This window comes from Panthera onca, chromosome F2 (genome assembly GCF_046562875.1).
Source record: "Panthera onca isolate mPanOnc1 chromosome F2, mPanOnc1 haplotype 2, whole genome shotgun sequence".
Lineage (NCBI taxonomy): Eukaryota > Metazoa > Chordata > Mammalia > Carnivora > Felidae > Panthera > Panthera onca.
The window spans coordinates 8836424-8907766 of NC_138356.1; the positions used below are offsets into that span (position 1 = coordinate 8836424).

The following is a 71343-nucleotide window of genomic DNA, read 5'->3' on the forward strand; positions in this document are numbered from 1 at the left end:
CGGCCATGTTGGTGCACAGAATTAACCATCACACTGGCCAAGAGTCAAACCCCTTCTGAGTAGAAAAATGTATTATTGACCTCTGTGTTCAACAGAATGCAGTGAAGTCCAGACATCCTGGATTTTTTGTTTGTTTGGTTTTCATTTTAGGCTGAAATTGCCAACTTTTGACCACTTTTGATCTGCAAAAAAGGGTAACTGGGTATGGCTCAATACAGTTTTTAGGCTTTCCCCAATTGCAATGATGCTGCCATCATCAGTCGGAGGCTTGATCAGGAAATCACCTTCTTTTTATAAAGCTGATTTCTTTGGAATACCCCTAGGACTTAGCACAAAGTGGTGCCTTTTGCTGAAGAGATGTTTGATTAAGGAAAAGTGACAGCAGACCGCAAGCTGTCTACAGCCAGACTGAACCTCTGCCTCCCCTGGATGGTAAACCCTTGGTATGAACTTTTGCATTTAACGATAACACAAATGAAAAAGTCTTTTAACCCCACTGGGTCTAGGAAGCAATGAACAAACTGCGTTTCTAATGACTTTTCCATTAGGGAGATTATACCTTGAGTGAATTAATCCCAAACGTACTTTTTCTAAGCCTTTGTAACTAAGGAAAGCATCGTGTTTTGATCGACGGTCCTTGAAATATTTCGTATGCACGAACTTAAGTAAGAATGTCTTGAGCGTTAACGTTAAGAGTTAACAAAGAAACGCTTTTAGATCTTCTGGAATGAAGTACGGGAAAGGAGGAGGTGAGCCTTAAATCGGGAGAGCCAAAGGTATAAAGAGGGACTTTTCCTCTCACACCGAAAGAGGTGACAAATTATTTCTACAATTGGTTCTGCTCAGATTACTCACTGAATCTTCCGACCATTTCTCTCTTTCTGAAGCTGCATTACCGTTTAACCGGTGAGTTTTAGATGAAGCGGTGTGCGCGTTTCGGTCCAGTTAACCGTCACGGGAGGGTTTTCGGCAAAATTTTAGACGAAGAGCCCCCAGGGAACCTCCGAAAGGATAATTTACCGGAACCGGCCGACACTTCGTGTGAAAGGAATGCTGAAGACCAATCTTAGGTCACGGGAACAAGAACCATTATGGGTTTATACATTCTAATGGCCTTGTGGGAATTCTTTTTTCTGGACTCTCACCTGGATTAAAGTTTTGGTGCATGATATTTCGACTGTTTTTTATTCACAGTTTCTATCCTTCCTTGAAAGGTACAAACGTTTTCCAACAAAACAAAAGAACCCCTGGAGCTTCACATTTCCTTTCAACAACCAAGCACTGTCCTCCAGCCAGCTACTAGGACCTTAGGTTAACCCCAGGAGAAAATCTTTAAAATTCGAAGCGAAGGAAAGGAGCTTTACCCAATAGAAATCGATCCTCTATTAAAACTTCAGGAAGGGCTACATTATCTAAAGCCATTCTAGAATTTTATTCATATATTCTGTGGAGTTCACATATCTTTTTCTTACAGCAAACATCACACTGTAGGCCACAAAAAGCTGCAGTACTATTGTTTAATTAGCAGCAAAGTAATATTTTATATCTGGGTAACTGGACAATAAATAGCCTGCTTCTTTGGATGTGGATGTTTAAAATGTATCAGTGCAGCTTCATAATGTGATTGCTATTTTACAGAGCTTATACACACACAAAAAATACGATCTTTGTCTATATTTTATACAAATACAACAGTAGTTTGTGAATACATTTTAAGTACACGATATACATGATAAGCCACTTGATTTCCCCATATCACAGAATAGCGATTTTTAAATGCAAGAAAAATATACAAAAATTCAGCCTGGAATGCAGATTTTTCTGGTCTATTCTGACTCACACCTTTATCATTAGAACATCTTGAGAGTACTAGTCCAAACACTTTCTCGTCAGCTAAAAGTACAACTTCAGCAGTCCAGCTTATGCTCAGGCACGACGCAATCCATTTCCTAGTGGATTCCCAGTTTTTGTTAAATTCAAAGGGCTGTTAGTAACCTACAGCATGTTCTTCACTCCACACCGTATTACGAAGCCCACTTTTCACTTTTGAGTAATAGTCACCTCGCAGACAAAAGCTGGGTTTGTTCCGGTAACATTTGCACGTCCCAGATTTCCTTTTGCAAGTGCACGCGAATACATTGTGGTGGGTGCCGTAAAAGTCTGTTCATGACAAATTGAGTCACAGTATAAAAATATATTGTACACCTTTACGCCTAATGGAGTCCTCTTGTTTTCCTATGGATACAAAAATATGACTGAACGAGACAGAGAAGTTTGTAGCACCATGAAGAGTTGTATCCCAAGTTCCATTAGCAGCATGACCCAACATAATACCGAAGGAGTGTTTCTGAGAAGATAAACATTCATTCTGGTTCGTCTGTACCACTGAAGCTTATACAAGGAAGTGTTTCGTACATTAGCAATGGTTCTTGTCATTTCTAGAGCTAGAGCACTTATCAAAAGACACTGCCTTTCCATCCTCAGAGGGCTGATAATGTAGAAGGGGCTAAGGGGGATGAGGGCCTACGTGTGCCTTTACCAATGCCGGTGGCATGGGTCTGCTCTACGTGATCGAAAGGGCGCCCCGGAGGGTTCTGAGCACAAAACTACACAACACGACTCGCGTGGATCTAGCTGATCACAGCAAGACTATCTGTGGTGTAGGCATGGCTGCTGACACCCTGTGAGAAAAAGAAGACAGAGTCAACTGAGGCGCTACTCGTCAGAGACAACAGTCTGCCATTGCTAATGACGAATGCTCGCCATTTAGAAGATCTCCTCCAGCGTCACGTGGATCTCAGTAGGCTAGAAGCAACTTGGGTGAACTGGTATTCTTTAATTTACATACTGGGAAGACAGTGTGTTTTGAGACACGTAAACCTTGTAAAAAAATAAACCATTGTAAAACCTTATGAAAAGACACACACTGATTCTGTGCAATATAGCAAATTGATAAGAAAACACTGTAAAAATGTACCTGTTTAAAATACCATCTACCATTTTTGAACACAAAGCATTATATATCAAAGGCCTACATATATATCATCTAATGGCACTTGAAACAAATTATAATAAGTCTTAAAATAAAAGGCATAACCTATAAGAAAGTTTCTGTAAAGGTTTAGATTCGTTTTGAAAGTGCTATATCTTGTAATATGTGTAGTATAGAGGTTGACCAAGCTCTATTTTTTTAAAAAAAAAAATATTGGCCTATATATGTGTATTGCTTACTAGATGAACGATCCTGAATTATGTACTCTTTTAACATTCATTATTAGCTTAATAAAGCAGTCAGCTCTGGCTCATGTTTCAGTCAGTATATGGTTTTTAAAAACCGCTACTGTCCCAATTAACACAATATATCACTATATTCCACAAATGACTAATAAAGCACAAGCAACAAATAGGCAGAAATACACAGCCTGGAAGAAACACGAAATGAAACGAAAAAGTTGCACAAAGAGTGATGTGTGATCAGCCAGGACGACCGGAGTTTTGCAAACTGCACTCGGTAATAGGAGTTTAAAATGTGAATTGTAACAGTGACCACTTTACTATGAAGATGATATTTGCATACATCAGTGGATAATATTGCTTACGGTGCCAAGACCCTTCCGCACTCGTGCTTCTGTGTCTGCGGATCGAATCTGTGCACGCGTGTGGAAGTTCAAACTGAATGAGGTTCAATATCTTGTCTGAGGTCCAAATTCTAAGAAACTGAATTATTTTTACGTTTTTCCTTAATCCCTTTTTTTGCTTTTTCTTTTTTTAAACCAAGCAAAGGCACTACTAGAAATGTCAAGGATGAGGCTTCTGGCCACGGGGAGAGTGAAAAACAGCATTGGCAATCATTATTTTTAACACATCCGGGTGATGTAAAAACACATGTCCACTTTTCTTTTTCTAGGAAAAAAGAGCCAGTTCTGTGTTGCATCCTTGTTAGACCGTTGTGCAATTAAAGTAAATGAGGCTGCCTCGTGTTTAACAGAAATTCTCTCCAAAAGGGTCTGGTGACCAGTAGAGTCAATGTGAAAAACAAGAGAGCTGAAAGTCCCTCTTCCTCGGAAGCGTTATTTCAAGTCTGTGAGGCAGCAACAGGCAGAGAGGGGTGTTCACGTGAATATTAAGACTCTACAATTCTAACCCAGGTGCCCTGAAAGAAATGCCTCCGTGTATCTGAATTCCGTGCAGGGCGAGAATTAGGCTAAGAAGATATACACGCATATGGTGCCATTCCCCATTTCCAAAATGCTTTGCTGCATAAATCCTGGTACTCCCTTTTTAATCGTTTATGAGCAGTGACATACAGCCTACCAAGGCCAGCGTCTCAGGTCATGAATTTGACTTCTCCTGAAGCAAATTTTAGACAAAGTAGTGCTTCCACGCTTGTATTTGTGACGTTTACTTAAAAATAGGTTTTCTATTTATTTGTGCTCTGTCACCAATTTCTTTTTCCTTTTTTTTTTTTTAATGGTGATTAAAGCAATATTGAACACTAATCATTCAACTAATGATTTAAGTAAGCAATCTGTTTCATAGAAACTAAAGGAAGCAGTAATAAAGCAGAGCTAAAAGCCTACTTTCAGAGCAAATAGTCTCCTAATCAAAAGCTTAGGAGCAGTTTGAAAAAAATTTTAAATGTATTTCCTTATTAACATATATAATTTTAATGCCTTTGGAACACACTTTTTATAAAATGTAATTTTTAATAATAAAATTTAAATACATAAGTATAAAAACTACTGCTCCTAGAATTTAAAAAAAAAATAGGAGCATGATAAAATATCAGGAGCCAAAGCTCCCTTAAGAGAGCAACTCTGGTTCTATGAAGTGCGATATATGTGTGTGTGTATAATATATATAGTGAAACCCCCCCTTTACATTATTACAATTTACATTTTTCCACAAATTATACTACTCCCAAATATTTTAAATAATGTATTATATTCCGTAATCTGCACTCATGTTTAGAAATTCTGGGTAAACATCGCAATCTGCAGTGATAATCGGCGCTGTGAGTGAAAAAAAGAAGCTTCCGTACAGGGCTCATGAGTACTCAGAAATATTTTTCTTCTCTTTTTCTTTCTTTTTTTTTTTTTTTTTTTTTCAAGAGCTATACACTCTTCTATAAACCTTCCCCCTCCTACCCACCCCAACAGACAGGGTCCCCAAATAAGGCGTCAACAAGTGCTTAATAGATATGTTTCTTAGGCGGATGTCCCAGCTAACACTTAGAAGAATATAATGTGACCTTCAGAAAGATGCTGGTGGTTGTCTACTAGGAGGAAAGCCCATAAGAACTGCTGCGTCCAGGGAACACACTCTTCTCGATCGTCGCTTTCACGTTAAGTAAGAGTGACGTGAGCGATATGCTTTGACTTTACGCCTCAAGAGGCTAGTTTCCAACCCTGGCAACAGGGGACATGATCCCTAGACAGGTTCCCGAGCCGAACCAAGTGCTTTACATCACACATCTGCCTTCTTCTATCACGCCATCCAAGAAGAGACGGTCCGCTCTGGGATAAACACACCTAACACCTGTGTTCCACAATGGCTCTCGATTCTGGGCTGTGGACCGACATTTTAAAATAGAACCGCTGACCGCACTTGACCCACCCTTTGGCCACGAAAGGCGGAAGGGATTAAGGGGCCCAGAGATCGATCCATACACTGACTCTGAGGGGTCCCGTGCCGTAACGTGGCCAGCACTATTCAATCGGAAAGAGAGCAACTTTGAAACGTGGCAAAAAATATCCTGTGTACTGATTTAAGGCCAACTACTGAGTAACATGGAATGCTGTGTCACCTTCCCAGGAGTCTTTTTTTGCTATAAATACTGGTGCTTTGTGTTTAGGTTTCGTTTTCCTTACGTGTGCATAATAAAGACAGCAAAATATCTGAGCCAGACAATAGCAAAGTCTTCAAAATATACTGACCTGAAATTATGGTATAGCTAAAGAAACATCTATCATCTCCCCAAACTGGATTCTTAATTCATTTGAAACATTTGCTTATGAATCCATTTAGAGACTAGTAAAAATTTAAAAACTCTCAGGTTATTCACATACATTTTAGAAAATTTACATCCTATTGCAAAACTCTTTAACGAGCCAAATGTCAAAAGGCAGAGCCATGGTTATTGGACAAAACTGGACATTTTAAGATCTAAAAGTAATTTGAACGTGGGACTCGTTAAGACTTTACCGCTACTGATAACAATGGCTCCCCTAGAGGAAAAACCGTCTTAAAACAGGACAATTGGCAGTGAGCGCGGACAAAACCCCCAGGTAAACAGAACTGAACGCAAACGGTTCCGAAGCTCACTTATAAAAAGCTTGTTTCTAGGTCATACCGGCTTAATGAAAATCGGTACTGTACAAAAGCAGAAATGTTTATGCTGTTTTAACGTAGGCACTAAAATACAAACGGTCACCTAAGGCAGGGCTACACACAGATTTCTGCGCTCGGGCCACGTCGTGGACTCCTACTGGAAAGCCTGATGGAAACGCGGGAGCGTGGTGCTTGTGCTAAAGCTGCTCGTGAACGCTGCGGACAGCGAGTGCAGGGAGCCGAGACCTATAGTGTTTGCGGGATCCTGAAGATCCTGGGTCTGGGGGGGCAGCTGAGACACAGAAGAATGCGCCTCCTCTTGGGAGTAGCTCATCCCGAGGCTCCCCACCGACAGAGGATTATAGGGAGGGCCGTTTAAGGGTATGAAATTAAACAGCTGGGAAAAGTCCAAGGCTGGTGTGTTTAGGGGGTCGCTGATGGAAATCGAGCTTTTTGACAGGGACAGGTCCCCTGCGCCATCATCTAGGGAGCCGATCTGAGGATCCAGCCCCAGTTTAGATGATGATGCCTGGGACTCCTGGGATGAGGCGGGCACGCCGCCTTGCAGCTCCATCACGTAACTCTCAATTTCCCCCTTTAGCGGCTGCTCTTTTTCAGGAATCGAAATCGCGTATGAGGTAGAACCGAAGGGGTATTTGAAAGAAAGGTGGTGAGAAGGGTGGACAGCGTCCATATCTATCGGGCACGTCATTCCCAAAGGTAAAGTTGTGATCATCTGGTGGGCGGGTCCCGAGCTCTGCATGGACTGAAACGGAGTGTTGTAGAGGTTTAACTGCAAAGTGTTTGTGAATGGCTTTGACAACAGTTCACTGGAAGGCAAGGACATCACCGGAAGGAGCTCGTCCTTGATAGGCACGGAAACGTTGCAGGTGAATGGATCGAGAAAGTCCACCGGTTCCGTCTTGACCTTCAGAAGTTCTTGGTTGTGACTCTTCTTCATGTGGCGAGTCAGGTGATCCTTCCGCCCAAATCTCTGTGCACAGTACTGACAGAGGAAGTCCTTTCTTCCAGTGTGCACCACCATGTGTCTCCGGACGTCCTTCCGGGTGTAGAAGCGGCGGTCGCAGTGCTCACACTGGTGCTTCTTCTCCTTGACCCCGCCGGACGACTTGCCCGCGTGAGACTTGAGGTGCTCAAGCAGCACTCCTGTGCTCTCGAACGTCTGCAGGCAGACCTTGCAGGTGAGGTCACCGCTGGTGGCGGCGTGCAGGGCCAGGTGACGTTTGAAGCCGAGCTTGGTGTTGTAGTTCTTGCCACACTCTTCACACTTAAACGTCTCTTTGTTAGGGTCGTGCGTGTGCAGGTGGTTCTTCAGGTGGTCCTTCCGGTGAAACATTTTCTCACAATAATTACACTTGTGGGTTTTCTCAGGAGAATGAGTGGCCATGTGCCTTTGAACACAGACATATTCTGTAAGTACCACGACACGAGTGCTACGGACTCACTTTTCAAACGGAAGCTACGCTACTACGCTACGCCAGAAACTCCCTGATTACGGACGCGTCTTAACTTAGCATGCGCCACAAGGACAGTCACTACCCCTCGGCTCCGCAGGACTCGAGCCGTTTAAGTTGCCACGTTAGTTTCTGCCGGTCTCTAGCTACGACTACGAAAGCAAATGAGCGAGCCCGCACATACTCACGTAAAACGTCCGTACCCTTTTCTGGCAATTTCTTTGTACGCACGGAAAATTCTACTCTCATTAAGCATTGCATTTACCAAAAAATCCAAAGACACTAACACGTAAAAGTATGTGGCTCAGAACGCTAAAACTAGCCCACGTCTAATCTACGTAACATTTCCTCTCTGCAAAGCGGCTAAAGAATGTGTATACAGATATATACGTTTACAACGGCTTCAAATGGCCAACATAATAGAAAATATAATCTGAAAGACAAATAGAGTTTAATACCTTTGTAATTTGTACTTAGAAACAAAGGCCTTGGTGCAGTCTTGTTGTATGCACTTGTAGGGCCTCTCTCCTGTGTGAGAGTAGGAGTGAACCTTTAATTTCTCAACACTGTTAAAGGCCTTGTCACACAGTTGGCAAGGGAAGTTTTTTCTTGGTTTGGTTTCACCACGCTTACGTTTCCCTGAAGGGACTTTCTGGGTATCTCTTACTTCTGACAAATCACCAGGAATGACAGTGGCCATCGCAGCCTAAAGCAGGCCTTCTTGTTGGACACTTGGGAACTGCCCAACTCCACTAAATGATTTAGCTTTAGGTGGCTTCTCAAGTTTCATGTGGTCGTAAAAGAAAGCAAAAAGGGACTGGAAAAAAAAAATAAGAAACAACTAGTTTGTAACTAAATTTAATTTTTAAAAATTTTACTTGCTAAGTGATGCTTTTGAATTCAAAAAGGAACCATAAAATGGATTCAGCTGGTCTAATGTAATATCTGTAGGTTTCTTTATATTCGCAAAACACATCTTAACGCATTGCTCAGAATGAACAGTTCACGCACCCCCCTGAAATTCTACCTGACAAATGATCGTACGTAGGGAAAGCAGCAGTGATTCCAGGAGCTTTCAGGAAGCGTCAAAACACGACACTAAAAGTGGCATTATTAAGCCTCAATTTTGACAAGGGATCAGACAACAGAAATCTAAGAGCGTAAAAAGGTTTCTGCAAATATTTTTACCGTGGAAAAAACCCCTTTAGCCTGGGCAAGCCAACTCTGGGCAGACTCCGTGTTACCGAAAAACACAGAGAAGCAACCGGAAACTCTTATAGGCACCCTGTGAGCCATTTAGTTCACGGAGGAAGTGCTTAATGCAGACACAGGAGGCCTGAGAGAGTTGGAGGCACCACCCAGGGTGGAGATTTGCTCTCTATTATCACACACAGAAGGATTTCCGAGTCAAGAGGAGAAATGACTTCTCTTCTTGAAATCAGAGTATCTGATGAAGTTACACTGAGGCGAGTGAGGATCACGGCTCCCGATCATTCGGGGGGAAGAAAGATTGGGTCGAGGTACTTCTTCCTTGCCTTCTTGCACATCACAGAAAAGCATTCTGTTCATCGGGCACCCTGAGGTTAGTGGATGAGCCCGAGTCATCAGGCCTCTCCAAGAGTTGAGGGGATCAGTCTTTGGCACACCTGTGACCCGTGGGTGGCACACCAGTGAGACTTTTGGCTTGGAGCACAATACCTGTGCGAGGACGCATCATTGTGGAGGTGTTTCGGGTAAAAGGTGTGTCAGAGCTTCGATTCGTTATGGGTGCTGTGAGGAAGGATGAAGTGTACGTATTGCATGGCAAAGAGTAGGTCTACTTAAAAAACTTTTTTAAACTGACTGAAAGCTTTGAAAATTCACGGACAGGAGACAGTGAGTATTACCGACTGTATTTCTCAGAGTAAGGAACCAAGTCCCCAAAGATCCACCTGATATAAAAAGAGTTAAAGGATTCCTGCAGGTTCCTGAGTGCCAGTCTAACAGCTCGCTTCTAAGGGGCACAGAAACGATGAGACCTACAACCTCTTTTAAAAAATACCTGCTTTTTAAAGTGAAAACTGAACGTCGCTAAGTGACTGTTACCAAGTACTGCTCACTTGGACTTCTCATGCTATGATGTATTTCAAAAAACAACGAAAGCCCGTTTCTTTATACCCCTTGGGTTTTGCCATCAGACTCATTTGCCCTTACGGGCCGGATGTAGCATATGGACTCCTGCAGAGTCCAGTTATATTTGGGCAGGGGCTCTAGATTGAATCTAATTTCTGTGAAACGAAGTGCATATTGGACTAGATCCCACTGTATGTGAAGGGGGAGGCTGTCCCTAAACAGGCAAAACGGGGCAATTATTCACTCATTTGCTAAAAAGCAAAGCCTGTGGGTAAGTTAACCAGTGTGTGCTTCACGTATACTTTCTTCGTCAGCAGGAAGACACAAGCAAGGCCTTCCTTCAAGCTGTGCAAACTGTCTGCATGCCTTCTGCTGTTTAAAAGTGACATTAACACAGTCAACACAGGTGACATTACTGATGCTACCACAATATGCTCTCCCCGTTTTAGAGTTTCCTCATCTCAGGGGCTTGTTCTTTTCTGGTTATATCCTCATTCAAGAGACAGCTTCTCTCTCTCTCTCTCTCTCTCTCTCTCCCTCTCCCCCTCTCGCCCTCTCTCTCTCTTTCTGTCTCTCAGAAATATCTACACAGCTGTTTTGCTGTGACCAGCAATGACACTGTAAATTGGGAGAAAGCACTGTGCCAACGCAGGACAAGACAGCAATTCTGACCACCTCATTTCCTAACATCACGCTTCCATGCACTTATTTAGAGCACTGTGGGAAACAAGCTGATAAATGTTTCGACTGTAAAATCAACACGGAATGCTACGTATCTGAGGCCCTGTTTATAACTACTATCTGAAAATATTTCAAAGACTGGTCATATGTGTCACTGTTGTGTTTAGAGAGCCAAGCATAATGGGCAGAGAATTTCAGTTGAGAAAAAAATGGCAGCTTCTAATAAAAAAAAAAAAAAAAAAAAGAGTATGAGAAGTACACCATGAAACAATACACAGACATGGATTATATTCAAGGTGGTGATACTCAATATGGAATAACAAGTGAATTTCACCATCTTTGGATGTACATACTGAGCAATGAAGAACTGGAGATTTCAAATATTACACGTTTCTAAGACCAGCTGAAGTTTTTTCATGGCTAATAATATCTTTTCATCTCAACATATTACAAAAGTCAAATTACTTACAGGTGCATTTAAAACGATAGGATAATACAAGGTCGTGTTCAACATGGAATAAAAGCCCACCTTCACAATATGCATATCAATCTAATGCTTTAAAGAGACATGCACAGAATGGCAGTGATTCCTGTTCAGTGCCTACCTGGTGACAGGTGGAAAGAGCCTCAGACCTTGATCTCAGCCAGTCCCATTGACTCTTCGTGGAAGAGAGCGGAATCCAGTCCTTCCCATTTTGGCCAATCTATGAAACAAAAAATAAGAGTGGACTACACTCTAAACGGGACCGGCACGTAAGTGATAGAAGATAAAGAATGAGAGAATTGCAATTTCATGGCACATGCTTACATTCCATACTCTGCTGATAAGTCATGCATTAATTTTCACCAGTTGCAAATTTGTATTAGTTCTAAGCACGTTTACATGACCAAATAAATGCAGAAACAAAAAGTAAAGTAGTATTACCTACATAAATGGCATTGTGTGATGCTGAATGACTCCCCACTTCTTTCCCAAATTCAATTTAATTTTTTAAATCTAACTTGCCTACTGAGAGAAATGGATGTTAGAGTCGCTCTTTGTAAACCGAACCGATCAGCATTTCGTTGAGCTTAATACTAGTACGGAAGAGACGAACTCAGGGCATCTGGGACCTCACCACAGGACAGCAGACTCCTGAAGCCAGCACCTTGTGTGCCCACAGTGCACACACTTGTGGGCTTCTCGGAGCTACACTCCGGTCACCTGCAACACCTGCCAGTTTATTTCTCGGAATGCTGCGCAGGATGGCTGAAATGTAGCGATAACTCTGTGCTCTTTGGATCTCAAAAGCATGCAAGGGAAGTTATACACAGGTGGGCCGCAGAGGCATCAGGAACGGAGCGTCGCTGGGTTTTAAAAGGTCACTGTCGAAAGATCTTCAACGTATCTTTACAAAATGCCTATTAGCATGATCTTCAGTAAACTGAGGACATGCGCAGGAAACAAATCTGTTAATAATTCTCGATTGTACAAGTAAATGTGAAAAGAATGGTCAAGAGGCAGAGAAAAAACTAGGATTCTCTACTGTAGCGACTACAGGGCACAGAGAGATTAATAAACTCTGAATATTTGAAAGGCGAATGTTCAGCAATCGTGACTGTAAGAACACGAGAGGGGTAACAGAAATCAAGCAGTTAAAATATAGTAGTGAAAGGATTCCCTAATGACAAGTTAAGTGAAAATAATTTTACTTAACGTTCCAAACACAAATCTAATTAATTTCCCCTGAAATCAAATGGTCATACTTTTAAAAGTTTGTTGTGTAAATAAAATATTTACTAGAGGACATTCAAGCATCATTACAAGACTACTAAAGGTACATTTGAAAGCAGCATTATTCTCATAGTTTAAAAAATAAGAAAAATAAAAATTGTGACTAATAAAAGATATTTAAAAAGTTAAAGCGAAAGCTCCATTCTTTTGGAAAGCACAGGACATGCATAAATGGAAGAACTGAATTCTGCACATCAAAATTGCAAAATAATAAAATTAACTTTGTAAATACTTACTTGCCCAGGGCACATACTGAGGTTTTGGTAGGGTAGTTAAGCACATGAAAGCCTGTTTTGTATATTATGTTATTTCAATAATATAAATACCTTACAAGTGCAGAGTGTTTTCATCTCTATGATCTCCCTGGGACTCAGTGGACCTGAGAGGTGGATTTATCATCACTGCCATTTTAAGGGGAGAGGCCCAAAGAAGCTGAATATCCTGACAGCACGTATGTGGTCAAGAGGTGGCAGAAGCCCTAAAATTCCTTTTTCGCTCTTATAGGCCTGTGTTCTAGGAGGAGGACGGGTCGGCAAACGAGTTTGCCAGTGGATAAATCCCGTGGTGACACTTAAAAGACAAGACCAGGGAACAGTGCTGTTCCCCCGATCGGAGCTGCCAGTACGATCCCCCCAAGGAAACAAATAGAAGACTTTGCTTCTTTTAATAAAGGCAGTTTTCGAAGTAAATTTTAAGTAATTGCAGCAACGGTTAAAATAACAACAGCATACCTATCTGGGTGGATGGTGGTCTGGGTAGGAAAAAAGTGTAAAAACCAAAGTGGACCAGTAAACAATACATTCATGTAGTTTTCCTGACCAGGAGAAATTTCGTTGCATTTCAAGTAGATGCATAAAAATTTCATGGACGCTTACTCTTCAATGTCATTTATAATAAAAATCCTTTAGAGTTGAAGTATGTCAATAGTTTAAAATCTGAATCTTGATGTGAAATATTACTATTTCAAAATATTACATATTTTACAGTCTGAAATAAAATCATAAAGCCATCATTTTCATTCATTCTATCACAAAACATAATTCTAAAGTCACAGTTAATTTCCTTAAATTCAGTCTATTTTGGGCTCTTATGAATGACCAAATAATTTCAAAGGGCTGCTAATTATTTCCTCAGACAAAGGAAACCAGCAGCTGGTTAGACTTCATTATTATTGAGCTTGATAAACTAAGCATTAAAAAATATACAGTTCGCATTTATGTAACCCTAACTAAAAGTCAACTCAAGTTACTGCTGGGTTCTTTTTTACGGGAACAGGAACAACTTTTAAAAAGTATTGTAACTACCGTTCTGAAAAGTCTGCAACAAAATGTGTACTCCTATCTTTCTTTTTTGTGCGTCAAAGAGCGGTTACCATGTTCTTCAGAGGATTACAATTCTCCTTTGCCTTGATCTAAGAATTGGGAAGCCAGGTAGAAAAGGTACATCTACCCGTTTCAAATAGAAACTAACACCTCAGAATGCCCTTCCAGTTTTTGCTGGTGGTAAGAACGCACGTTTTTTTCTAGGGCAACTTGCACACATAAAAACAGCGTACACACACATGTTCATCTTCCTATGTTTTACATTCTAAAACAGTGACTCACACGGAAACATAACAAGCAAAAATGAATCATACATCAGAGGGTCTACTAAAACAAATTCCTCTGGGGACGCCGGCCTAAGAACAGCCCTGTACCGAAACTGTTTCTGTGCTTTCAAATTCCACAGTTCTGATTGTCATTTGTCTAACAGCTGTGAATTTTTACAACACTTACCTGCATCAATACTTCTTTCGTATTTAACTTAAAGGTCAAACATGTACTTTGATAATTAAGGGCAAATGCCATCGATAATCAAAGCTGTGTTTATTCTCCCATGTGTTAATCATAAAACACCATTAGTAAACAATGCAGAAAACGTCAACATTTGCTTCAAACATGTTTTTCAGATAGATAGGTAGCTTGCAAAAGGAAACTTACCAATAGTTAATACTTTAACCGACAAGTACAAAACACAACAGAACTTTGAAGAATGTGGAAGAAATGAACAAGATAACATAACCGAGGACCAATTCTGAAGTAAGGGGGATGGCATACTCAGAACGCTTTTTTGATTGTGAATGTAATGTGGAAATTTTTACGGCATTCAATTTCTGTAAGTCTGTAAAATCTCTTATTAATGAATAACAAAAGGAAAAATATTATCTTGCAACTACAAAGACCTAAGCCTATTAAAAATAGATGGTGGGGCAGGAGCTGTGTCAGTGTTATTCATTGCTGTTTCTCATAAAAGTAAACATTTTTTTGAATGAATGAAAATAATTAAAGCAGGGCACGTGCCTTCCAGCATCAAAACGGACTTACAGGCTTGCTCGATCACCGGAACAGACATAGGACAGAATATACGTTATCTATGTTCAAGTAAAAAATTATATAGTACAGTTACAATTTGGTCCAATAAACTAAATAAGCCACTAGAAAGGGAGACACGGCCAAGAGCTGGGATGGCACCTGACCCGCCCGAGTTGTGAGCACTCAAATAACAAGCCTCATACTCAAAATACTTAAAATTACTGTATTTATTTTCCCGGAGAAATCATAGTTAACTAAAATAGTAAAAATAAGACTGCCTGTTTTGAATAATGGTACTTGATGTTTTCAACTTTGGAGCAATCCATTAAAATGTAGTTCTAACACAACCCTTTTGAAACTTACCATAAAATTTAGCTTTACTGATAGGTGGAGGGCCTTATATTTAAAAATCAAATACCAGAAGCCAACAGAGAAGTGAAGGGAAAAAGCAGACCTATTTGTTTTTAAGGACCAATGGGAAAAAGTCAACCAATTCCAAAGTGGAACCAACACACTCCAACATCGGTTCTCTCTCTGTACAATTAGGATGTTCCTTTTTGGTCCACCTTGAACCCGGGTATGGCTGTTTATTACATTTTCTAGAGTATCCAGCGAGGAGGAACAGACAATCTGATGAAGATGGAATATCCAAGTAAATTTTATCTTCCAATTCTGAAATGTTTTCATTGGTTATTCATTTTATAGAACATAAATGTCATGTCAAAATTTTTTTCTTCTCTTTTAAAAGCTCTCTTTTAATGATCCATAACTTAGAAGTTAGCATTTCATTTCAACTAGTATGTGGAGGATTCTTCCCCCGAGACTGTATATTCTCATCCAAATAAAAAACTAATGGGGGGGCGCCTGGGTGGCGCAGTCGGTTAAGCGTCCGACTTCAGCCAGGTCACGATCTCGCGGTCCGTGAGTTCGAGCCCCACGTCAGGCTCTGGGCTGATGGCTCGGAGCCTGGAGCCCGTTTCCGATTCTGTGTCTCCCTCTCTCTCTGCCCCTCCCCCGTTCATGCTCTGTCTCTCTCTGTCCCAAAAATAAATAAAAAACGTTGAAAAAAAAAAAAAAAAAAAAAAAAAACTAATGGGGCGCCTGGGTGGCTCAGTCAGTTGAGCGTCCGACTTCGGCTCAGGTCATGATCTCACGGCTCGTGGGTTCGAGCCCCACGTCGGGCTCTGTGCTGATGGCTCGGAGCCTGGAGCCTGCTTTGGAGTTGGTATCTCCCTGTCTCTGCCTCTCCCCTCTTTCTCTCATTGTCCCTTTCTCTCTCAAATATAAATACACATTAAAAAAAAAAAAAAAGAACCTGCTTAAAAAAAAGCAAATAAAAAAATACACATGGGTGGTATACCAGGTATTTCCATTTTCTTCACAAAGGGCAATTTTAGCCAGTATTTGCAAACAGGAAATGAGAGGGCAATTGTGCACAAGGGAATCAATGGTGCCTGAGAAAGAGTGAAGAATCGCAATTGCATCTGAATACAAAGATTGCTTAATCAAAACTTTAACTGTTCTTAGAGGTTTTCCTGGCTTTGTTTTTTTTGGCATGAAACATTTCCAGAGTATCGGTGCTCTGGCTAGGTACAAAGTAGGTAGGTAACTCACAGGTCCGCTCCCTCGGAAAACTGCCTATCTCCCAAACTGTGAGGGGTTGTTTTCATTCCTACGTTCCCGGGGCTACAACAAAAATGCCTGATATCAACTCAAAATGTTGACACTGATGGGCCCCCGACCTTTGGAGAACATGCCTCCATTCATTTACGGCTGCCTGCCTGACACTACTCAATGACAAACAGCATCCTCCAGGCTTTGGGTCTGAACTCTCCAAGCACTCGTACTGCATACGCCTAAAATGCCAACGGGAAGGCAGAGACAGTACACATGAAAGCACATGTGACGAGAAAGGAAAAGTTTTTTGTAGTTACAAAAGCTCATGCAGAGAATCAGTTTGAGGCCATCTCAAAGTAAAGTGCACTTTAAAGACAGGCTTGTGCTATGGGATACAAAGAGGTATAAGTGTTAAGCGTGTGTGCAAAATCTTGAGCCACACTAAGCTGTATCAGGAAGACAGCCCGCATCCAGGTAAGGCTCTGTGCGTGTCATGACTCCCTAAGTTATGCCCATGTGGCCGTCCAGACAGGACACAACCATTCTGGCAACAGCCGCTTCTATATATTCCTATATAGTTGAGTAAATAGTATCAGGTCTAGGCAGAATGGTCAGGTCAGGGTGGCCACTCCCTCCTCCACCTGCAGAGGGCAGGTGCACCGCCCCGGCCATGGCGATGAGAAGAGGCTTGATAATTACATTCCTTGGCCGATTTTACTTGAGCGAGAACGAACTTCACAGCTTTACCTCTCGGAGTTTAAGCCTGTGCCCGGTAAAGCTCTTCTTGGAATTACTTGCCTCTCCCCCGGGGATCCTAAATTCATCTGCAGGGAGACTGTTACTTATCCTTATACCCCCAGCACCTGGTCAGTGTCCTGGCATGTAGTAGATGTTCGATAAATATCTGTTGACCATAACCATAGTCCTGATAAGGAATTTCGGGAATCAAAACGAGCAGGTAAACAAACGTGTTTTGATGTTTCTGAAATTTCAGATCAGCGTAAAGCAAGCTCAGAAGGCGGCTTGTAGAACGAAGCTGTTAGTTTGTTCTGGCAGAGGAGTGGAAGGGAACCAAGGGGACCATCACGACCACCTGGGGGTCCCTCCTGTTTCAGTCAGGGGGCGCTGAAAGTCAGGGACACGTGGGCATGTGCTACTCAGAGGCCTGCAGGTGACCCGTCAGGCACTGCAGAGACATGCCTGGGTGGTGCTCAGTCGGCCTGCATTTTCAGAACATCTCTGCTTTCAAATGTTCTATTCCGTACCTCCTTGAGCGCATGCAACCGCGTCGATTACGATTTACCGTTTGGAAACAGCCCATGAAGTTTTATAGGAAAGAAAAAGGAACAGAGTGAAACTCAAATTCTTTAAAGAGGATGTTCTTCACGTGAAATTAAAATGTGACGTTGAAATGACGTTGAAAATGTCAGAGAAAACGTCTGAGGGATTACCGACACAAGAGAAATCAAAACGGGAAAATCTACATAAATGTCGTTGGCTAAGGAAAAGTAAGGAAAAACAGTTTTCTTTTTTTCTAGCCGCTAAAACAGTTTCAACAAAACCTAGTGGACAAAAAAATGCACAACCTGTAACACTAAAAAACTAGGAACACCTTCTCATATATCTTAAAAATGGACTGTACAAATATACAAATGACTCAAAACAGTACGCTAACTAGATTTTTAATGCTTACTCTTCACAGATACTGTGATTAGGAATTTCAGCCAGATTAATTTATGTACCTTTTACTTGATGACAAAGCTCTGTTCACGTATACTGTGGGACCTCGCCGGCTCCCAGCCTGCATCCTTCTTCCCCCCAGAGCTGGGTCCCTGCCTGCCCTCAGTGGAGCTCGTGACCTTGGGCCCATCGTCTGGCACTTGGCACGGCCATCTTTGTTCTTATCATTCTACCTCTCCTAGGGCCGAGGGTCCTGGCCTCTAAACCTCAATCCTGCATCAGAAGTCCTGCTGACAGACTTACCTGGTACCACATCCACGGGTGCCTGGATGTCCAAGTATCTCTACACCTCGATGCTGTGCCACTGAGCTGCACCTAGGGGCCGGGAGATCTAGATGCCTGGGTGTGTCCCTTTTCCAGCAAGGCTAGCAAACTGCTCTTGTCCCCCTGGGTCCCTTATCCTAGCATCTGCCCCATCCCAGCAAGCAGAGACAGCAGCCCTCCCCACCTGCCCGTAGTTAATCAGACCCCTCCCAGTAGACAGAAAGGAGATAGACTGGTAACGTGGGACAGTCTATCGCTCCGAGCAAGATTCAGAGAAGAGGAGCTTAAGAGTTCATCTGCAGGCTATTTGGGGAAGATGAACAAGTAAGCTTTTACAGCAGCGATGCAATTTGTGCACAAAGGGACACTGCTCACTGCCAGTATTCCAATCCTTCCATCAGACTATAACTATTAATAAAGTCCTGCTGAACACAATACGTATTGATAGACCTTAAAATAGTAAGTGGCATGCTTATTATGTGGCATGCTTTTCAAAGCTTTTAATGTGACGTCTTAAATTATTTAAAAACTGAAATAATGGATCACTTTGAAAGCCATGCCATATAATGATAAAAGCCACCTACCTGAGGCCCTGCTCCAAACTCTACAAGGTAACCTTATTAATAGATCATCACAGAATGGAGCATTCTGGGTGCCAAATACGGCCAATGCAGCACCAAGAGGCAACCTAAAAAGAAAAGAAGAGTTAGTTTGAAATTCCAAAAGTCAGAACCAAGCTGGTTAATGGCATATGAACCAAATTGGTTTTTATGCATTATCATATTTTTATACTTTATCGGAAAAGCTAGCTCAATTCCTGTTAGAAACAAATACGAAACAATTTATAGTACATTGAAAAGCGAAAAGTAAGTAACTCAATATGCCTGGATTTATAGATTTCCCCCCAAATCACAAGTTCTCTAGATTGTTCATATTTTTACTCAAATATTCCCAGTTACTGCCATTTCTCAAAACTGCCACTTATTTCCCTCGTTTGTATTTCAAACACATCCACTATTTTCTCTATAAAATTTTCAGAAAAACTGTTTGAGATTTTTCTAAACACCAGCTAATGGAGAAACGATGCCCAGGAGTGTTTCCCTCAGGCCATGTGTTCACAGGCCGGGGTGCAAACTGGAAATGCCCCCAAGTAGACAGAGTAAGGAGACAGAGAACTGCTCAGCTCCTGCCTGTGTCTTTATGATGAGACTATTATTTGTCTGAAAGTGAGTTCGCAGCTGGCAAGTCTGTCTTCAAGAACACGCGAAGAGGCAGCAAGACGCATTCCGAAGTACCCGGGGATCTGGATGAGCCACAGCCACAGCTTCGTTCTGTGGGTACAGGTGACGAAGGCCTACCACCACAGGCGCTAACCGAGGCAGGAAAGGGATGCCAGGAGTCCCTGCAGAAATCCTCGGCTTCGTTTCTCCAGACCAGAGAGTCAACGCTCAGTCATACGCGGCTGCCGCTGATTAAGACAAACAGCTGACACTGGTGCAATAAATATTACCAACAACTATTACATGCGGCATCGATCTGAAATTCCTGGGGATGCGAACAGGCACGGCCCCTGTTCCCAAGAGACCCGCGGCCACGGGAGAGGTACCTGATGTCAAGTGAAGCGATAGGACTGTTAATGAAAACAAAAGCTGCCATAAGGCAGTATTACAGGGACGAATCAGCAGTGTATATGGTATAAACAAGTACCAGAGGGTCAGAAAAGGGAAAGAATACAACCGAGTTTTGGTGATTGTGACCTTCCAGAAGGCACAATCAGGAGAGGGAGGGGGGAGGGAAGGGTGTGCGGGGGGGCATGCCGGTTAGCCAGAAGAATTCCGAGATTGGAGGCCTGGCTTATTACACATTCTGAGGCGGTGCTCCGGCTGGAGTGTAGTATGGTTTACAGACACTGGTTTACAGATTCTAATGACAGAAGTGCACTAAACCCAAATGGCTGGGACATTGTACGCTCACGTACCAAGGACGGCAAGTGGGGCGGTTATGAGACACTGAGAACAAGTACTTGGGGAGGTGGGGTGGGGGGAGAAGAGAGGAAAAAGAAGGGAGAGAAGAAAGTGTAGGGCGTGCTTGTGCAAATGAGACACAGCAGCTGGGTGCTGGAATAGTCTAAAGCAGAGAGCTGAAAACCAGCAAACACAGGCATCTCCTAGAAGAACGCAGACAAGCCCTTGAGTGCCTGACCACACTAACAAAGGAGATAAGAAGAAGGCAGACCTAGTTGTGTAGCTGACTCTTGTAGAGACAGATTCAAACCGAGTTACTGATTAACTCGTGTCGGTGCCCAGAGGCCACCGCTTTTAAGACAAAACTAGGTAATTTAAAGACGTGATGGGCAGAGACAGAGCTTTAGATAGAAGGAAGGACAAGGTGGCAACCCCCACGAAAAGACAAAGCTACTCAGCTCCCGCATTAAGACACCACCCCACAGCAAGAAAGACCGTGGGGTGGAGTGGGAGAGAGGGGACAAGTGGGGCAGGAGGAGGAGGCAGAAGCACCCCCAGGTGGATTGCCAGTTGGGCAAGGAAATGACTTCCAGCAAAGGGAGGCTCTCTTCCAGAGAGCTTTGCACTGGAGGAGAAGCAAAGGGCTGGTACCTAAGGGGGGACTCAGGATGCCAGGTGGGACAGACCTGGGACAGCTTCTGTGCTGAGTGAGCATGAAGAGGCAGGGAAGAACATGGAGCAGATGGGAGCCTGAGAAAAGGGAGAGGTTTTCGTCTTAGATGAGAAGAGGGGCTTCTTCTTCTTCTTCTTTTTTCATGTTTATTTTTGAGAGACAGACAGAGTGTGAGCAGGGGAGGGGCAGAGAGGGAAGGAGACACAGAATCCGAAGCAGGCTCCAGGCTCCGAGCTGTCGGCACAGAGCCCCACGCGGGGCTCGAACTCATGAACCACGAGATCATGACCTGAGCCCAAGTCGGACGCTTAACTGACTGAGCCACCCAGGCGCCCCGCATCCCTGATGCTTTAAAAAAAAAAAAAAACGTAAAAAAAAAAACTTTTTTTTTTTTTTTTTTTTTTTTAAAGTTCGACGTAAGAACTAAGTTTCTTAGTAGCTGCTGGTGGGAGTGTAGACTGTTAAAATTTTTTGGACTACGTTGTGGAAATATGTCATCAAAGCCTTTTAAATGTTCATATATGCTGACCTCATGAATCATTTCTAAAAATGTAAGCAAAAAACAACGAGAAAGGTGACAAAGATTTAAGTGTAAGCATGTTCGAAGTATATTTTAAGAATAAAAATTGATAATGTGTAATAAAAGGGGTAAGGTGTATGTCTGTGTGACAGAATAACAATGTAGCCATTAAAAACCGTGCATCTAAAGAGTATTAAATCACATGGGGAAAACACTGAGATGATGCATTTAAAAAGTAAGACAGAGAATATACTATGATTCCAATTTGTGAAGTCTACACTTAAACACTTAGAACTATTCCCCCATAATACCCTTAAATGTATCTAGGTTATTTTAAAAATTATCAAGATATACACTTTATATTCTTCTGTATTTTACAAATGTCCTACTTTTATATTAAAAGAATATTTTACCAAAAAGAATGGTTTTCCAAATAACGGTGCTGGAAAAGTTTGTTGTCCATTAACAACAACAACAACAACAACAACAACAACAACAACTTGAATCCATACCTCACACTATATGTAATCTTAACTCCATGTGGATCATAGACACCAACGTAAAACCTAAAACTATAAAAATTTTGGAGCAAAACAGACAAAAATCTTGTGACATTCAGTTACTCAGAAATTCCCTGGCTACAACATTGAAACCTCCACCTATAAAATAACATTGATAAACTGGATTTCATCAAAATTTAAAACTGCTATTCAAAAAGATAATGTTCAAAAAATGAGAGGACGAGCCACTAGAAGAAAATCCTTGCAAAGCCTGGATCTGATAAAGACCTTGTACCTAGAATATACTAAGGACTTCCAAAACTCAACAATAAGAAAACAAACAAATTGAAAGATGGGAAAATATCTGAATAGACATTTCACCAATGAAGATGGCCAATAAGCACATGAAAAGATGCTCCACATCACTGGTCCTTACAGAAACGCAAGTTAATATCACAGTGAGACAGCGCCATCTACCCCACTAGGAGGACTACGATGAAAAACACTGACCGTCTGACTGCGTCGGGTACTGGCGAGGATGTAAAGCAAACGGAACTCGTGCCACTAGCAAGAAGGAAAAAATAATGCAATCTTTTTCGAAGTCTGGCAGTTTCTTAAAATGTTACGCATGTGTCTACCATATGACACAGCCATGTCACCACCTATGTATTTACCCAGGAGATACGAAAACCTGTATCTATACAAAGACTCGTACATGGATATTCATACCAGCTTTATTTGTAATAGTAAAAAAAAAAAAAAAAAAAAAAAAACAGATACGACCCAAATGCCCATCAATATGGTGAGTGGATAAGCAAGCTGTAGCAGATTCATGCAATGGACTACTAATCAGCAATAGACGGGAAGGAACCATTAACACACACAGTAACATGGGGGAACCTGGAAATAATTACGCCGAATGAAAGAAGTCAGACAGAAAAAAGAGAATATATGAAATGATTCCATTTATATAAAAGTCTAGGAAATGCAAGCTAATCTGTAGTGACAGGAAGCAGTTCGGTGGTTATCCGGGGACAGGAGGGGGGCTTGGGAGGGACAGCTCACCAAAGGACACGAGTAAACTTCTCGGAATGATGGTTATGTTCACTATGTTGGTTGTGGTGAGGGTATCAGGGATGTGGACGTAGGTCACAACTTGGCAAATTATACACTTAAAATGTGTGCAGTTTATGAAGATATCAGTCATACCTCAATGAGCCAGAAAAAAAGCCCAAGTTTTCATGTTGAGAAAAAACAAATTACTGAGGATGACCAACAAATCTTCATGTGAATTCACTGAAGTTTGCAAAAAACAAAAAAACAAAAACAAAAACAAAAAAAACCAACAACAAAAACCAAAAACCAAAAACCAAAAAACCCAAAGCACACCACTTTCTGTGAACTGATAAACTAAAATCCTTTGTAAGGGCAATGACTCAAAATGACTAGAATCGTCCCTTCTCATTCAGAGGGGGAAAAAAGAAAAAGAGGAATATTGGCTTAAATGGAAGAGCCACATTCAGTCCTTACTAGAAAGGATATGTCTAGGCGGCTTGAGAGCCACATTCTCAGCTGTTGCCCGTGGAGGAAGCCAGTGCATGTCACCTGTTGCTTTAGAGACTGGCACATCGTGCTACGTGATTTAGAGGCTCCAGGAATACACTCTGGTTGGAACTGAGACCTACAAATAATAAATAGTTCTGGGATAAGTTCCCTTTATCAAATACCAAAGGAACTACCCGCCGAAGCGATTCCGTGCAGCCTCTGTACCTACCTTTTAAATATGTTAATTCGTGGAAGCCTTGAAAGAAAGAAGTGCCAGGCTAATTGGCGGGCTTGCCTTTGATTAATTAAAAGTAAGTAACCGTGGGGCCAAGATAACAAAAGAACAGGTATCTGCCATGCTTGGGCAGGTACTGCAGGTAGAGGGAGTCAGAACCTGCACGGCGCGTCTGGGTAACTTGAGGCAGTTTGTTATTTTTGGAGCCACAGCCAGAGGCAGGCGCTGGAGCTGAGAGACCGGCAGCGGGTAGAGGGGCCTTGCGGGTCATGTTACCGAAGGCTGAGCATTTTTAAATTCTTCTGATGATTTACAAATTACCCTAAATGTGGGCACTGTACGATTTGCTGCCCCCACTCCCATCCCCGGCCACGTTTCTAGGTAATTCAGAAGACGACCAGCCTTCGTGTCTTCTGTGGCTTTCCGAAACGGAATGGAGTGGGGGCTCTCCTTTCGGGTTTTATTTAGCTTAACCTTTTTCCAGAGAAATCTGACCTTCCCGAGTTATAAACTCATTTCTTAGGCCTCTGCAGCGTTTCTCAACACGTAATTAAGAAAAACGGGTGGAAAGCCTTCAAAGGGAGGCCCCCACCCGGGACCGGGCCGTCCCTTCTCCCCTGCGGGACACGCCCGCCTTGCTCCCCGTGCCCCACTTCTTAGGGCCCCTGGGTTACAGAAAGCCGCCCTCCCGTGACCCGTGACCCGAGCGGCATGCTTCTGGCAATCTCCGTCTCACTGCTCCTCGGCTCCTCTGCTGCGGAGAGGGCCTCGCAACCTGAGCACCTCCACCCGGTCACAGAGCCCAGGGCAGCACAGGGGACGGTGCCTGGACGCGAGGGACTTGCCCTCCGGGAAACACAGCGGTGCCCGAATCCCGCCTCGGCCCTACTGTAACTTCGGACGACCGGATGGCTCTTCGGCACTGTCCTCTGCAAGGTGGGAATAAATACTTACCTTGCGGCGCAAGGTCAGCGGGGTCACGGATGGAAAGTTCTGGCTTAGTTCTGAGGGTTCCAAACGCAAAGCCATTATACTCAGTGTGTTGTTCAGAAGTAAGTGCTGCCCCCAAATGGCCTGAACTGCACTTAAAAATAGGGGGTTTTGTTCTGGTTTGTTCTTGTTCTGGCCCCGGCTCCCACAGAATCACAGCCCGCACGATCTCTGACGGACAAACAGCGGCGGCGCTCCGTGAAAAGACGACCACGCACACAGATGTGACCGAGATGAGTACTAAAGTGACGTTTGGTGAGTGGTATACTCTTAATCGTCTCATCTCTGCGACACAGGTGGTGTGTACCTTAACTTTTATGGCGGTCACAGTCACAGATAACCCCAAATCACAGCTACGACAAAACCAATCCACGGGGAGCCAAGGGTCATTCTGCACGTTGAACTGAACGTCGATTTGGTGATACGTGATCGTGACCGTCCAGGGATGGACTGACCCTTGCCTGCGGCTTAACTGTGGTGAAAGATTGCATCGCGCCCCCGAAAATATAAAGATTACCCCAAATCAGAGAAAATAGCTACATGTTAGGGGGAAAAAGGTACTGCATCGAAGTACGCCCGCAGTAAACCGAAATTCCACACTGTGACTTCTCGAATGTGGGAATGTCTCTTTCGCATAGCATCTCAGATTAATCCCCTGCCCTCATCCTCCCGAAACTGAAGCAAGGGTTGGCAAGAGGAGTGTGAAAATGAATCCCATCTTGCAGAGCCAGGCCGGTGGAGGGATCAGGTATGGAGGGGAGGCACAGGGAGGAGACGGGGATCCAATCCTGGGGCAAAAAATGAGTGCTCAACTGTGACACACCACAAAGGAGGTTGTTCCAGCGGAAGGTAACTTCTCCCAGTTTTAAAACAAGCCGTGTGTGTTTTTTGAGATTTCCGAACGGTCGTACTCGTATTACTTTTACACTCTTGCTTATCCCTTGGCAGAAGAAATGTTTCTAAACACTAGATGCAATTTGAACGAAATAAATTTATATTAGGTCCACCTTGGCAAACAGTACCTTTGGCAACAACGCAGTTTATGTCAAATAGATCTGTAGGTACCTGCCGCAATACTGGACTTGCTTGTTTTTTTAGAATTTTTTAAAAATGTTTATTTATTTTGAGAGAGAGCGCATGTGAGCGGGGGAGGGGCAGAGAGAGAGGGAGAGACGCAGAATCCCAAGCAGGCTCCACACTCTGAGCAGAGCCTGAAAAGGGCTCCATCTCACGACCATGAGATCATGACCTGAGCCGAAATCAAGAGTCAAACACTTAACCCACTGAGCCACCCAGGTGCCCCCGTTTTTAAGAGTTTTACTGGCACTAATCTTGACCATAAGGTAATGAATGATATAGAGACCTGTGTATGTATTTTTCCATGTATTTGCCTATGCAATATGCACGTTTTGGCCTTTCTGAACCTCAATATCTTTAACTGCAAAGTGAACATGGTCGATTCTTGATTAAGCGGAATAGCCGGAAAGTAAGGTAGAAGGTCACAGAAAATCATGGCTAAGACAAAATTGATCACAACAATACGCTGACTTGTTGTCCTTTTGCTTTTTAAACCAAATTTCATTTGGGTAATTTAAAGCTACAGATCAATCCGTGCTGGGCCAGAGGGGGAAGAAGCGACTTCAGGAGTAACAAAAAAACAGCAAAGAAACTCTCGGGTCTGTCTCCAACAGCTTCCGCTGAGTACCGGCGAGGGCCACGGAATAAGTTCCACCACAGCGGAGATCTTGCTTTTTACCGACCCTTTCCGGGTCCCTAATATCTAGAACAGTGGATGCCCGAGGAGGTACTGAAACATTTACTGAATGAGTAGCAGGAGGAAGAGAAAAGAGGGAGGGAGGGAAGGCTTCCCTTCTACTGGCCAGTGTGGAAGAAAACAGCTGCCCAACCTACTTGATGACCTTTGTGAAAGATTAAGAATTGACTGGATACTTTAAACTTGGAAATTCTCTTGGATTTCCCTGGAGTATCGGGCAATCGAGAAAACCTTGTTCTCTCTCCTCTCTTGGCCCACCCTCAACAGATACCAGGACACTGCAGTCACTGTGCCATCTTGTGGTCATGTCTCGCAAGTTCGTCTTCCTCAATGTACCATTAGAGTCTCCCTACCTGCACAGTCTCTGGGAATGGGCTGTAAGAGTAAAGTTTTGGATAAATAAATCGCCATCATTTAATTCAACTGTCACGGAAAACAAAAAATATAATTAGTCACCAGTTCTATGATCAAGAAGCGTGTAATCTAGCAGGGGAGATGTCTCAAAAAGAGTATTTATAGTTACCGATAACACAAAACAGAAGGTAGAAAATGCCCCGAAATAAGTATAGATTAAGAATAATGGGAATTCACAGAGATAAAAGACTCATTCGAGCTTTGGAGGGGAAAACGTGGGGAGGAAGAGCCAAGTGAGCGGAGAGAGAGAAGACGTCGACTTGTCAAGGGGGGCTTGGAGGTGGGGTGCGGCTCCCACGGGAGGCGCAGGGACAGGGCAGGGACAACGGCAGGGCCTGCAGAGCACGTGGACTATGGCAGGGGCAGTTACTTCTTCCTTGACTGGAGCTGATGGTGGCCTAAGCGAGGGAGTGGGGAATGAGGCTGTAGAAAGGCGGGCTGAGAGGGACCAGGAGGCTGTGAAAGGGCTGGAGGAAGAAGCCGAGCACGGAGGGCAAAGGGCACTTCTGTGGGCGAGGTCAGCCTCCGTGGCGTCTGCGGAAGCAATCCTGACTGGTGGTGACAGGCGTCAAGTGCACCAGCTGTGATGCCGTGGGTAAAAAGGGACCTACCTTTCGCAGCTGAAAAGGTGAGATACTTAAACCCGGTAGGTTGCTACGAGGGATAGATGGGAGCGGGCATCACACGCAAAGCACCCTGGCGGTGTGTTTAACAGACAAGGGAGAACCAACACAGGCTTCGAAGAGCAGGGGAAGGACGAGGGCTGAAGACGGCTTGTGACAGAGACATAGGGGCGAGTCCGCTCACGACACGCAGGTGTTCAGGGGAAGGAGCGTGGAGAGGGGCCGAAGGAGGAACCTTCTGGCTTATGCAATGGACAGAAGAGGCTGGCCAGCGCAGGGGTGGGGGAATGCCCCCGAACGGGAGGACAAACCAGGGAGCCGGACGGTCCGAACAGCAAAAGGAAGGAAGTAGTCAAGATAAGAGAGACAGTAGTCAAGATAAGAACTAAATCCTACTCCCTTTTGCTGTGGAGACGGGTAGGTTTTTCGTAATCTTGGAAAGATTCAGGGGGACGGAGGAAGCCGCATGGAACGCTGAGGCTGAGGAAGGGGTGCAATGCGAGAAATCTGAGGCTCGAAGCTCTTCAGAGAAATGGTGTCGGCTGAAGGGGAAGGTACAGAAAGGAGTGAGCTTCGTGTCACCACGTTTGCTCCGAAGCTGGCAGAGGCTTGGCACGTTTACGTGTTGATAGGACCAGGGAGAGAAAGGATGAAGGGTTAGCGGGATGGGACCCAGAGCAGAGGAGCAGGTCCAGGAGGAGAGGCTGTGTGCAGACGCTGACCTGAGACCCCACAACACACGGGCGGAGGGCAGAGAAGACAAGCGAGCACTGCCTCACAGAGGAGGGGACGGCTGGGCACGATTTTCAGCGATGAACAGGCACTGGCCAAGTGGACGCAGGGAGGTGAGAACATTCCAGCAGTGCAAATGGCACGAGGGCGGGCATATGAAACTGCACTGACGAGCCCGAGGGAGGACCTGCGGTTTGGTGCTGTGGGGGGAGGAGAGGGAACGGGAGCCAGAGAGGAACCTGGGACCCAATCCTGACGGGCCTTGGACTCGAGCCGTCATTTCAGGACCACTTTACACATGCTAGTTCTAAATCACCTGGTGATATGACCGTCCATCTGGAAGCCCAGGAAAAGCAGCAGCCAGGGGGGAGGATCCTTCCAGGGCTGGGAGTACCAAGGTGGGAAAGCGGGCAGGCGATGCAGTGCAATGTTCTGGAGCACTAGCGAGAGCAAGCCGGGGCGGCAGAGAGCAAGTGAACACGGACCAAGAGGAAAGGAGAGGCGGAGAGCGTCCACAGAGCGAGAAGCCCAGGTCCCGCAGGGAAGGCACTAAGTGGAACGGAGGGGACACAAGCTGTGGCCAGCAAGGCTCACGCTAGGGCTCATTCACAGAGGTGAGCAGCGTGAAGCGACGACGACACTCTGGAAGGCGGAATGCAAATGTGACGTAGTTTTAGCGGGTATGATAGCGTCAGAGAATCTTGATTACGAGGTTTGCACCTTCTTAGTATCTAGATTTCTTAGCTGATATCCCCCAGTTAATACTTAAAGGTACCAAAAGAGGTGCCAATTTGAATCCTTTTTTTTTTTTAAGAAAGGAATTAGGTAATGTGAATAATCACTTCCTTAATTTGCCTTGAGAATTCGGATTAATTCAGAATTTGGCAGGTGAGTTTTTCCCCCTCACTGTAACTGCACTTGTAGTAGGAATCTCCTTCTCACTTATACTGCAATGTCAATGATCTAGAACAGGGAGAAAAAAAACAGAGAGGAGGAACAGGCTGTGAACGGCCAAAGGAGACGTTACGAAGCCACTCGCTCCATGCACTTGACGATGGAGGTAGTGCCGTGCGCCCTCCCTCACCGGTGCCAATCTCTCAGGCAAAATGATAACAAGTTGGGTTCCTGGGATTTCTGGCACGGGGAATATGAGCGGCCTCAGCCGTCAAAGGCAACTGTAATGATGGCAGCAAGCGGTGGCAGCTCGGAGGGGAAAACATACGAAAGACAAATATGCACAAGAAAAATCAAAAAGCATAGATGGCAGCAAGATTTCCTTAAGTGGTCAAGGCCCACGTGGGGGCGAGTTAAGGAAGCGGGCACTCCCATGTGCTAACGATGACTGAAGATGTCCTCCCGGAGGTCAAAATGGCCGTGTAGTTGCCAAGGAAAGCATTTATCATTTCCCCCACCCATTTCCCACCTAAGAACTTAGCTGAAGAAAATAACCTGAGGTGCACACAAAGGTTTATGTGCAAGGCCATTCATCAATGCTTCTTTAAAGGCTGGAAATAAGGTGCACAGCCAACACCAGGAGAAGGTGAGATAAATCATGGCGCTGACTCACACGTAGCTAGCTTGTGAGGAACACGCAGAAGTAACATCCAAGCGCACAGGAGATAACCTTTACGCGATGTCAGGTTTTCACAAAGTAGGATATAAAGCAAAGAAGATCTCACTTTGGTTTACAAAGGTATTACCCCTGTGGTTTAACGAAAAAAAATTACCTGTTTGTATTTAACGTTTTGATGATGTGAACTTTGATATTACGTTGGAAACACAGTATCATGTGCCTGTATTTATTTGATGTATATCGATGTTATTCTTGTTTCTGGCACTTAGCTTAATAGTTACTTCTTCCACAAATTCAATCCTTCCTACTTTTCTTTCTAGGTGACTCTAACGTGTGGAGGTAGGAGGAGAACCTGAATCTTACATAAAATGAGGGGCCACAGAAGCCTGTCGGACAGTCCTACAGGGATGCAGTTACCAAGAAACAGATGTGCAGGAAACTCTACAGGACTAAACCAAAGCAAACCAAAAAGACCCCACTTCTTCAACAAGCAAATTTTAAGGGTGAACATAGGGAAGGGGTAACCAGTAGGTCAGAAAAGACTTAGAGATGTTATCAACTACCTGTAGATACAGACCCTATGGGTTATGCAAACTTAAAAAATATTGAGACGATGGTAAATATTTGAACATTTCTAAATAATTGACGATGTTAAGACATTGTTCTTTTGAGTTGTGATCATCGTATTGTGATATCTCTAGAAAGGGTTTGTACGTTTTGGAAATACACCAGAAAAATGCAATGATATGAAATAATTTTGCATCAGAAGACTCCCCAGAAGAGATACGCATGGGTAGGGGACAGACAACACATGACTGCCTACTGAGGTTGAAACAGAACTGTTGAATCAGGTTTTGGGAATATGAGGATCATTCTACTGTCCTCTATGCTTTTGTGTATCTGAAATATTCTATAATCAAAAGTTTAGGAAATTCTCTAAAGGCAGCACCACACATAACCTACATGGTAAAAACCATATGTGATGTATCACAAACCGTATGAGTGCTTAACACGAACCGGTGGACAGTGACAAAGAAATTCCGTGTAGTTTATGACGCTTACAACTTCTGTGAGCTAAGGAATGCGCATGATCATTTCTGAAAGCCTGGCCCTGCCACAAAGGTCACAGGCCAATCAACCGATGTATACTACCCAACTGAAGCCCAGTAGGCCTTTGTACTTGTGCGTAAAAGTGACACCATGACAAACAGCTTTAGGACTCGTGGCCTTTCGATTCTATAGATTGTTTTTTAGAAACAAATCGTGTGGGAGAGGGTTTTTAACATTTAGGCTTTCAAATAATCACTTAGCGGACTATGACGGGGTAATTTTTTTAACTCTACTAAGGGTGGAGAATAAATTGGTCCAGCGGGATCAGAGAACTGCGTCAGGCTGGGATGAATACGGTGGCTTGTGGAGGCAACGGCGGTAGAAGGGCCCTGTGTCACGGAGCAGACAGACCAGACACTGGGGGAAAGCATCTGCTGGACTTGGCAACGGGGGTAGGGGTATGTGCGTGTGCAAGGTCTGCGGAAAAAAAGAGGAAAGCCGGACGGACGTGGCAGAGTCCAGTGAGGGCTTCAAGCTGTTCTGGTCTGGTCTGTCCACCGGCTGAAGAAACGTAGCCAGTGTGGGGTACGCATTTCCATATTCGATGGGACAGGGAAAGAGATGGTGAGCCCTGGGCAGGAGAGCAGAGCTTCCCAGCAGGCAAGAGAAGGGGTTAGGGTGCAAATAAGGTTTGTGGTCAGAGGACGGACTGCAGATAGGGCATATCTGATAGACTCAACTTCCTCAGTGAACTTGGGGCAGTTATGTAATGTCTATTACAAATTCTAATTAGAATCCCTATTAACAATTAATAGACTAGTATTAATCACCATATCATATTAGGTATTTCTATTTTATTAAATACTAGAATACCAATAAAAGGGAAATATTAGTTATGTAATAGATTAATATTAGTCTACTATATTATATATAATTATCTTATATATTATAATATATATCTACTATTCGATTATTAGAGATCCTAGTTCTATGACAACTATTATCAGTGTCATTATAGTAGCTAGAATTTCATAGAACAGAGTGGACAGGGCTGCTTAGAAAACAAAAGCCATGTAAGCACTTACACGAACCAGGTATTTTGCTGAGGACTGTATTCATGCATCATCTCATTTAACACTTACTTAACTTCTCTGAGCCTCAGTGTCTTCCTCTGTGAGTGGGGGATAAGCACAGTACCTCTCTTTACGGAGTCGTCGCGAGCATTAAAAGGGTCCCTATGTGTAAGTGTGCTGGACAGTGAGCCCACGGTAAGCACTTCGTAGCGTCGGGGGTGCCATTGCTCAAGAAGTGAGCCAACTTCCCCATCCACCACTCCTGTAGCTACCACGTCACTCCCCGCCGCAGCTAACCAGCACCACCCCCCCCCCCCCCAGGCCACCTGCCACAAGGCCAGGGCAGCACAGGAGTGAGCATGGGCAGGGAGAGAGGTGCGGGGGGCGGCGGGGGGAGAGATGGGGCTGGCAGTGGGGTGGTGGCGGAGCCACGAGGAAGTCCGGCTTCGGCGTCTAGGGATGGCTGAAGGGGGTGACAGCCACGAGGAAGCCGGGCAGAGCCTGTACGGGCCCCCTGCCTGCAGCTCCAAGGAGGCAAGGAGTCCTGAAGCCTGGAGGGCCTGGCTTCCTGTGGCGGGGGGGGGGGGGGGACAGGGGGCGGCACAAGCTGGGAGTGGAGAGTGGGGAGAAAACCCCCAAGGAACTCTGGGTAAGTGAGGCCACGGGACCCACCCGAGACTCCACTTCCAACTCTTAGAGCTCAAGCCTCATGAAGCGTGCCGCGTGCTTGATGTGCGAAGCTATGAGGATAGGGAAGACTTAGGTCCCTGAGCAGGGCGGGGGGACATCCCCGAGTGCAAGTCAGAGCAAGCTGTAGGCCAGGGGCACAGGACTCTGGGGGCACAGAAGAACCACGGAGTCAGGCCAGAGCAGGAGAAGAGAATCCCAAGCTGAAGGACTCGAGGGCGCCAAGGGCAGGGGGGGTCGGGGTGAGTGCTTCAGGTAACAGCCGACGGTGCGGGCCGAGCCAAAGGCTTCCGAAGTCTACTGAAGACGGCCGAACTTGACCGAAACGCTCTTAGGATGGCTGCGATGAACATGTACGTTACAGTCAGAACTGTGCAAATGTCCAGCAATTCTAGTATTTTATTTGGGGGTAAAAGGCACAAGGTGTGACCTTTCCGGAGACGTGTGACCTCAAGGGGATACGCTGGAGCTCAGGGTACCCTCGGCGGTCAAGTGATAATGTCCATGTGCCGATTGTCCCTCTGGGAAAAGCCAGTGCGGGCGTCAGAATGCATTACTCCCCTGGTCCGAGAAGCGAAGCGAGTGCTTCCCAGCCTTGGGTCTCGGCTGCGGTAGTGCAAACACCAACGGTGGGGGGAAGCGTGTGTCTCTGGATTCCTCAGGCGCGGGGGGGCGCACTCCCCTGTCATGTCTCCTCTCACTGCCCTGGGTGCCATCTCCTGTGTGTGGACCCCCCTCCCTCCGGCACCGTCTGCCTCCTGGCCCTCCTGGGGTGTGTGATGTGTGTGTGGCTTCCTCTGTGTGTGAGCACACCCGTGTGTGGGTGCACAAGCGTGCCAAAGCTCTGTGCGTTTCTCTGTGGTCCTGCTTTCCCAGGTGGAGGTATACTTCTCTCTCCCCTCTCCTGGTTTGTGTGTCTGTGCACCCCTAGGGGTGCGTGTGTCCTTCCCTTCCCTCTGGGCGTCTGTCTCTCCTACCGAAGGCGTGTGTACCTGGTGTCTTACCTCTAGCTCTGGCGGGGGCCGGGGGGGATGTCTCTCCCACCCTCTGGATACCAGTGTTTGTGTCTAGCTCCTTCTGGGCACGAGGGTGACTCTCCCTCCCATCTAGTAGGCTGAGTGCGATCATGCCTCTCACGACCTTCTGGGTTTGTGTGTGTGTGTGTGCGAGGTCTCCGCTCACGTCCTGGCATAAGTGGGACTCTCTCGCTCCTCCCTTCTTGGGGTGCCCCCAAGGTGAGTGTCTCTCCACCGGCCTGGAGTAAGTATGTCTACTGCCCCCCACCTTTCTGCCGTATGTATGTCTCCTCCTCCCCATCCTGGAATGGATCTCCCCGTCCTTCCGCCTCCTTCCACCTTCCGGATGTGTGCCACTCTCTCCCCCCTCATCCAGACGTCGGTGTCCCCCAGGCAGGGGTGAGACGGAGTTTCTGTATCTCTCCCCTCTCTGGGTATGAGCTGGGCATGCTGCTTTCTCTCTCCCTCCCCTGAAGCGCAGACATTAATTCACGCATACATCTATGGAAAGACCTAGTATCCCCAGGTGCACAGGTCTCCCGTCCCCACTGTGTGTTTAGTCTGTGTGTGTGTGTGTGTGTGTGTGTGTGTGTTTCTCCCTCCGGGACTCTGGGCGTGTGTACGTCCTCTCCCCCCGTATGCGTGGCTGGCTGTCTTTTTTGGTGTGTACTTGTCTCCACAGCCTCACCGCAAGGCGAGGGCGAGGAGAGGGCTTCTGTGTGTCTCAGGGATGGCTCAGGCTGCGAAGGGAGGAGCCCATCGGGTAGGGTGGGGGACAGAAGAGATGGAACAAGCCACCTCCCTGTCTCCCATCCTTGCCACCCTGCACTTCACGGTCAACAAGCGGCCGGCTGCCACGCCTGCGGGCAAACCCAGGCGTCTTCTCGCCGGCCTTTCTACGGGCCCAGTGCCGCTGCCATTCCTCTCAGGGACGCTGTCCCGGGACACCCTCTTGCAGGACTCTGACAACACACCCTAGCCGCTGCTCCAAGCCTCCTCCAGCTCCCCTCCACAGCAGCTGACCCTCTGGTATGGCCCCGAGGGCAGAGCGCCCCTCCCCAGATATTGCCGGTGTGGGTGAGCCCGGTTCCGGAGACAGAAAGAGGGAGGAGGTAGGGGCTCCGTCTAGTGAGGAGGCTGGGCATGCACAGGATGAGAGCAGGGAAGGGAGCGGGCTGGGCGAGCACAGGTGTCACCCGGACGGAGACATGGGCAGGCTGGGGAGTGCTCTGGGACACTCGGGCAGGCAGGCGACCAAGCTCAGAGGAGCAGGGGAGGGAGCTGTGAGGAAGGTACAAGCTGCGAGGTCACGAGTCCCAGGCAGCTGCACTCTCAAGGACACCGGGGAGGGGATGACTCCACTGCACCCCGGGCCCTCTGGCCACACGGAAGGGGCAGTCGTGAATGAGGACGAGGCCCGAGGTGGGGGCCAGCTGGCAGAGGGCAACCGATGTGGCGCTAAGGAGTTCGAACCACAGTCTGGACCGGCTGTCCCCAAAGGGGCACGAGACAGTCCCGCGGGGTGGCTCTCTGGCCTCACCCCCTACCCGGCTCCCTGTGCCTGGCTGGGCTCCTCCTCCGTCAGGGTCTTCTCGGGAAGCGCCCCTCGCAGGGTGTTCCTGGTTTGCTCCTTCTCCTTTAGGCCACTACACACGGTCTGTAAGGGTCCCTCTCTCCCAGGCCCCCAACTCTTCATCCTTGTGTTCCTTACTGCCTTCCAGACCACCTGCCACGAGCTGAGCGAACTCTCTACCGTCTGTCTCTGCGCAGTCTGGCTTCGTGTCTGGCAGGGTACCTAGCCCGTGGCAGGCCCTCTGTAGAGTCCGCTGAGATGTGAGGAGAGCGTCCTGTACGCAGACGTGGAGATGTCTGCGTACACAGATTAACAGCCATGGAGGCCCGCGAGGGAGTAGCGACTGAGGCTTTCTCAGCACGAAGCTGCCAGGCACAGGTGCGGCAGGAGTGGGAGCCTGTGCTCAGGAAGGGTGCGAGCAGAGAGACGGGGTCCCAGGAGCCCGAGGAGACGCCCAGATGTTGGGAGAATGGGCACCGCCAGAGGGGAGCGCACAGGAGGTGTCTGAGCAGGAAGAGCGGGGCCAGAAGAGCAGGAGGGGAGGGGGTTTTCAGGAGCACGTCAAGTCCTGCAGAAAAGCCAAGCGGCCATAAAATGGAAAGATGCTACTATTGGTTGGGCTATTGATGGATGTTCTCCTGGAACACAGACTCAAAGCAGGGGGGCAGGATCAGGTAGAGAAGACGAAGGAAACGGAGACCGGGCTGAGACCATGCTGCCAGGGAGTGTGGCGCTCACGGGAAGGGAGAAGAGACACACAGTTGGGGGCGGGGCGGGGGGCAGCGGCAAAGGTCTTCCACGACATTTCGTTTCTGACGGGGGAAGATGGAAGCAGACTTCGCAGGTGAACGGGGGCAGACGGGAAATACCAGGACGGGAGGGGTGTGTGGTAACCCAGTTGGCTCCAGCCGACTGATACATGCCTCCCCGGGTCATGAGGCCCAGCGCCCCCTAGACAGACTCCCCGAGGCTCTGCTAAAGCGTGTCCCACCCACAGGAGTATTCTGGAAGAGCGGGAGGCGAGGAGGAGGTAGGCGGGGAGCCGCGCGGCTGGCCCAGTCTTCCCTGTGGGCTGGGCAGGGTATCAGGCGCAAGGGCAGGGGAAGGAGGGTGTGAGGGCTGATAATCCGTGAGGAGAAGATGCAGCCAAGGAGCCGAGAACAGAGACACAGCTAGAAGACTGGCTCTGTATCACTAAAGACGCAACCGTGAATCTCAGGGGGTCTGCTTCTCAAAGCATCAAGATCCCTCAGTGTGGCATTCAGGGTCTGGTACATCCTGGCCCCCGTCTTTCTTTCCAGCCTCACCAACCGTCATGCTGTTCACCTCTGCCATCCCGTACTCCAGTTACGGGGGAGCGCCCGGCGTGTGCCACGGGCCCAGAATGGTCACCCCTCCCTTGTTGTTAGTTTTCCCCTCCCATTGGCTGCTCTAGGACCACCTCCTCTGTGGATCGAATCATCTACTGCTGTTGAACCACTTCTTCCTCTAGATGCCCGTGTATGTTTTATGTTTCTACAAAGGAAGCACCAGACCTACATCACAAGTTCCAACTGAAGGTAGAACGGATGGCTTTGTGACCAGGGGTCGGAAGGAATGGTCGGGCCGCAAATAAAACTACTCAAGTCTGAACTGCTGGCTTTAGGATGTTGAGAGTTGAGAAGCCAGCCTTCCATCCAGGCAACTATGTCAAAAAGGCCTTTGAAAATGTGTATCTAGAACTTGCCAGTGAGGAAGGGACTAGCGATAAGGATCTGAGTCATGTGCACAGCAGCGGACGACTGCTTCCAATCTGGATTACAGTGACATTTCTGCGACTCCCTTCTCACACCCATGGGCTCCATTGCTTTTGGATTCTGAGCCGACTTGACTTTCCTAACTCATATCCTCCCCTCCTCAAAAAGCTACAGTGCCTTCCACAGCACAGAGTGCAGACTCGTCGGGCTGGGAATCAAGGTTGTTCACATTCAGGCACCAGTCTCACCTGGTGCTGCCCCCCAACAAACCATCCCTTCCAGTCAGACTGGTATTCCTGGAGGCCAAGGACAATAAGCACATTTCTGCCTCCTCACTTCTGCTGAACTCATTCCTTTCACCTGAAGGCCCTCCCTTCTTGCTGCCCATTCTTAACTCATGCCTGTTGAAAGCCCGCCTCAAGTACACCTCTCCCTCCTCGGAAGACCTATAATTTTTACCGCCTATACCATTCGTTTTGCATTTTTAAAAAAAGTTTATTTATTTATTTATTTTTGACAGAGAGAAAGAGAGAGGCAGAGAGGGAGGAAGAATCCCAAGTAGGCTCTGTGCTGCCAGTGAAGAGCCTGCTGTGGGGCTCGAACTCACAAACCATGAAATCATGACCTGAGCTGAAATCAAGAGTTGGATGCTTAACCGACTGAGTCACCCAGGCACCCCTCGTTTGGCACTTTAAGATATACTGCCTGTTTCCCTTTCATCCATCAACCTATCATCCACAAGGCATAACAGAAACACAAAGGAAAGGCAGAAGGCAAATACAAGTTCCCCGAGAGGGGCAGGAAGTACTCTTCCTACTTCTGGCTCCCATTCGGAGAATAAAGAAACTTCAAAAAGAAGATGGTTTGAGATGGGACTTATGGGACAGGGAAGACGTGGACAGGTGTGTGAGGAAAACATTGCAGGGACTGGCCAAAGTAAAAAAAAAAAAAAAAACTTGGGCACACTGGAATGTGGGGTGTGTCTCTGAATTCCCTAAATCTGCAGAGGTAAGTACACGAATAACAAAATAGGGATCTGGAACTTAACTTGGAATCTTGGAGGACTTGGGATGCTGCCGTACACGGCATGAAATTCTTTCAATTCTCCTGAGTGGTAAGATCATCAGTGACACCTTCTATCTCGGAAGCCTAATACCTGAAATTAACTGAACACTATTTTCAATGGTCATAATAAAGAATTACATTGTTTATGGAGCTAAATTCAAAAATTCAAAAACAGACCCTCATTATCCTGAAGCTGGATGGCATTGTTATAAATGTGTTTTAAAGCAAAAACTGATCAAGACTACACCTTGGGAGATCATGAAATCCTATAAAACAAAGTTTACGTTTATATTTTTAAAAATCTCCTTTAACTCAGCAAACTTAGAATTTCCTCCCAATTCCCAGTAGATGGCTTAAAAATAAGTAGACATGTAGCACTTTCTAACTTGCGTTAGCATCAACCTTATGACTGAAAATTTCATTTTTACAGCTTTTAAAAAATAAATATATAAATTCCAATCTGGATATAATTTAGGTTTACATGAGCAAATTAATGTACCATAACTAGCTTACATGGCCAGTGCATTCTAAGGACGTACTTACACAAAGTAACAGAATGCCAGTTTCGGAAATCACGACTGCCCCTTGCATTTACATAATGCCTGCACTTCCTATCCCACAAGACCGAGGTGGAAATACAATGAGAGAATATAGGTAAAGGAAAATATTGCTCTCCAGCCAAAGTCCTTTATAACGGACGCATGGCGTTAATACTCAAAATATTTTGGGCGATATAATTTAAAAGTCATGTTGGCTAATGATTCGGGGAATAATTTAACCAATCAAGTTAAGTTTCTCTTTCTTTTAAACAGAAACAGTCTCTTTTTTGTGCTCATTTTGGTTTTGCTTTTTACTAGGAAGAACTTTTAACTAAAACTTGGCTAAAATAGAACATCTGATAATAGCTCTCATCTTTAAAGGATCAAACCCTCTGCTTTCTTATTTGATCAGTTTCAAGCTATCTTAAAAACACCTGTACAACTCCACCTTATGTTAGTGAAGTGATCGATGAAACAGATAAAGGCGTTTACCTTTAAAAATTCCCAAAGTTCCTTTTTTGGCAGCTGAATACCATACTTCTGAACTGTGTAACTTCAAAACTCTAGATTTAGTACAGCCTTAGATACAGAAGCACAGTGTCCTAAAATGCCTTTAAAATTTACTATAATACGTCTGCTTCTTTTTCAGAAGTGCTTTTGGACGTTATCGCTTGATAAAAAGCACAGAAAATTAGTGCATGCGGTACACAGGCACTGCCATACACAGGGTGGCAGCACTGAGAACAAAACACAGGCAAACGGCAGAACACCCGAATGGCCCAGGCGGCCACACACAAGTGTGCCCGCAACCTGATTATGAAAACACTTCTGAGACTCACGGCGATTTCAGTTTTAATTAAGAAATTCCTTTTAATTCTGGCAGAGGTACCATGCATTTTAGAAAAGCTGTTATGAGTCAGGCTCTGAATGGGATCAATTGCACTTTTCTCACAACAAACCTTCTCTTCCTCTTCCTGCACTGATAAAAGGTAAACTGAGTACCATTACATTTAAGACATTGTACCCATTATACCCACTGCTTAAGTAGAGCAGCTGTATCTCAAGCGTGTGTACACACACACACACTCTTCTGTTGTTGTGTGTGTTTCTTTCCAATTTATTTAAATTAAAAACAAAAAGTTAGTTCATCTATTTCTCCCACCCTTGCCCCACCCTCTGCCTCTGGCAACTACGAATCTGTTCCCCGTATGTATGAGGTTGGTTTTATTTATTTTAATTTCTCACATATAAGAAAGATTACGAAGAACGTGTCTTCTTCTGTCTTCACTTAGCTTAATACCCTCAAGGTTCATCCATACTGTCACAAATGGTGAGGTTTCATTTTTTTTAATGGTTGAATAATATTCCAGTGTGTGTGTGTGTGTGTGTGTGTGTGTGTGTGTGTGTGGTTCCTGTACCCTGACCATTGTAAATGGGGATGTACATATCCTTTCAAGTTAGTGTGTTCATTTTCTTTGGATAAATACCCAGAAATGGAATTGCAGGATCATCTGGTAGTTCTATTTTTACTTTTTTGAGGAGCCTCCATACTATTTTCCATAGAGGTTGTACCAATTTACATTCGCACCAACAGTGAACAGGGTTCCCTTTTCTCCACATCCTTGCCAACACTTGTAATTTCTAGTCTTTCTGAAACAGCCACCCTAACAGGTGTGAAGTGATATTTCATCGTAGTTTCGATCTGCATTTCTGTGATAATTAGTGATGTTGAGTATCTTTTCATGTACCTGTTGGTGATGTGCACGTCTTCACTGGAAAAATGTCCATTCAGGTCCTCTGTCCATTTTTTAACTAAATTGTTTGGTTTATTTTGCAACTGGGCTGTGTAAGTTCATATATATTTTGGGCATTAGCAGATAAATGATTTTATCAGATAAATGATTTGCAAATATTTTCTCCCATTTAGTAGGTTGTTTTTTCATTTTGTTGGTTTTCTTGGTGCATACAAGCTTTTAAGTTTGATGTAGTTCCACTTGTTTATTTTTTTCTCTTGTTGTTCTTGCTTTTGGTGTCAGATTTTTAAAAATCATCACCAAAGACCTATGCCAAGGAGCTTATTGCCTTTTTTTTCCCTAGAAGTTTTAAGGTTTCAGGTCTTCTTTTTTAAAAAAAAATTTTAAAGTTTATTTATTTATTTTGAGAGAAAGAGAGCACCAGTGGGGGAAGAACAATAAGAGAGGGAGAGAGAGAGAATCCCAAGCAGGCTCCCCCCACTGCTAGCGCAGAGCCCAATGCGGGGCTCGAACTCAGGAACCATGAGATCGTGACCTGAGCTAAAATCAAGAGCTGGACACTTAACCAACTGAGCCACCCAGATGTCCCGGTTTCAGGTCTCACATTCAAGTCTTTAATCTATTTTTAGTTAATCTTCGTGTATGGTATAAGGTAGTGGTCCAGTTTCATTCTATTGTATGTGGCTGCCCAGTTTTCCCAGTACTGTTTATTGAAGAGAGTGATCTTTCCTCGTTGTATTTTTGGCTCCTCTGTCATAAATTAATTGGCTATATGTGTGTGGGTTTATTTCTGGGCTCTCGATTCTGTTCCATTGATACATGCGTGTGTTTTATGCCAATACCATACTGTTGGTTTTTTTTTCATACTGCTTTACTATAGATTTGTAATATAGTTTGAAATCAGGAAATTTGATGCCTCCAGCTTTGTTCTTCTCAAGACTATTTCACAGTTATCTGGTATCTTGTGGTTCCATACAAATTTTGGGATTATTTGTTCTGTTTCTGTGAGAAATGCCCTTGGAATTTTAACAGGGATTGCACTGAATATGTAGATTGCTTTGGGCAGTATGGACGTCTGACCAATATTAATTTTTCTCATCCATGAGCATGGAATATCTTTCCATTTATTTGTATCTTCCTCAATTTCTCTCATGTTTTCTAGTTTTCAATATATAGGTCTTTCAGTTCCTTGGTTAAATTTATGCCTAGGTTTTCTTTTTGATGCAATTGCAAAAGCTGATGTTTTCTCAATTTCTTTTTGATAGTTCATTATTAGCGTATAGATACATTATAGATTTTTATATATTGAGTTTGTATCCTGAAACTTCACTGAATTTGATTATTAAATTTAACAGCTTTTTGATGGAGTTTCCATATATATAATATCACACCATCTGCAAATAGTGGACAGTTTTATTTCTTTCTTTCCAATTTAAATGCCTGTCTTTTATTTCTTTTTCTTGCCCAATTTCTCTGGCTAAAACTTCTAATACCATGTTGCATACAAGAGGCAAGACTAGGCATCCTTGCCTTGTTCCTGATCTTAGAGGAAAAGTTTTCAGCTTTTCACCACTGAATATGATGTTAGCTGTGGGCTCGTCCTATATGGCTTTTATTATGTTGAGACACATTACTCTACACCCACTTTGTTGACAGTTTTTATCATAAATAGATGCTGCATTTTTTCAAATGCTTTTTTTTTTTTTTGCATCTACTGAGATGGTCACATGACTTTTATCCTTCATGCTTATTAATGTGGTTATCATTCTGACTGATCTGTGAATGTTGAGCCATCCTTGTATCCCTGGAATAAATCCCACTTGATCATGGTATAGGATTCTTTTAACGTATTGTTAAATTCAGTTTGCTACCATTTTGTTGGGGATTTTTATATTATGTTCAACAAGGATATTAATCTGTAATTTTTTCTTGTGGCATCCTGTTTACTTTGGGTATCAAGGTAATGCTGGCTTCATAAAATGAGTTTGGAAGAGTACCCTCCTCTTCTATTTTGGGGCACAGTTTGAGAAAGATTAGTATTAATTCTTCTTTGAATGTTTGGTAGAATTCACTAGTGAAACCATCTGGTTCTGGACTTTTGTTTCTTGAAAAATTTTTGTTTAGTGACTCAATCCCCTTACTACTGATTGGTCTGTTCAGATTTTCTATTTCATCATGAATCAGTTTGGGTAGGTTGTATGCCTCTAGGAATTTATCTGTTTTTCTCAGTCATCCAATTTGTTGCCATATAATTGTTCATGGTACTCATAATCTTTTGTATTTCTGTGTATTTCTGTATCTCCTTTTTCCACTTCTGATTTGAGTCTTCTCTTTTTTTCTTGGTGAGTCTAGCTAATGGTTTGTCAATTTTATCTTTTCAAAGAATCAGCTTAGTTTCACTGATCTTTCCTATTGTCCTTTTAGTCTCTTTCATTTACTTCTCCTCTAATAGATGTTATTTCCTTTCTTCTACTGGGTTTCATTTGTTCCTTTTCTAGTTCCCTGAGGTGTAAAGTTAGATTGTTCATTTGAACAAGAAGATGTAACATTTGTAAACATTTATGTACCCCAAATAGAAGTACCTAAATAAATAAAGCAAATAGTAACAGACATAAAGGAAGAAATAAACTACAATACAATAGTAAGGGGCTTTACTACCTAACTTACATCGATGGATAGATCATCCAGACAGAAAATCAATAAGGAAACATTGGCCTTAAATGACACATTAGACTAAATAGACTTAACACATATTCAGAACATTCCAACAAAAGCAACATTCTTAAGTGCACACGGAACATTTTTCCAAGAGAGATCATATATTAGACCCCCAAAAAGTCTTAAGAAGATTAAAATTGTATCAGGCATCATCTTTTCTAACCACAATGGTATGAAATTAGAAATTAATTACATGAGGAAAACTGGAAAATTCACACAAGATTAATAAGCAACATGCTACTGAACGACCAGCAACTTGCTGGTCAAAGGTGAAATCAAAAGAGAAATAAAAGAGACAAATGAAAATGGAAACATAACCTACCAAATGTATGGGATGCAGCAAAAGCAGTTCTAAGAGGGAAGTTCATAGCGATAAAAGCCTACCTGAAGAAACAAGAGAAGCCTAGTGCATATTTAAAAAAGATGACCCGAGCTATGATTAAAAGTGCTTCAAGATAGAAACTTCTTTTAAGAATGATATGATCTTGGGAGCAAAAATGCTGTGATTAGGTAAAGGCAGTTAAAGTTTTAAAACACTTGCCTTAATTATGTTATAATGTCCAAAAAGGGAGACTTTTCAGGAAAACATCTGTAACACTACTTAAAAAGAACTGAAATATCCCCAAGAGTCTTAAATGCTTAATGATTAAAAATTTCAAATGCAGTGGACATTCAACTGGCATAAAGTTACTTCTAACCCATTTGTCACCATTTTTCCTTCAAAAAATAACTGCAATAATCAAATATAATTTTCTAAGTAATTGCGTGCCTGTATTTGAAAAATATATACGTATCGTGTAAAAAAACAGACGTTTATGAACTTCTACAAAGCGTCAGATTTATAGGTCTTCACTTTGTTTACAAAATTCTAGGCATATAAAAATAAATTCAGGTACAGAAACAACTTTCAATGAAAATTCCCAAATTTCAGCAGTGCATCAAGTTATCCCAATATTTAAAACCTTCGTTTTGCGTCGAATTACATCGATTCCTTGATAATCAGATTCATTTGGATTTAGGATAATATACTGTGCATGTATAACCTCTTAAAAGGTAATGTATGCAAAATTATTGCTAAGGAATATTCATCTGCCTTACACATTTCTCTTAAAAGTAAAGTAAAGCAAATTACCTTAAAAGCTGAGCCTGGTACATGTGCTTCTGCCCAGGGCAACAGTTAACTCAGTTATTTGTTTGGATGACAGTAGCTCCAAGGATGCTCAAGGTTTATGAAGCAGAACAAGAAAGGCATAAACTATCACCCACTGTTGTTGGAAGAGCACCCTATCTTTGAGGCATTTTCCTTCTCAGAAACGTTTTAAACTCTTCCAAATAAGACCTAGCAGGGATCTTCTACGCCGCTTGGTATAATAAACCTACCTATTTTCTTAGATGACTAATTCTGTTTAGAGCTGAAACCCTAAGCATCTGAATAGTGATCTGCAAATAAAATACCACTATTAGAAGCGTAACATAACCAAGGTTGAAATTTTACCCAATGAAATGACCTCAGACAATAACAAATTAGAAAAACACATAAAAATATTTTCTCAGATTTACTCAGAAAATAAGGTTAGAAATACAAAGAAAGTGAATTCATATTTGAGGTGTAGTTTATAATAACATATACTGGTCACATGAATATTTCTTTTTAAGGTTATAATAGATCTTATTCAGCTATATAAAGAACCAACTCTCATAAGCTGCAAATTTAGAACAAATTCAATTTCAAAGTAAAGGAGCTAATTTCTCTTCTTTGGAATGGAACAGTTACAGAAATTATACTTAGGAAATACAAAAAGCTTAAGAAAGATAACATTACCCTTAAATAAAACTGTATTTTCATTTCATTGGCTAAAGTTGGTTTAAAAAAAAAAGCCCCTACTATTCTCATCCTTTTAGGGTATGGTGGATAGGGATATGGGCACTATGTAATTCCAGCTTTGAGACAATTCAAGAAAATAAAATCAAATTACTGAGAAAATGTAGCAGACTAAAATTCAACTGGTGTTATTTTTAACCTGAGTGTCTGAACTACCTTAAGTTTCCAGGTTCCGTTTCTTAAAATTCTTCTGATCAAGAATGATTCAATCAACTTTTCACTAATATATTTTAGTGAACAAAACTGATGAAAACATTTCCTCAGCTTGCCTTTTAGCCAAAGGAGCTAAGTCCCTCATTCTCCGACTGATTTCTAGTTTAACAGTCTCCAAAAATATATCTCAAAATGAAAGGCTCTACTGCCTAACTATTGATCAAAAAGACAGAAATTAAAAAACAACAAAAAAACTGATGGCAGTCCTTTAACTGTAGCATTTCATCTGAGAATTCATAGTCCCATATTCAGAAACTTTTTAGAAGCTAGGATATCATAAGGAATCAACAGGCACATGTACAGTTTCGATATTGGCTTGAGACAATAATTCAAGTATTTGTTAACTGAAAGTCTAACACGAGTCTCTCATTCTCAAAAAAGGTAGAGTTCAAGACTGTGCAAGGACAGATCATCGTTCACAATCTGCAGGGGATTCGGTCGCCCTTTAGGAGAAGATGCCTCCTCTACCCTCAAAATACCTTCTCATGCTAAAGGAAACTTGGACACGGGAACATAACACTATAGTAAGTCTAGATTCTCCTTCAGAAAATCAATTGCTAGTTCATAAATAGGAAAGAAAAGTTTCCTTTAACTATCAGCAGACACTCAAAAACATTCCAGATATTAAGAACTTTGTTGAATGTCCTTATCTTTACCTTGTGAAAAGCTTTTTAAATGTTATTAAGTCTGTAGAAAATGATTTAAATTGCCCTAAAAAAAAGTCTACAAAGTACCTGGTTCTTAGCCTACGTTTTAAAAATCTATTTCATTAACCTAACAGAAAGCTTTAAAGTTTCTGATGAAGAATGGAGAAAATAATTTTCAATATTTTCTAAGGTTTTTCAGAACACTTCACTTAGGTACACATTTAAAACAATCTTTTAACATTTTTTAAAAATAGCAAGAAAATCATTTTTCCTTACTTGAATTTAAAGAATTGAAAAAAACCACTACAAACTATTCTTAGAATTTAATTTAGTTTGATTCAAATCTAAGAAGACACAGAGGAAAGGCTTTGGAGGAACCTATTTTTAAAAGGTTATCATAAAGTCATCAATTTGTTTTAAAAACACTCTCTTATAGATTCCCCCAATTACCTCTCTCTTTTGGGCGGGTAAATTTATTATTTTTGCTCTGTAATTAGTTATTCTTTATTCACATAAGTCAATTTTTAAATTGACCATGATTTTTATTTTATTCTGAAATTCTCATCTACTTACTTCTTTCCCAACAATTTTGGGCATTTTAGTCCATTCTTATGTTCCTGTTATACACTTTCACTACTTAACCTCTTATTTTTAAAAGGCACCTAAAAGACTTTCTAGCACCTTTACAGTTCTAGGTTTTCTGGGTTTTTAGATTAGGAAAAAAATTTCACTTAAAAAAAAAAAAAAACTGCAAGGAAACATTTCAAGCAAATTGCTTATCCTATTAACCTAGGACATAATTGCCTAAATTCACTGATTTTACATTTGCACACACATTTCTTAGGTAGCCATCTCCAATTCCCAATGCACACTGTGGTTAGTTTTAACGCCATGATCCTGCAGTAACTCTGTTTACAAGACATCCAGGGACTTTTAAACACTAACAATTTTAATGCACACCACCTCCCTTTTTGAAGATGAGAAATTATTTGTTTTATAAAAATGGATTTCTGGTTTCTGATAAGCATTACAAATTTAAAAAAAAAAGCAAAAGCCTTGACACCCTAATGACCACAAACAACAATACACACACAAAACAAAAATACCAAACATACAGAAAACAAAAATGCCAAAGCACCCTCGGTGGTGCCCCACAGCCCTGTCCTTGCCCATACCACTGTGGAGAGGGGAGGCAGGGGCAGGTGTACCTACTGAGGAGAATGCACACCCCTGGACAGCAGGCCAAGTGAGTTAGAAGCAAAAATCAAATTATGTCTGTGTCATAACTTCTAGGAGGCTTTTGTACTTCACATAATTCTTGTAACATCAAACGTGAACAACTACACACCAATACTTTCATAAAATATTATGATCTAAACATTTTCATTTAATTTCTCAAATTATGCTTGAAAATGAAAGCTGCTAATGAAATAGAAAAGCTGTCCTGTTAGAAACGAAAAGTGGTAATACAGTAGATGTCAGGTTCAGGCATTTCAAAAAATTTGGGCACTGAAATAAACGCAAGAAGTAAAAATTAGTTACCTCCAAAGTGGTCTTATCGTAAAATGGAAAAGAATTCCCACACACGAATTCTAAAATCATAGTTCACTTTGCAGTTTATCAATCCAATGTACCCTGCCCTCACATTTAACTTATTTGTAAATACTTTTCCAAGGCTACCTAAACACTAACTAATTGGTTAAATATGCTGCCTGCATTAATTCCTGTTAAAATTAAAGAAATTAAAGGTCCACTTTTGTTTTTTTGCAGTGGCTGATACATATTCCAAGTATTTGATGTTTCAGAAAAGGTGCTTATCAGGTTCTTAAAACATTTAAAACATGGCTCAAGGGACAATTTATAACCCTTTTACCTTTAACATATTCACTATCTTGGATTTTGTTGTACACATTCAGTTGTTTTTTCCTTCTTCTGAAACTCTTCCCTTACTCAAATAACTAAAGAATCTACGACAGTATCAATACAAAGAGAAAAAATTTATATTTATTTCCTATACATTTGGAAACACACAAAAAAGAAAAAGTAATCCAGGCAGTGTAAGTAAACTCATTCAGTGAAACTTTTTTCTTGGGTTTGTGTGTGTGTGGATGAATGTGTGTGTAACAGGTAATTTTTTATATATTTTAATTTTCCAAAAAACAGGATTCTAAATAAAGAATATTAAAACATTCCTAGAAGGAACCAATATTTTGATTACACAGTTCAAGAGGCAAATGATTATTGAAACAAAACTTAAAAGACAGCTAGCTATAGATACATGTTTCAGATATTTGGCTTTTCAAATGTCAAAGACAGGAGCATTACATTTCATTTAGCAAACAACAATTTAATCCTCAGAAAGGAAAATTTCCAGAATACCAATCAAAATGCATACAATTGTGTTAAAAATGAGGAAAAAATTCCCACTTTCGTAGGATAGTAAAACACAAAGAGTATCCTTAAAACTTTTTAAACTATTTTGATAAAAGCAAATTCACTATTTAGCTGTAAGACATCTGTTTACTAAAATATTTTGGTTATAATAAATATACAGATACAGAATTTTGTCAGTATTAGCCCATATTTATAAATTATCTTCCACAGTGCTAAATTCCTTATAGAATTTCAAATAGCAGAATTAGGCATATAAATTTCAAATAAGAATCTCAAACTAGGAGGTTTCTCTAATGCTAACTGAAATAAAGAGTTTGAGTATACAATATCCTTAGATTATTTCTGTAAATTTGTATAATTTAGTAGTAGCTTCAGAAAAAGTATGTTCAACAGGTAGTGTATCTAAGACATTTAAAAAGCTCAATACAACCAATTCAAATTAGATATTATGCTGTGCCCTATCCAAATAAGACTCTCTAAGGAATTACAGGTTTTTATACTTTGTACACTCTCAGTGCATTTTCTAATTCAGTTAAGTAGCTAGCCGTGTAAAAACCCAAACACGAAGAAAGTTTTATACCGCCCTTTGTGGGAAAGGGGAAAAAAAAAAAATCACAATACCAGCACTTTTATTTAGGTTGACAATTCACTAATCATAACTTGAAGTGTCCAAACAAACTGAATAACTCAATAGTCTAATGCAAGTGGCAGAAATACTGTTCCTTCACTTTTACAGAAACTGAATTTAATGATATTACTATCTAGTTTATCAAAGTGGCAAGCATTCAAGATGTAAAGGTCTCATTTATTTTAAACACATAGCCTAACCCTGACTACTTATAGTTAATGGAACTGTCTCCAGCCAAAATACAATGAAAATGTAAAATGTATTTCAAAGGTTCTATAAATATTAATGGCGTTCTGAAACCCCTGGACAGATGATTATTTTGGGGGAGGGGAAATTACTCTTTCCCATTGATAGTTTAATCACTTTCCAATCAGTTTTGATTTTACAGTGGTTCTTGGGAATAATTTTTAATGAGTTCTTAGAAAGTTATAATCGCTTCCAAAATCAGAAACCACAAGATGATGTACTCAAACACTACACCAATGTAATGCTGTTAGGGAGGTATTTACAGAAAGGTGCAGATAGGGGCTCAGCTGTGAACACACGTTAACATACAATGGGCTTCAAAACAATAATCTGTTTGTACAGTATGGAAGGAAAAAATATTCTGTATAAGAAGTCTAAAAATCCAGCTCTAATTTTAATCCACTGTTAGAACTCATAAAAAAACAAAAGAAAATAGGCATTTATTTCAGAACTCCATATACCTGTGGAAAACAGAGCCCAAGTAAATTCTCTGCGAGAGTAACCTGAATCTCAAATAGAGCACAGCTGACAATGGACACATTTTAATTTTTGAAAATACTGTGAACATGTAAACCATTAGAGTCAATAGTAGTTTATGATCAGTAAACATTTCCTGGCAAAGAACACAAATAAGTTCAACTGAAAAGATGCAGACTGACAGGTCTCAGGATTTTAAAACCTTTTAATTTCAAAGTAGCAGAGTTCCAGCACATGTATAGGATGGGCTTTAAAAATGGGTCTACGTAAACTTTTCCATGGTGTTGGTGGATGTGCTTTTTTTTTCCCTTAAAGAAATGCCTACTGCTTACAGTGTAAAAGAATCTCCACCACTCTGTCTGCAGTTTTCAACCAGAAGTCCTCAATGTACCTTAAGCCAAATTGAATATTAGGTATTTTACAGCTTTTACAAAATGGCTGTAAAATCACATTATGGGCATACACAGCTCTTTGATCTTGCTGCACAGAATTCATAACTGTTCAATAATGCTATACCATTACACCACACACCTTAAACTATTTCCATTTTTCCACAAATCCTTCCAAAACCAGCTTCCAAAGCAAAGAAATGTAACATGAAAAGTTCCTGGGAGGCTTGTTACACAAAAGAACAGCTTGGATACAAACTAATCTACACAATGTCCATCTTCTGGTGAGCCTGTTTATCCCTCCTTTCCCTCCATCACTCCTAAAGGTGGCTGCACTCGAGCAGTGGAAAGAGAAGGCTCTTCCCTCACCACACCCTCCCAGCACCTCTGCTTTTGGTCCTCAGACAGTGATTCTGTGTAGGTGATGAAAATCACAAGAAAAGAGAAGCTGTCCCTTTAAAATGCCCTGCTCTGTCCCATATCCCACGTGGAACCAACATCAGCAGCACTTTCCCATTAACTTCAATGTGATGCAAGAGGCACCATCCTTTTATACACGTAAAACCAGAAAACTTCAGCTTAATATTCTTTACTAAGGATGAACAGGTGAAGCAAACGGGTCAGGAAGGGAGAAACCAAGCAACTCCCCACCCCTCCCCAAAAGGTGCTCCAGTCTTGCACTCCAGTCTCTCTGTGCAACATCACCTCTCTACCCCTCCTCTGTAGAGCCCAGATTAAAGAAAGGAGGGAGCCACTAACAAAACCTGAAACATAAATGCGACGAAAATGCAATCTAAAGCCGGAAAGGTTTATTCTTCCAATCACACGTATTAACTCTATTAAGAAAATGGCATCACTTTTTTTTTCCACCAAAAAAAAACCACCCACCCCGCAAAGATCATTAAAAGAGAGTTATAAAATAGCAAATATAGTGTTTATCTTATCTCAGATCAGTCCACATTACCAATAAGTTTAGCAGTTTCTGCACTACCACCTCCCCCTCCCTCCCCCTCCTTCTCTTGCATCGGATTTTCACGTTTTCTCATTGTCGGTTGAGTTATAAAAGGCTTTTGCCCTTCGAAAGTTTTAAAAAATAAATAAATATTAACTCCTTGGTCCCTGCAAAGTCAAAATGGACTTCAGGGGAAAGGCGGTTCATACTTTTACCTTTAGCGAGAAAAGGGGGAGCATCCCGGATTTTTAGGGATTTTTTGCGATTTTTAAAAAATTTTTATTTGGTTATATGCCTGAGTTCTCCCTCCATTTTGGTTGTTTATGATACTGACAACAAGCTGTCCCTGCTCTGTGCAGATCTCCTGCTTTCATTTAGCACCCCCTCCCCCTACCCCCCCCCTCGCAGCCACACATCCAGGGCTCACACCTCCCCGCAGACCCCGCACCCCGACCCCGACTCGCCCACCTGAGGAAAGGGCAAAAACAAATTCATTTCTCCAAAAAAGAAAAACCTCTTTTGAAAAAGGGGCAAAGTTACCCCAAGTCACCCAAAGTGCCCCCCAAATATTGCCGACTGCGGGTTTCCGCCAGGCCCTTTGGGAAGCGACCTTCCCCCGGGATGTTTTGGTGGAAAATGCGGAGAGTTTACTCTCAAAACTGAATTTATATTAATTTTTCCCTTATTTTTCGGGTCTCTAATGTCTTCCGCTCTCGCTGCTGCCGCTGCCGCTGTCACAATATTCACAGCACCAGAGAGGAGGAGGAGGAGGAGGAGGAAAACTTTTCAAACTTTCCAGACCCTGAATAAAGGGTTTTTTTTTTTTCCCACCGACCTCACCTTTGGGTCTCCAGCCGCATCGCCCCCTGCCCTGTCAGAAGCGACTTCGGGAGTCCTCACACCCCCGCTTAATTATTTTATTTTATTTTTTATTATTATTTTTCTCTCTGGGGTCCTGAGCAGGGGCTGAGAGTAGCACAAACTTTTCCTCCTCCTGCCGCCGCCGCTGCTCCTCTGCCCCCTCGGCTAGTCCCATAATTTAAATAACCCTGATATTTCTCCCGCTAAACGCCTCTCCGCCGCCCCGGACCCCGGGAGAACTCACCGCGGGGCTTTAACATCCTCCCTCCGGCCCGTCCGCCGCCTTTACACCGCCCGCGGAATTTCTAATAATTTTTTTCTCATATTTCGGGCTGGACGCGGCGGGCCTGGAAATTGTTTCCTTACGCCTCTTTCCAGCAGCCATTGTAGTGTATGCGCTGCCCCTGCAGCCCAACTTGCAGCTGCCGCTGCCGCCGCCGCCGCCGCCGCCGCCGACGTCGCGCCCACCGCCGCCTCCCCCGGCTAGCTCGGCCGCCACCCCCGCCTCCCGCCGGCCCGCCCCCGGTCCCCGCCCGCCGCTGTGCCCGCCCCCCGCGCGCGCTCCGCCCCGGGGCCGGCCACTAGGCGCCGCCGCCGCCAGGGACGGGCCCGCCGATTGGGCGGCGGTGCCGCCTGTCAAGCCGAAGTGTTAAGAGGCGGGCCTCGGCCCGGGGGGCGCGGCGGGGCGGGGGAAAGGGGCGGCACCGCGGGCTCCGCCCCGCCCACTCCTCCCGCCTGGGCCCTCCTCCCGCCGGCTGGGGGCGGGGCGAGACCCGCCCGCCCCCGGCCGGCAAGGCCCGGCTCGGCTGTCAGTCTGGCGGCGGCGCGCGTCGATTGGGCCGGCGGCCGCCGGGGAGCGGGGGCAGCACGTTGGGATGCGCGCTACTTAAGGTCCAGCTGCGTGAGCCATTGACGTGTTTGGAGCTGGAGACGGCCTGGGCGCTGGCGAAGCGGCGGCCCGAGGTGAGTGGTCCCCCGCCCCTCCTTCCGCGGCGGCTGCAGGGATGCAAGAAGAGAGGGGTGCACCTGGGCCGCCGCGGGGCCCGAATCCACTCCTTCGGTGTGAAGCCCCTACCACCAGGCCTTGCCTCAGCGCGGGCCCCTTCCTGTCCCTCTTTCTCCCCACGATTCGGGTTTATCCGGGCTGGGGACGAGGAAGGTGACCCTCGGCCTGCCTGGGCACCCCTAGCTCTTTCTTCACCCTGTTTCTCGGCCTTTGGGGCGTCATTGCCTACCCCCACCTCCAATTTCCTGCCTTTTCCTTTCCCCCTGCCCCACTCGGCTCCATCCAAGGTCAAAGCAAGGTGTGTTCACCTGTGCCCGTCGTCCACCGTTAAACCGACAGGCAGCATCGCGGAAGGCAGCGAGGCCGCGGACTCGCATCCAGTTTCTCCATTTGACTTCCCCGCTCCGCCCCGCTATGCCATGCTGACTTCCTGACCCTGCCTTTCTGCACCCAGCAGTGGGTTAAGGGCTTTGGGCTCTGGCATAACGTGTTTCAGCTTCCTGCTAGTTGCATCTGCGTTGTATCAGACCCACAGACCTTGCCTGGGCTCTGACCAGCATGTGGGCATGGACGTGTTCACTATCGTTCCCTTTCCCTCGCCTTTCAAAGCTAGTTGGAGAGTGGGGATGTGAACTGGATGGGAAATCAAGACATATATATATACATATATTTTTTACAGTTTGCCTTTTGGAGAGATTTTTAGAGTTATTCCTCAAATGTGCTGTGCTTTTGTGACCCCTCCCTCAAATCTTTGGTTTTCTTTCTGTCTGTCCTCTGCAAGAAGAACCTGCTTTGTAATATTTGCTTCGTGCCTTCAGAAAGTAAGCAGATAAGCCCTCTCTAGCGGAACACTCGATCTTCCCTTTAGCCCTTTTCCTCACTGTAAATTGACATTTCCTCTTCATTTCCAGTGATACTTGAGGATTCATGCAAAGAAAGTGACATTTAGAAATCCAAACTTACTTTGACTTGTATTTAGAATCCGGAAGAGAAAGGAAATGAAATGTGAATAACTTCATGCTGCAAACCTGATTTCGTGTATATGTGATGTTACCCAGGTGTTATTTTTATCAAAGAATTCTTGATTGGTGATGATTTTAAAATGCAGTGCAAGTGCAGTTTCATGTAAGGCAGGCAACCTGAATTTTGCCCCAAGCTGATCGTTGTTGAGATGATATATAAGGAGTATGAACAGCTAAGCAGAGTTCTGTATTCTCACGTCATAGGATGGATGTTAAAAAAAAGAAGGATGTGAGTTTATTTAGTATCGTTATCTCTTCGTAAGAAGTCAAGCCTGCGAAAGAATCATATTCAGGAGAGGAAGAAGCTTCTAGATACAATTGAACAGCATCTTGAAATTTCTTTTTACCTCAATGTTTCTGTTAGTTAAGGTATATTCATGTATTGTTTTTAAGTTTATTTTGAGAGAGAGAGAGAACGCGTGTGAACAGGGGAGGGGCAGAGAGAGAGGGAGAGAGAACGTCCCAAGCAGGCTTTGCACCATCAGCATGGAGGCCGGTGCGGGGCTCAGTCTCACGAACCTGTGAGATCAAGACCTGAGCCGAAATCAAGAGTCAGATGCTTAACCGACTGAGCCACCCAGGCACCCCTAAGTATATTCATGTATTGATCAATGAAAATCATGAAATGAAATAATTCCTTAGAGGATTCCTAAAATCTAAAGGATCCTGGAATAACTAAACTCTTTTCCACCCTTCTTTGTAAATCTCCTTTAGCCTGGACATCCTGGTCTCTGAACTAGGTGACTCTTGACTGCAAATGCCTCCATTTTTTAGGAACTTACGGGGTTTGATTGATTTTCCTGAGTGTCCCTTATTTCTTTTAACATGACAGATATTTTTTTGATGATGTCGTCCAGAGCCAGAAAAGTAGAAACCCTTTCATACAAAATTTCTGACCTTTGGTCAAACTGACTGATGGCGGTTCTTTGCTGGGTGGTGTTTTGTATGTCATCTTGCATCGTTGCTTGTTTCTCCTTAAATCTTTAGGTGGAAGATGATTAAGCTAGAGCAGGATTCAAGAGCAGGTTAACTCAGCTTCTTAAACTTAGTGCAGAACATTTAAAAATCTTTGTGGGTGGCTCATCAATAGAATATCGATGTATTAAAACAAAAAAAGCCACTTTGAAATAATTAACAGTGTGTTGACTGTTGTTGGTTTTTTTTCAACATTTTCTCTTTTAGTTCCTTTCTATGACATGTCTTCGAAGATGATAGACATACCAATTTCAGTTGAACTCCATTAGACAGAGCAGTTGTCCCAGAGTATAGTTGACATGCCCATTATGGAAGTACTCTGGGACTTGATGGACTCATCATCGGTTGGCTCTTAGGGAACTGTGATCAATCTTTAATCGATAAAGACTTGTGCAGAGCTGTACGTGTAAGGCTTGAGTCGGAAGATTAATGAACCACGGTAACGTTCTGTGACTTCCTTTAGACCAAGGGAAGTATCAGTGAAATAGAAGACGCCCCTGGAAGTAAAGCTTTAGTTTTTCTTTTTTAACTTTTCGAAATGTCAGCTGAGCCGTCACTTGGTTCTTTTGGTATGTTGGCCATCCTTGGTGCTGGTTACAGAGTACACACTCTAAGTTTAGTTTAACAAATGTTTTTGCTAAAGTTGGGTTGTCTGAATGACTCCACACTCATTTTATATGCCGATCGATGTACAATAAGGAAGTAATTGTTAGAATGCACGCTGTACTCTCAGGTTTTGTTAGGACATTTCACAGCTTAACCTTTGGAAATAAAGATAAAGTAAAACTGAATTAGAGCTGAACTGTCCTCTTGGGCATTATGATCAACTTGCAGCGGGCGAATTTAAATATGGCCCTTGTGCTGAGGCACCATGGCAGTGCAAAGGAGAAACACATCCAAATGTTTATTCTCAGAATACAGAGGCCATATGAAGTTCCTTACTCGATAATCATTATGCCAAAATTAATTTTTCAAGTACCCGTGGGTCTAATGAGATGTATGATTTATTTTTCTCTCATTTGCCATGTGACTCTTTTCTCCAACGTCTGTCTGCCTGCAGCAAGAAACCTGTTAGGATGCCTATGGTAGCACGGCGGCTGAGAGATCCAGACATAAACCCTTGCTTGTCGGTAAGGTGGTTTGCTTTTAATTTTCATGAGGTTAAGTTGGAAAAACAGGCTTGTTCTGCTTTTGTGGGTATCTGTTTTCTGCGGTTCTTGAATAAAGTTATTTCAATACAAAAAAGATTCCTGGCCAGCGTATCCTTATTTCACTAGGGCATTTTTAGGTGTTCATAATTTAGCTGACAAAGATTCACCTCTTCTGAGTTTACCGTTGCTTGTATAACGTGCAAGCATTTAGTTGGCACTGAAACTCCAGACAGGCATAGGTTAACACCAAGGAAGATCTTTGGTCCGGAAATGGAAAGTTGCAAACTATGTTTTTAAACTGCCACTAAAATGTATGTTTTAATAGCAATAATTTCATCATGTCCTTGAGACAGCCTGGCTGAGAATAAGGGCCTATAATAGAATTTGCCCATTTAAAGCCTAAAGATTTCCACAAAGGTTATCATATAAGCAGAACGTTTTGTTGTAATAATAAGGTTTTATTGGCATGTATGTGGTGTGACCAGCAATACTGACTTGTGGCTTTGTTACCCTGGGATAACGCAGTCTCCTACGACTGGTGCTATTCCCTGATCCTATATACGTTTTTCAAATATACACACTCGTTAAATATTTGGCGTAGAAATTTAGCTTTGCTTCGTGTATCAGATCTGTTTTCAACAGCTTTATTCAGTCTGTCTAGATAGACTGTGTTTCTTAGAGCTGTGCAGCAAATTACCTACCCCTTTAGTTAACGCTTTCCTTTCGATGACCTCTCAGAATCCTACTTTTCACGTTGAAGTTTGTTATCCAATCTACTTCCAGTTTAGACAGCTTAATTTGAATTCCCAAATGGCTGCTACTCTCCTTTGAACTCACAGCCCTGTGTTGCTCCCTTAGGTTTTGAAGTGATATTAATGATATCTATTAAAACTGCATACATAATAGTATATGTACTTGCGTAATGCAGTGAGTGATAGCCAAAAATACATCGAGATGAGTGGTGGTAATTTAAGTTGCCTTGATGTAGACCAGTTATTAGCGACTTACTTGGGATCTCGAAACCAGCTTAACATCAAACAGCCAAGTCAAAGTTGGAAAACAGGACAGCTGCGCTTGGAACTGGGAGACTGGGTTTTGACTCTATACTGCGCAGTAGTGATTTCGAGCACACTGCACCTTGCCTTAGCTTCTTTGTTAAACACTCAACTGGGGTAAATGATCTCAGTCAGTGCTCCGGCTCAAGTTCCTGTGATCAGATATTCAGAAAACTGACCCAGACTATGAAAAGGAAGATGTCTGCTCTGAGCAGAATGAGTACTGGGATAGTCGGAAAGATAATTCAGTGTTTGTTCATGACGCGTTCGTTAAAATGAACAGAAAGGAACGAGTTCATATTACCTGCTTTGGGGGGAAGGAGCCTCAGAAGTTTGGGATTTTTTTTTTTTTTTTTTTTTTAGCTCCCACTCCACCCCCTAAATGATGCCTATCTTGCATATTTAAGGAATCTGATGCTTCTACCAGATGTATGGATGAAAATAACTATGACAGGGAAAAGTGTTCCACTTACTTCCTGAAGTACAAAAACTGCCGGAAATTCTGGGTAAGCCGAGCTCGGTTAGCTTTGTGTTAAAACTCCTCTCTGAGGCGTGAAATTGAAGCCCAAACTTAGTCAGTACCCACAGTCTTTTCTTAGTGATGACTGGGGAAACTTAACTTTGCCTGTATCCTGTGTGCACTCTAAAGGATCCTTGAGAGCTCTTAACTGGCCACCTTCTCCTACTACTCCATCCAGGCAATAACAACACAGTTCTGACTTAGGTGGGTCTTCCTATGCATGTAAGATCTGCAGCCCTAAAACAATAAGCTTGTTACAATTTCACTTTTCCTGGAGAGGAGCAGACTGGATAACTTGTTCTGTCGTAACACAGACTTCAGCTGCCACACTGTCCCCCGGGGTGAGCAGCCGTGGCTGGGACGATGGTGACACCCGCAGCGAGCACAGCCATAGTGAGTCGGGCACCACTGGCTCATCCTTTGAGGAGCTGGAGCTGGAAGGCGAGGGACCCCTGGGATGGCCGAGGCTGAACCCCTAGGGACTGTCAAGTGGCCCCGGGAACCTAGTACCCCCCGAGAAGGGTGAGGAGGTAACCCTAGGCTCACACCCTCCTGCGGTGCAATCGCTAAGGAACTGAACAGACTCTCCAGCCCTCTTCTTCCTTGACCTCTCTGGTGCAGGCTGGGGCCTGAGCCTCAGGGGGAACTGACTTCCACTAACCCTGGGCTCTAGCTGAGCCTTCTTACCACACCTGTGGCTTCCAGGGCCAAAGGAGCCAGGGACTGTATTCTGCACCCAGACCCCGGGGGCTACCGCCCCTCTGACATCTTTTTTCAGAATCACATTGGAGCTTCCAGGATTTTCTTGTTTCACCGGGGGGGGGGGGGGGGGGGGTGGGGGGGGGTAAGGCTTCCATTTCTGCCTTCTCCTTTCCCACCACCACCCATGGTAGTTAAAATGCCCCCCTTTTTCTTGAGACATCAGTATATGATTTCTTTTTCTCTGAGCCCTGGATCCAGCTACTTCCTTTCCCTCTTTCGAATTAACTGTTGGTTTCATTTAGCAATCACTTAGTAGGTCCTCTTGATGGACTGGATTCCTGTGCTCTCGTACTTAAACAGTATATTCCAGCCCAGTTACTGTCAATGGATTCCTATGAGAATAATCACTTCTATTTAATTGTTAATAGCTTGAAAATATTGTCTGAAGTATGAGAATTAGTTTTTTGGTTTTTCTTTACACTTGGTTTTTAGAATTTCCCTTATGAGGACGTAATAACCAATTACTGGCAAATGATTAGCATTTAATATGTGTCTGATTTTGGTTTCTTCTTCTTCTCCTTCCTTTTTTTTTTTTCTTTTTTTTTTTGACCTACGTGCAGAATTCTGTCATGATCCAGAGAAGACAGAACGGAGTGCAGCCGTCTATGCCTACAGCAGCAGAAAGAGACGAGATCTTGGGGGCCATGGGAAAGATGCCCTACTGACTGTTTCCATTAAAATTGTTTATTTAACTTAGAAGCAGATGAATATTTTTAATAAACAGTGACTGTGACCTTTGAACACCTTTCGGGCCTTACGCAGACAGATCTCCAACTCTACAAGGGGAGACAAAGTTAAGTTAGCCCCGTGTCCTCTGTGTTTGCGCTCAGTGCCATGATGGTGGTCCGCTGCGGCTGGCTGTGCCATGCCGTGGAGTTCGCGATACTTCCTGAAGGTAAGGGAGCATTAGGAAAGGTGACATGAGGAGTCCCGCTTTTCTGCGGGTAACGGGCACAGAGGACAAGGAAAGACTTCGCGGCAGCGCAAGGAAGGTGGTGTTTCCAAGGATGGGAAATGACGTGCGCGGCAACGCGATGGGAGGAAAGCTCGAGCTGGGTCTGGAGAGTGGTCTGTAGACTGTACCACCAAGAGTACGAGGTGGCGGTGGAGAGGCGGACAGAAGCCGGGGAAGGTGAGTTCAGGGTGTCTGGGTGGCGGGCCTCAAATCTGGGGCTCAGTGCAAAGCAAGACCCCGACCCTCGCTTCACTCCCTTACCTCTGTTTAAATAAGGTTAGTATGTTGACTGGGTGGGGAAGCAGGGGTGCAGGGGGGTTGTCTTAGACAAATGGCAGGCCCAAGAACTGGTTTTCTTTTCTTTCCGTAAGGGGAGGCTTCAAGGATTCCGTGACTGAAATCCATACGTATTGGATAACCTTCTGAGGGGATAGTATTCTTGAAGCGCAGTCATGGGAAAAAGATGATTCTCTTCGAAGTGGGATTTCTCTTTGCAGGAAGAGATGGGTAGGAAGGATACAAGGGTTCATAGGTGAAGGCACTGGGATGAGACTACAGCCCCACTCCGTTTTCTGCCATAAACACAACAGCATTCAGTATGGTGATGGGGGCAAGTCGTGTGGCAACTCTCATACCCACTAGCTATTGAAATCCAGTTTGTTTCGTTTACAGAACAGTTTTATAACATATTATTTAATAATATTTAATGTATACAAAAAAATCAATGAAAACAGCTTGTGTCCCTTCTCTTTATCTGGTGCTGGGTCAAGAGTATTATTTTAAAGGCTGCTGACCATAAACTATCCGTCTCGTTGGTCTTTGTCCAAAACCCAGGTCAGATGTTTTTAAGCCATCTGACCCTGATTGTTAAACGTGATTCTGTTTGAATAAAAGATGGACTGTTTGAGAAATCCCTTGATTTGTATTGATTGCTCTAAAAATGATGGGTTGAAAAAGGACCTGACAAGACATTCATACATACTTGTGTGATCAGCATTTCAGTATTTTAAGCATGCTGTTTTAAGGGCTTGGAATGTTAATGTCCCCTCTTTAAATGTACATACCAACATCAACATTCATCCGGGAGCTGTTTGTCCCGGCCTCACTCTTTTTCTTTTTGTTTCTTCTTTAAATAGCAACTTTGTTGAGATACAGTTCATATACCGCAGAAGTCATCTGTTTAAAGTGGAACTCTGATGGTTTTCAGTCATCACCACAATTGGTAGTAAATCACTTCACCCCGGAAAGAACACATTCTTCATTTCCTCCTCACACCTCCCTTTCTCCCCACCTTTCCGACACTTAGGCAACTGCCTTCTGCCTCTAGAATTGCCTATTCTGATCATTTATATAAATGGAGCCCTGCCACGTGTGGTCTTTTGCGACTGGCCTCTTTCCGTTAGCCCAATGTCTTCAAGCCTCCTTCACGCAGCACGTGTCAGCACCTCGTTCCTTTTTATTGCCGGATAACATTCCATGGTATGGATGTAGCACGTTTTTTGTGATCCATTCATCAGTTGATGGGTATTTGGGTTGTCTCCGTTTGGGGGCTATGATGAGTCCTGCTGTTTGTTGAACAGTGGGGTACAAGTCTTGGTGTGGGCATTCATTTCTTTTTGAAGGTACACCTACCTTGGAGGTAGATGGCTATGTCGTACGGTAACTGTTTAACCATCTGAAGAACTGACCAACTATCTTCCAAAGTGGTAGCACCATTTTACAATGTATGAGAGTTCCAGTTTCTCCACATCCTTGTTAACACTTATTATCCGCCTTTGGGTTACAGTCATCCTAGCGCGTGCGAGCTGGTATCAGAGTGTGGTTTGGGTTTGCATCTCCCCGAAGGCTAGTGATGTGGAGCATCTTTTTATGTGCTTATTGGCCGGTCGCGTATCTTCTTCGGAGAAATGTTCATTTAGATCCTTTGCCTATTTTTAAGTTGGGTGGTGTATCTTTATTACTGAATTGTGAGAGTTCTTTATAGGTGCTAAATCCAAGTCCCTTATCAGATACGTGGTTTACACATGTTTTCTCCGATTCTGTGGGTTGTATTTTTACTTCATGATGTCCTTTGAAACAAAATTAAAAAAAATTTTTTTTCCTAATGTTTGTTTATTTTTGAGAGAGAGAGCAAGGAGGGGAGAGACAGAGAGAGAGGGAGACACAGAATGCGAAGCAGGCTCCAGGCTCCAAGCTGTTAGCACAGAGCCCGACGCGGGGCTCAGACTCACAAACCGCCAGATCACGAGCTGAGCTGAAGTCGGCTGCTTCACGAACTGAGTCACCCAGGCGCTCCTGAAACCCAAAACTTTTAATTTTGATGAAGTCCAATTTAGTTTTTCTTTTGTTGCTTTTGATGACATATCTAAGAAGGCGTTGCCTAACTCAAGGTCAAAGGAATTTGCATCTGTGTTTCCTCTAGGAGTGTTATAATTTTGCCTCTTATGTTTAGGTCTCTGATCCCTTTTGAGTTCATTTTTGTATGTGGTGTGAGGTAGGAGTCCACAACTTCATTGTTTAGCACGTTGCTGTCCAGGTCCCCAGGACCTTTTATTGTAAAGGCTGTGCTTTCTCCTGTTGAATTGTCTTGGCACTCTTACTGCAAATCGATTGTGTAGGTCAGTCTATTTCTGGACTTGGAATCCTGTGCCATTGACCCGTATGTCTGTCTTTAGCCACACTGTCTTGATGACTACAGCTGTGCAGGAATGGCATAGTTCTTTGAACGTGTATCTGAGCGTGTTCTATGAGGTACCATTGGTGACAAACTAATTGGGGACTTTTGACCAACAAATCCTTAATGTACGGAATCATAATATGGCTCCACTTGGGCAAGGTTGTTCGGTTCTAAGTTTGCCTTTAGTAATTCCCTAATCCCTTGTTTGCGTCTTTACACATACCCTGATAACTTCAGTATACTCTTCTTGGAACCAGATTGTGCAAGAACCTGTTGCACCACTTTGGAGGGGCAGAGTCCCAGGGGTTCATCACCCAGCTGTTACATTTGCCACTATTGTATTTCTCTTTCTCGAAGACACTACTCCAGGAGAGGTGAAGCTAATTAACCTGAGAAATCAATTGTATGGGGCTGTTTGTTGGTGTCTGGAGAAAATTTGCAAGTCAGACAAAGCTTTGATGTCAACTATCAACTAACAAAATATGTAGAAGGCGTTTTACTGTGTTCACGTGCCTCTCACCCTTGGGGGGGGGGGCGCATCTCATTGTAGATTATCCGTGTAATGGGTGAGCGTGGCACACTGTGTGTGTAGTATGTAAAAGAAATCCTCTTAAGAAGCACTTCCTACTTGAAAGCTCTTGGAGGATACAAGCAAGGTCATTCATGGTTATATATCCATAGTACCTGGTAAACTTCTAGTGTGTGTGAATGATCAACAGTTGTGTACCTGTTGCGGGGAGGGGTGGCTTTTGAAGTCGAACACATTGACAAAACGTGCTCGGACAATGCAAATGGGTACGCGATAGTCAAAGGTCCACACAATGCAAAAGGCATTACGGTGTAAATCTGCCCAGAAGCAGCCGGCGTCAAAAAGTTTTCAAGTTTTTTTATTGCAGATACAGGCATATCTGTGTATGTGTTTGTTTTGCACAAAAGAAGCATCATAGGGCGTAAGCTGGAGGTACCTTGCTTTTTCCACTTAGCTATATAGTTTGGAATAATTTCTTCCAATGGCTGCAGTCTTCCCTTGTGTAGTTACAGTGTCATTGAACCAGTCTCCCATTGATGGTTTTCTCTTAGAGACAGGGTAGCAACAAACATCTTTACATATGGCTCTTGGCTTGTTCTGTTCTAACTCTATACTGCATTCCTAAGAAGAAGTATTTCTAGGGTAAAGGCTTCTGCATTTTAAATATTGTAGGTATTGACAAATCACCCTCCCTGGGGGAGCAGACCAGTTTCTACTCCCATGAACAAAGCCTGTGAGTGTTTCCGTCCTCACACCCTCGGTCCCACTGAGTGCTTTACAGCCCTTTCATCCTTATAATTGATGAGTGAAAAATGGAATGGAATGAGTGTATTTATTTCCTTTGCCCACTTTTTTTTTTTTTTTTTTTTTTTTTTTTTTAGGTATTTGGTGTGAATGATTTGGGGGCCTCTTGGGATAGTAAGGAATCTGCCTCTCTGTCATTTGTAACTTGTATGTTTTGTCTTTTAACTTAGAATTTCTATACCGTGTTTTACATTTTAATGTGATTAAATGGATCCACCTTTTTGTTTATGGTTTCTGGTGCTCCATAAATATTAAATGAATCCAAGTACAGGTACTGCTATTACAGTTCAATTCTGCTCAACAAACATTTGCCCATAATGTACAAAGTGCTAGGGCTAAAGGGGGTGGAGGAACATGCATGAATAAGTCAACCATCTGGCCCTCAAAGAACTTCAACTGTGCTGTGCGGGAGAAGGAAAGGAGAATCACAGGAGGAATGAGAGGGTAAGTTCCTTAATAAACACACAGGGGCACGTGCATGCGGGGTATTCGGGGATTAGTCCTTACTGACTGAGGCCAGAGCTTGGGAAGGGAAAAACGTAGACGGGTAGAGTAGGTACCCACGAGGGGCCTCGAAGGCCCTACTTGAGACTTTAAACCTTATTCTGTACATAAAGGGAAGCTACGAACTGTGTTGAGTTGGAGAGGGTCCACTCCAGTTTGCGTTTAGAAGAAGAATTCTGGAGGTGCGGAGACGGGGTCTTACAATGATGCTGGATCACCGCAACCCCCCTCTCAACTGTTTTCCTCCGTAAATTCCTACCTGACTCCCAGTTCCTTTTCCACACTGCAGCCAGGAGAGCCTTTCCAGAATGCAAAGACAGTAAGTCCCACTTCAGTTTCCAAGTCCTGTCCATTGCCTCATGATAAATGTCCAGATTCCTTCCTTTGGTTTACAAGGTCCTCTGAGATCTGGGGACGTTTGTGAAGGGTGCTTGCAGGCTTGAGGAAGGTGGGGGCAAGTCTGCTTTTGGACATACAAGGCCAAGACTGTGTCCTCAAAGACCTTAGACTTCAGTGAGGGAGACAGGCAGGAAAAGGTCTGGCCGTATCCTTTCGCGCAGGGCAGCTTGCTGTCACATTCTACACTGGCCGACCACGCCCCATTTTCTCAACCTGAACAGCCGTCCCTCAAGGGCTGCAGTTGAGTGCTGCCTTCAGGTTCAGCTCGCACGTGTCGTCTCCAGTACCGCCAGTCAGAATTAATGTCACCTCTTCATCCTCCTCCCATCTCTGCAGTGATACCGCGTATTCCCCGGGGAGCTGCGTACACAATCCGATGTAAAATTAGGCAATTAAGGTTGCCCACACGTTCTATTAATGTCTCACCTTCTGTTTTTATTTTGCAGAATAAGAAAATGAGAACCGGCACTCGGCGTCAAATGCTTTATTCTGCAAAGGAGCTAAAAAGAGGTGGGCTTGGGGCACCTCTGGCTGGCTCAGGTCATGATCTCGCGGTTTGTGGGTCCGAGCCCCGCGTCGGGCTCTGTGCTGATGCTCAAGAGCCCGGAGCCGGCTTCCGATTCTGCGTCTCCCTCTCTCTCTGCCCCTTCCCCACTCACCCTCTGTCTCTCTCTCAAAAATAAACATTAAAAAAGATTGAAAAAGAGGTGGGCTTGATCTGCCTTTCAGCTACAAGCACTGGACCGTTTTCATTAGCAGGTCTAATATCACAAGTGGCCTCTCGCCTTCAGACCCCGCAAGGCTGCTGCACGTCTTTCAGGGTGCTGGGCCTTTCGTCTGTCACCTGGGTGGAAGCTCTTGCACCCCGAAATGCAAAGTCTCGTATGCTTCTGGAAGGATGTAAAAGTGAATGAGAAAGTTGAATTGAATAAGCACCTGTTTTCCTCCAGAAAGACTTGTAAATTACATCTAAAGATCTGTTTGTCTACCAAAACTCCAGGGGCTCGATTTTTGTTTCTTTTATCATGACGTTTAGAGCCCTTAAATAAATGGGCTTGGGATCAACTCAGATTCCTCCACCAATACTGGTAGCTCTCCAGAGAAAGAAAAAGAAAGTAAGGGTCATTTCACAGCATCTCATTGGCAGGATTCGGGAAAGTGGGCCGATTTCAGGGAAGTGTAGGCAGGGGTGGGGGGAGGGCCTGACGAGGTTGATGAGGGGCTGAGAGAAAAGACGGGGTGATTCAAATGGGTGCAGGGTGCTGGCTATGGATTGCCAGTGAGCCCTGGAGAATAAAAAGATGAGTAATGATGAAAATAAAGTTCCCGATGCCGGAGCTTAACCCCCAAAATCCTGCTTAATACACAGAGGTAAAACGTGACATGATTGGAAATGGTAAGCATCTGGAATCAAAATATCTCGATTTGCATTCTGGCTCTTTACTGCCTGTGCAGTAAATGGCGTCAGCCCTTAGAGCCTTTCCTACTGTGAATATTAGATTTTTAAAAATGCCTTACCTTTAAAAAATTTTTTTAAAAATTCTTTTTTAATGTTTTATTTGTTTTTGAGACAGAGAGAGACAGAGCGTGAGCAGGGGAGGGGCAGAGAGAGAGGGAGACACAGAATCCGAAGCAGGCTCCAGGCCTTGAGCTCTCAGCACACAGCCCGACATGGGGCTCGAATTCGCGAACCGTGAGATCATGACCTGAGCCGAAGTTGGGCCCTTAACCAACAGAGCCACCCAGGTGCCCCTAAAAAAATTTTGTTTAATGTTTATTTTTGAGACAGAGACAGAGACAGTACAAGCAGGGGAGGGGCAGAGAGAGAGGGAGACAGAATCCGAAGCAGGCTCCAGGCTCTGAGCTGTCAGCACAGAGCCTGATGCGGGGCTCGAACTCACGAAGCGTGAGACCATGACCTGAGCTGAAGTCGGACGCCCAACTCAGTTGACTGAGCCACCCAGATGCCCCAAAGTGCCCTATCTCATAGGTTGTTGTGAAACCCACAGAAAGTTCCACATGTGTTGTGAACATAGATATTAATATTTGAAACACATTTATAAAAAATAGATCCGCTTATTTGTAATAAGTGAAAGCCTAGATTATTCTTGGTCTACTCTGGGAAAGCTATAATTTCTTTCTTAAATTTTTTTTTTCAACGTTTTTTATTTATTTTTGGGACAGAGAGAGACAGAGCATGAACGGGGGAGGGGCAGAGAGAGAGGGAGACACAGAATCGGAAACAGGCTCCAGGCTCCGAGCCGTCAGCCCAGAGCCCGACGCGGGGCTCGAACTCATGGACCGCGAGATCGTGACCTGGCTGAAGTCGGACGCTTAACCGACTGTGCCACCCAGGCGCCCCTAATTTCAATTACTATAACCTTTTCACTCAATCCCCCCCATCCCCGGCAGGTCCCCCCTAAGATGCTCCCCAAACTCCATCTGTGCTAGAAGTGATTACAAAAAGCCAAATTGTTGTTTTATTTCTCTCCTTCACGTTTACAGTTCCACAATAAAATCTGGCCCAGAATGTTCTCTCCCCATATTTTTTCTCTCATTCATGCCCTAACACTACCCTAGATGCTTCATATACTCCTGAAGGCTGCAATAAGCAAGAACAAGAAAATTCATTTCGGATGGACTGGAAATGTTTACTCAGTCACCCAGAAGAAAATATCATCCATCAGTGTCCAGGGCGTGACATGCACAAATAAAGCTGACTCTTGGCTAGATTGTCCCTCTACCCACGAACAGGAGCCCTCTCCTTTCCCTCCCTTCAAAAACTGTCCCCCCTTCCCTTTAGGGATCGCCTCTAGCTCTTCCGACAGCCCCAAGAGTTTGCGTGTCAGCTCTATCCCGCTCTCTGAGTCCCCGGATCTCTCCAGCCTCACACACAGCGTCCCCCTCTTCTACCTTCCCTGTGCCTTCTTGCTGCGAGCAGCTCCAGCTGACTGTCCACGATTATGTGTTGGTGCCTGTCGTTTCGTCCCTGCATCGTACACGTGGGTTGTGTCAATCACGTCCTGCACCGAACTGCAGAAACAGAGACCGTTATGCTCCTCGCGAGCGCAGCATCCTGCAATCTACAAGGTGTTGTCAGAAACACGGGCGGATCTCAACTGCCCCCCAACCCCGTGAAGTCGGTGCTCTCCTTGGCTTGCAGACACGAGACAGACCCTTGCCGCTTAAGAAAACTTGCCTCCATCCACCGCCCCCCCCCCCCCCCACTCCCATTTTCCCTGCGGTGGACTTTGCCTCCTCAGCGCCTTTCGTTTTCTTTGCGGCTCCTGACTGTGGCCATTATTCAGATTACTATTCATTTCGCCATTTAGCACTTGCTGAATGTGCACACAAATAAAAGGCTTCGGTAGGGGATGGAAAAGTGAATGAGAAAATTTATACTCGCGGAGGAAATTTACAAATTAATCAGCATCACGGGCTGTATAGCGGATTCTCCGCGGAACCATTCATTGACTCTAAGGAGTCATTCAAAACGCTTGATTCCGTGCGCCCTGTCAGCCCTGTCTCCATTTTCTGCTCTTGAAGTAAGATGTGACATTAGTGAGAGATGACAGTGTTCTTTGTCGTGAAGTAGCAAAGGAGAGGGGCACGAAGGGCTGGGTGATCCGCAGAGTGGACTTTTCTCCGGGATGAAAAGGCTGGGTTTGTCATTTTGTTGTACCAAAGACCTTCCTGACCCCTACATAGGCTCCTTAAAGACTTGGAGAACCGTGGATTGGGGCGGGGGGGTGTTTTGAATTTATAGTTCATAGACTTGGCCAACTAGAATGTCGTCTTGTCTCTCTGTGTCTTTCATTTCAGATGTGTATGTCGTCTTGTAGAACAGCATTCCAAACCCTTGACACCTTCTGTATGTAATTCCCACTTTTGAAGAATGTCTTACACAACCTCAATGAACTACATTTCTTTACCTCTCAGGAAAACAAAACCAAACACTGACAACACGACAAAGCCCGGGCTGGTTAATTCTTCCGCAGTCCTGTTAACCATGGGGTCTACACCTCCAGGCCTTCACAGATCTTAGGACCCCTGGTATCTAGCACAAGGGTGTTTAGAGATAGTTATTAGGGTCACTTACCTCTACCTCTTTTTAAAAATCCTTTATTTGTCATTTTGGTATGGGGGAGGGAAGACGTAAAAGGCTGCAGACAGAAGGTACAGTATGGGATGTGTGCAGCTGGTGGGTGAAGGTGTGGGCTTTGCTTTGTCCTGCCTAGATTTATGACCCTACTTCTTTCTAAATATCCTAAGCTCTCTGAAGCCGTAGGCTTTGGACAAATTGCTCAATGTAAAAGTATCTAGTTCTGCCACTCTAAAATACCAACTTCAGAGGGTGGTTGAGTTGAAAAAGACGATACCTGTAAAAAGCTTAGGATAGCGACCAAGTCAGGAAGCACCAATAAATATTACTTATTTGTATTCTCTATTCCTACCTTTTGAAGAGAAGGAAAAGTAAGAAGGGAATTATGAAATCTCCATTCAAATAGCGGGCTTTAAAATTTGAGAATCAAGGACCTTATACTTTGTTTTTATTTGCTGGAACAGTAGATCAATACTATCTACTTTCGGGGCGCCTGAGTGGCTCAGTCGGTTGAGCATCCAACTCCGGCTCAGGTCATGATCTCATGGTTCGTGGGTTCAATCCCCTCATTGGGCTCTGTGCTGACAGCTCAGAGCCCGGAGCCTGCTTCAGATTCTCTGTCTTCCTCTCTCTCTGCCCCTCCCCTGCTTGAGCTCTGTCTCTCTCTTTATCTCTCTCTCTCTCTCAGAAGCTAAAATAAAACATTAAAAAAAAAAAAACCCAACTATCCATTTCCATGTTGTTGAACTCCTCGTACTCTCAAAATAGAACTCTTGAGTAAGAGTTTTTTTTTTTTTTAGTGCTGAGTGATTACCAAACTAATTATAGTAATTTTATTATCTAAGCATCTCCAAGGGAGAGGGCCAGATGCATGAGATTGTATGGTTTGGCAACTCAATAATTTCAAGAAGACAACATATTTACAAAGATAGAGCATTATGTTAATTTGAATAGAAACCTTTGTCCTGAAATGTTTATGGCTCTGAAGTTCTTAATTCTTCTCTAAACCGTAAGACAAGCAATGGGGTGGATTTCTTAAGAGGGGTGAGTAATCAAGAGTGAATATGCATTATATATTGAAACATGGGGCACTTTGAAGAATATGGGTCAGAATGGATCCGAGAAATGGGGGTGTTTAGGTAAAAGTCCTGAACCACAGGGGATTGTACAAGGAAGACATGAACAGAGTTTAAAATTTTGCCAATGTTCAACACCCGGAGATGAAGAAAGTAACCAAGGAAACGATTTAGCAGTCAGTAAGGAAGGCTTTATGACCTAAGCGTTAGAGAAGTACCTGTCTTGTGGCATTTATTCATTTGTACAGCAAATACTTATTGAATTCCTACCATATGTGCTGCACTGTCCTTAAAGAGATTTAAAGCAAATGAGATGGGGGCGCCTGGGTGGCTCAGTCGGTTAAGCGTCCGACTTCGGCTCAGGTCACGATCTCGCGGTCCGTGAGTTCGAGCCCCGCGTCAGGCTCTGTGCTGACTGCTCAGAGCCTGGAGCCTGTTTCAGATTCTGTGTCTCCCTCTCTCTCTGACCCTCTCCCGTTCATGCTCTGTCTCTCTCTGTCTCAAAAATAAATAAACGTTAAAAAAAATTTAATAAAAACAAAAATAAAGCAAATGAGATGTATTACTACACAAAATAGGCCAAGACTCCTGCTCTCCTGGGAGTTATTTGATTGTAGTGTGAGGGAGAGACAATCAGCAATAAACACAACAAATGAACTAGATAGCATATTAGAAAGTTATAAGTGCTGTAAAAAAAAGGACCCTGAAGGCAAGAGAACGGTGAGGAGTAATGTGATGCAGGGGACAAGGGGTAGGGGATGCATTGGCAACGGCCAATAGCCACGGGCAACAGAGCTCAATCTTCCCTGGAGGTTGTTGGGGCCACCACCCAAATGGGTGACTTTGCTTTTCTAATGAACATCTCCTAGGTTTTAGGATGTGGAAGTAAAAAGAGGTATATGAATGTTCCTATGACAGCAGGAAGAAGCATTTAAAGAACTTGGAAATCGGGGTGCCTGGGTAGCTCCGTTGGTTAAGTGACCAACTCTTGAATTTGGCTCAGGTCATTATCTCCCAGTTCATTGCAAGCCCTGTGTTGGGTTCCATGCTGAGAGTATGGAGCCTGCTTGGGATTCTTTCTCTCCCTCTCTCTCAGCTCCTCCCCTGCTCATGCTCTCCATGCTCCCCATCTCTTTCAAAAAAAAAAAAAAAGAGAGAGAGAGCTTGGAAATGATGTTTATTGAGGCAATGAAAATGCACCAACGAAAAGCAGTGTCAAAGCGTTGTAGGATCCAGGCAGCAAAGGACAACAGTGAGGGCAGGACCATGAGTAAGCGCAATGAACTTTAAAACCATAAACCACAAGGAGTAAGTAGGTGTCGTTTTCATACGTAAAATGAGCAAAGAGTCCATATCAAATCAATGTCCTGTTACAAGCTCTGTGGATACTCCTATTGATCAGCTTATACTTTTGTTCTTGTTTAGATTCAAATTCTGGAAAGAGGGTGTTTGTTTCACAACATCGAAAAACGTGAAGTTAAAAACATAAAATGAGCAACGGCTGCGCATGAAGTTTTTGAATTCAAAGACACTTTTGCTTTTGAATCTATAGAATGCCAGACACCTCTGAAGAAAATCTCTTCCCACACGGGATCCAAAGGTCCTGGGTGAAAAATCCAGCTAGTTGTCCGTGAGCATCTGGTTTCGTGTTTAGAACGTGATTGCCTCAGTTTCTCACTTTTCTCAGGGACATTGCACTGTGTACTCATAGTCAAGCTCAGAGCCATGATCAGAAGGCTAGTATAAAATAATGAAGACACTGTTTGAGATTGGAATAATGGAACCTCAGGTAGGAGGAAGAAGTGTTTCTTCTCCTCCCTTGGGAAGCATGCTGGTCGTTGTCCTGGCTGCCGGAGGCCCTGCTGTGCCAAACACATTGTGTATCAGACCTTCGTCTTGGACAGAGGCCAGCCAGCCTAATGAATCCACATCTCAGTATGTGGAGGGTCCCTGTAGGCCATAGGAAGAATTCGACAACTTCTGATCTGCTCCACAACCGGGCCATAGTGGGGTACTTCT

At 43.9% G+C, this 71343-nt stretch overlaps 2 protein-coding genes across 7 annotated transcripts; one reads left to right on the forward strand and one right to left on the reverse strand.

Moving 5' to 3' along the window:
- Positions 1-1659: 1659 nt before the first annotated feature.
- PLAG1 (PLAG1 zinc finger) lies at positions 1660-52244 on the reverse strand. Of its 5 annotated transcripts, XM_060610558.3 has the most exons (6): positions 52032-52244; positions 18929-19032; positions 18324-18395; positions 11204-11302; positions 8264-8622; positions 1660-7742 (listed from the first exon to the last, which is right to left on the reverse strand). In XM_060610558.3, the coding sequence occupies exons 5-6, from the start codon at positions 8503-8505 to the stop codon at positions 6485-6487; spliced, it is 1500 nt and encodes a 499-aa protein (XP_060466541.1). In that variant the 5' UTR covers positions 8506-8622; positions 11204-11302; positions 18324-18395; positions 18929-19032; positions 52032-52244; the 3' UTR covers positions 1660-6484. The 5 variants fall into 5 exon arrangements, with proteins under 5 accessions (XP_060466541.1, XP_060466542.1, XP_060466540.1 ...); XM_060610559.3 differs by lacking the exon at positions 18324-18395; XM_060610557.3 differs by lacking the exons at positions 18324-18395; positions 18929-19032.
- A 363-nt stretch (positions 52245-52607) lies between these two features.
- Positions 52608-60144, forward strand: CHCHD7 (coiled-coil-helix-coiled-coil-helix domain containing 7). 2 transcript variants are annotated; one of them, XM_060610565.2, is made up of 4 exons: positions 52608-52750; positions 55851-55920; positions 57360-57502; positions 58839-59019. In XM_060610565.2, exons 2-3 carry the CDS (start codon positions 55867-55869, stop codon positions 57474-57476), a joined length of 171 nt encoding a protein of 56 aa, XP_060466548.1. In that variant the 5' UTR covers positions 52608-52750; positions 55851-55866; the 3' UTR covers positions 57477-57502; positions 58839-59019. The 2 variants fall into 2 exon arrangements, with proteins under 2 accessions (XP_060466548.1, XP_060466547.1); XM_060610564.3 differs by having other exon boundaries at positions 52627-52750; positions 57404-57502; positions 58839-60144.
- Positions 60145-71343: the final 11199 nt, after the last annotated feature.

Bases quoted from the DNA above. Each gene is read 5' to 3' on its own strand.
- PLAG1 (XM_060610557.3), bottom strand. From the start codon at position 8,505: ATGGCCACTGTCATTCCTGGTGATTTGTCAGAAGTAAGAGATACCCAG. The intron at 7,743-8,263 runs GTATTAAACTCT...CTGTGTTCAAAG, and splicing joins TCTAAGTACAAATTACAAAG to GCACATGGCCACTCATTCTC.
- CHCHD7 (XM_060610564.3), top strand. From the start codon at position 55,867: ATGCCTATGGTAGCACGGCGGCTGAGAGATCCAGACATAAACCCTTGC. The intron at 55,921-57,403 runs GTAAGGTGGTTT...TGCATATTTAAG, and splicing joins ACATAAACCCTTGCTTGTCG to GAATCTGATGCTTCTACCAG. The intron at 57,503-58,838 runs GTAAGCCGAGCT...ACCTACGTGCAG, and splicing joins AAAACTGCCGGAAATTCTGG to AATTCTGTCATGATCCAGAG.